General features: G+C 33.9%; 3 protein-coding genes across 3 annotated transcripts in view; 1 reads left to right on the top strand and 2 right to left on the bottom strand.

Moving 5' to 3' along the window:
• Window positions 1–6,880, bottom strand: part of LOC127875292 (uncharacterized) — an 83,618-nt gene extending 76,738 nt beyond the window's left edge. The window contains exons 1-6 of the mRNA XM_052420258.1: window positions 6,612–6,880; window positions 3,722–3,775; window positions 3,507–3,552; window positions 2,360–2,547; window positions 1,925–2,051; window positions 1,341–1,463 (exon numbers count right to left, since the gene is read on the bottom strand). Of these exons, the coding sequence (XP_052276218.1) occupies window positions 1,341–1,463; window positions 1,925–2,051; window positions 2,360–2,547; window positions 3,507–3,552; window positions 3,722–3,775; window positions 6,612–6,764 (691 nt within the window). The 5' untranslated portion in view covers window positions 6,765–6,880. The remainder of the gene's footprint in view (window positions 1–1,340; window positions 1,464–1,924; window positions 2,052–2,359; window positions 2,548–3,506; window positions 3,553–3,721; window positions 3,776–6,611) is intronic.
• Window positions 6,881–9,305: 2,425 nt separating this feature from the next.
• Window positions 9,306–25,570, top strand: LOC127875297 (uncharacterized protein C19orf47 homolog). Its single transcript, XM_052420269.1, has 9 exons — window positions 9,306–9,354; window positions 14,931–15,133; window positions 16,804–16,876; window positions 17,828–17,953; window positions 18,664–18,852; window positions 19,385–19,485; window positions 20,467–20,668; window positions 23,081–23,254; window positions 23,778–25,570. Exons 1-9 carry the CDS (start codon window positions 9,336–9,338, stop codon window positions 23,987–23,989), a joined length of 1,299 nt encoding a protein of 432 aa, XP_052276229.1. The 5' UTR covers window positions 9,306–9,335; the 3' UTR covers window positions 23,990–25,570.
• A 2,261-nt stretch (window positions 25,571–27,831) lies between these two features.
• Window positions 27,832–44,695, bottom strand: LOC127875298 (synaptojanin-2-binding protein-like). Its single transcript, XM_052420270.1, has 4 exons — window positions 44,377–44,695; window positions 41,144–41,280; window positions 38,935–39,048; window positions 27,832–30,309 (listed from the first exon to the last, which is right to left on the bottom strand). Exons 1-4 carry the CDS (start codon window positions 44,432–44,434, stop codon window positions 30,163–30,165), a joined length of 456 nt encoding a protein of 151 aa, XP_052276230.1. The 5' UTR covers window positions 44,435–44,695; the 3' UTR covers window positions 27,832–30,162.
• Window positions 44,696–72,089: the final 27,394 nt, after the last annotated feature.

Below are 72,089 nucleotides of genomic sequence, written 5' to 3' on the forward strand. Positions count from 1 at the left end.
GCACACGAATATATGAGTCATGTTCTGACAAAACTGGGCGTAATGCATGTGCGTAAAGTGTCGTCCCAGATTAGCCTGTGCAATCCGCACAGGCTTATCAGGGACGACACTTTCCGCTGTTATGGTATTTTTAGTTTCAAGGAAGTCCCTCCTTATCGAAAATCAAGTTTAGGCGGAAAGTGTCGTCCCTGATTAGCCTGTGCGGACTGCACAGACTAATCTGGGACGACACTTTACGCACATGCATTATGTCCAGTTTTCTCAGAACACGACTCATATGTCATTGAAACAACAGGACAATGAACAAAATAATAGATTTGTAAGGCAATTTGTTGTTATGAAATTTGCAAAACTCCGCCGTGTATCACACCATTAAATCGCTTGTAAAAACAACAAGAAGTTTTTAACGAGGCTACCAAGAGTATATGCATATATAATGTATTTGCACAGATACAGTGTCCATGTTTTGCGCGATACAAACGGGATATAGACATTGAATCCAGCGTTTCTGGGAGAGCATTAAAGTTCATGTATATTAAAGGGTCTTGTTCACATATTTAGGAATTTTAATAAGTTCGTCATTAGATGATTTAAATTGATAAATGTTAAATAGTGGTATTAAAGAACAAGAATATAATTGAAGAAAGAAAAATAAAAAATAACACCGCCTGGGCTCGAACCACAGACATTTGCATGAAAACGCCTTCGCCTCAACCACTAGGCCAACTGGTATGTTACTCGCAGTATGCTTAATAAAACGATCAACGGATGGTTACAAAACAACAGAAACATCAAATTATCTCTTTGTGTTTTAACGCTTCACATTTATTTATTGATTGATCGTTACTAAACGAAAATATATTTGTCAATTTTCTTCTTGGTCATAAATGTTATTTCACTGCGTGATGTAAAGTGTTCATATATTTGAATCCGTGGCAAAACGGTGGAAAATTGTCATATCTTCAATCTCTGAACAAGTCAAATTAAAGGTTACCCGTCATATGTCTATATATCACTCATATGGTTAGATGCCTTTTAATTTTATTTGTTGGTGATGTATATGGTTTGTAATCATTATATTATCGTCGTAACAATCTGTTTTTGACGGTAAAATATTTTTATTTATTTTCATGATTATTTAATTATTGCAAATGCATGTTATAAAACGTATGACAACACATATTACAAAACAAGCTTATTTTTGTTAAGTACATTGCATTTGATTGAAGAAGTCTAAATCTAGGATATTCATCATAAATATGTATATTTTAAGAAACTGAAACCGACCAGCTTTAACACAATGAAAACTTTTATGCTGCCTAGAAAAATGCACAACATACCCGCGGGCGGATCCCATTTAATGACAGTCATAAAGCTTGAGAAGTCCTGCTCGAGCTTGTCCTCGTAGTAATATATCCCGGCACCCGTAAGCTGCAGATTCTGCACTGGGCCAGGGGGTATGGCTACAACAGGGGCAAGGCTTTAATAAGAAGTTTATTTGTCTAAAACTGTGGGTTTGGTCAAATGTGAGTTGATGGTATATATCGGGGAAAGTATTATATGTGCCGGTTCAATTGATATCAATCTTTCATGATTAACCATTTATAAAAAAGACTTTCGATTTTTGTTACGTGTTTAATATCTGACAACGTTTTTTTCGTTTAACACTAGCCATTGAAATTCCAATATTCATTTTACAAATTGTTTGACTCATGATTCAATGTCACTGTGTGAGATGTATAATTGTATCAATGTCAATAACGCACTCGGTTAAAGCATAGATCTCAGTAAGATGTATTCATTTGTATAATCGTCTATTATATTACATCACCACTACATGAGTAAGTTTTGAATGCTTCATATGTTTGAATCACATTTGAAATGGCATATTACAAATCTTGTACTATGTATTGTACTGCATTACCTGGTGTTACCACGTGGTGTGTAAATCCCGCAGAGCCATAGCGATTGACCGCCATGACGCGGTACTGGGCGGGATAGCACAACCCATGCAGCGGCGTCTGGAAACTCGTCGCACTGGTGGAGTTCACCTGCAGAATATAACAGTACCCTCTACTGGCCGGATAGCAAAATTGTTAATACGCAATTCAATGAAATATAAAATGCAACTGAATTGAGGTAAGTGTTTGATCGTTAGATTCCATCAATTTCTCGGATGGTATGACCTATGCATTTGAAGCTTATGTTATCATAGTGCGTGCAAGATCGTGATTTCATATATTACTACTAAAATGTTAATAGCCAGACCAAACGTAATATGTGCATTAAAATTAGCTGTGACCTATCGTAAGAATTCAGGAAATTGTTAAAATATCCAACAGTCTATATGTCCCCTTACCAAGACTGTCGTTGACAGGCCACCGTAGACATAGTCCGGCAGGGTTTCCTCGATGACATAAATCACGTGAGAAGGCGAGAGGGTATGGCGTGAGGTGATAGCGGGTAACCAAACCAGCTCTACATCCCGGTTACCAACGAGACTAAGGTGTATATCTGGCACCCTGACGGCGTCTTCCGTATGATTTACTTAAAAAGCCAAGTCACAGATTAATGAATGATGTGGAAAACGAACATGTTCAATGTACAAACATTTATACACAATGCTGAAAGTGTCGAAATGGCATGGCATCAACAAACGTTTGGACAACATTATCCTATGATATTGTATGAGAAATGTGACTAATCACGATAAGTTAATGAATCCTCATTGACAAACCACAACGCGTTTAACATTACTTTATCGCCAAACATAACAAGTGTAAGATTTAACTAAAATGAGTTTTTCATGATCATCCGCCACCAAGCAGGTCAATTTTGCAAAACATTGCCATTCATTATTATACCAATTTTAAAGTTACATTACTACTCAAAAATCTACGACAATTTCGTACAATATTTCGTAAAATAAACTTAACCAATTAAAAATCAGTGTTTCTTATGGCAATTGCCGAAATTTCAACGCCAGATGTGGTCTGGTAAAATAGATGTTTGAAGATACAAAATGCTCGTTGTGTTTACATTTTAATTTCCCGCAGCTATATCTATTCATACGACACATGAACAATAACATGGTGTTCGTGTGTCGTATGAATAGATATATTCGCGCGAAATTAAAATGAAATTAATTGTGTCACAAATGAATAAAAACGAGCATTTTGTATCTACACAAATCTATGTAACCATACCACATCTAGCGTTGTAATTGTAGCTATTGCTATAAGGAGCACTGATTGTTTGTCTTAACTTTATTTTACGAAATACTTTACGAAATTATCGTTGATTTTGAGCATTATAGAGACTTAAAAAAATAAATACGCATTTCATGTTTATTTTAACAAAAAGCAGATTTATTGATAAGTCGGTGCTATTTGTATACTTCAAAAATTAATAGAAATCACGCAAAAATAATAAGAATGTCTGGCCAAGCATGTAGATCACGAACATTAATATGATATATATATATTCTATTGTGTCGTGATACTTACAATGATCTGCGAAAAATATTGAACAAGTTCCCACGCAATTTGGTGCCTGGAAAAAAACAACAAAGAGTTATTTTATATAATTATGAGTATTTCCAAATATATCGTTGCTATGTACAAATGAATTTACCATCGCAGACATACGATATAATATCTGAAACACGTGTCAGTTTACTTTGTACCAGAATATAATTATATTGATGTAAATGTATACATACATCGCAATGTGTGATCCAGGTTAAACTTTCGCTATTACAAGCGGCGTTGTCTGTCTGTATAACAATAGAAAACAGGCACGAGTTAAATACTTTTAATTTCAACGAAGAATCTAATGTAACATGTTTAGGTTAAAGGGGCCTTTTCACAGATTTTGGCATATTCTGAAGTTTGTCATTAAATGCTTTATATTGATAAATATAACCTTGAATCGTAAAAGCTCCAGTAAAAAATCAAGAATAAAATTTAAAAAAAGGAAAAAAAGTAGCCGGTACCAGTGACCCCCGGAGTCCTGGAGTTAGTCTGAAGTAAAAACGCATTAGCCCTCTCGGCTATTCCGCCGAGTATACACAGTTTAAGTATTTTATACCTTATATAAGCAATCTTCGTAGTTTCGTAATTTTAAACGACAACAACAGAACTCTCCAAATTATTCAATCGTTTCGCGTTGCAACGCTTTATAATTTTTAGGTTTTCGAATCGTCAAAAGATACATATAATGGCTATATTGGACTATGGTAAATGTTCAGTAATACTGTTTCCTCACAAATATCATAACTAAAACGAAAATTTGCGAATCTGAAACAACTTTTTTCAATTTTGTCAATTTACCAAACCGTTAAAAGATACCTTTAAATACTTGCATTACCTATTAAAACCTAAACAAGATATACATACATAATTTTATGGTTTCCATCAGATGCAAAACAGCCTAACCACAATACAATAAGTGCAGTAGTAAGGCACACGTGAGAATCCTAGTATAACTGGGAGTAATTCTCCGTTTGAAATGATAATAAAAGCTTAACAGATTCTATAGTCGACACCTTTACACCAAACCGTTGTCATCAGCTATAGAATGAATGCCACAATGTTCAACTTCCAGATGCCACCAAAACCTTGCATGTACTGGTCTTTGAGTATTCACATTATGTTTTTATTTCATTGATTGCTAAATACGTCAAGTATATAATAGGGATGTGAGACTGTGGCATATTTCTTAAATAAACGCTATTTTACGAAAGCGCAATTAACTTTTCTCCCGCTTTGATAGTATAGTGTGAATACTCTGCCATTCACCTCATATAATGACCACAAAGACATGTTTGATGTTGAATAAATCTAGAAATTATATCGCACATATAAATTTTAAGCTGAAACCTTATAAATTAAAACAAGAACCATGCCAGGAAACTAGATTTTGAACATATAACCGATTTATTTAGTTGAATTTAATTAATGTTGAATGCGAAATTTTTGTGTTTGCTACCTAAGAACAAACTTTCAGGACAATAGCCACATCCATTTCAATCTACAAAACTACTTTTTTTAAAATAAAAATGACAATGGTCCAACTGGCCAAAATGCAATCCCTAACTAGGTCTGCATGAATGGCACATACCAACAAAATTTAAGTCCAATAACTCAATGTCAAACTTAAGTTACTAAGCGGAAATTATAATGTCTATTTTAGAAAAAGTGACTATTACATCACTGGCCCTTATGCAACACCTGCTTGGTCAGACTGTATCCTACCTATACCAACAATTTCAGCAAAATATCTCCATCCTAACTGAATTTATTGAGCACAAACCTTTTTTTAATCTATTTCTAGCGATATAAATAAATATTATATCTTTCAATTGACATTAAAATGATAACTTTTGAAACAAAAAAACTTAAAAAAATAAATATACGACAGATGATATACTAATTATATTTAAGTGAAATTCATACACCATCAAGGAATGTTAAGGACTGCATGTTAAAAGATATCTTGACTTGTATTTGTTATTGAACAAAATATTGTGCTGTGTTTCGTATAAACAGTTGGCAAATTTTTATTTCGATAATTTTACATTTTCTAACTAATATGAACATTAAATTATCCATTCGGGCTTTCTGGTGGGATATTTTCTCAACATTTAATTACATTTTAACAAAGGTCAAACCACGGGGAAAGTAAAAAGGACAATAAAAATTGCTTTAATCAGTTAAGTTACGTGCTGTTAAGATATGTACACTGGCACTTATTTAAACGCGTCTTGTTGAAGGCACTGATCTTGATATGTGAATGGTAGGATAGATTTACACCATATAGAGATCACCGCCTATCAAACCATATGTGTATATGTTTAATTGTACGAGGTCCTTCTGCGCCTTGGGTTGCTTTATGTGTGGACCCGGGGTGTGTCCAATTACTCCTATCTAAATAACTTACAAAAACACGAAAGTGGAATTTATTTTAAAGTTTTAGGGTCTTGTACTGGATGAAACCCCACCCCATACATATGGCAATAAAGTAAAGTGGGAAAGTAACAGCAGTGAAACGATCCGCTCTTCTTATCTCAGATAATAACGTGTCTTGTTTTCTATTATGTCTAAATCCAGACCCATTTAAAATCTTATAGTACAATAGTTTTGAAAGGGAATCTTATTGTTTTAAATTTTCTGCAATTTTAAAAATCAATAGTTGTGTGAAAAAGTTATATTATTTAACATTTCAACATTTCATCTCAAAGTATCGGTAAACAAATTGTGTATTCTATGTTTGTTAACTGTGACCACTTACCTGGGATTTTACTTTCAAAAGTGTCAAAATATAAAAAAGTAAAGCAGCAACCTATTTAATTTTAATAACAACATGAAAGCATGAAAATAAGTGCACAATATTAAACAAAACGCTTTGTAAATATATATATACGATATGAATAGACAATAATAAATAAAAAAGACTTAAATCAACGATGTATGTTAATTATTGATTCTTTTCCATCATCTGCAGAAAAAAAGCAATGATAGTGCATCGTTAATGTGCATTAATGCAAACTTTTAAATTTTGTTTTCATTAAAACATTAGTATTGCATACGCCATATGGAAGCTTTGCTTACCAAACCGGCAAGTTGTCTCGCCCGGCATTGCGCCCGGCAGAGTGATCGTTGAGTTGCTATGTTGTAATCGAATCCATCCACAGTTATCAAAAAAACACAATATACTATGCACCTGATTGCTACATATTTCTTTTTATTCTTATAAATAGCCATATCGTTTATGGCATTTCATCTTCAGCGCTACCAGTGGTCATTGCCACGCATTGTTTATCTCGATCATCATGCCGAATGTAACAGGACTTCAGCGGGACGATAAGGTTTAAGGTCAAATTTGGGGTTATCTCTACGAGTTTCACCTGGTTTCTGATAAGATTGTGTTGCTTTTGAGGTTCAGTCCTCCTTTATTTCGGCGTGTTTTAAGCGCATACAACAAATAAACGAACACATACATCGTCCTTTAACGTCATGTAATTCCAGTTACTGTTCAGCTTGACAGATCAACTCTGTTGTATTCTTTCTTTAAATTTAAGAACTGAAGTGCGTTAGAAACATCACATATCTAATATCCACCAAGAGCTGTTGTTCCATACTCACACAAACACGTGAATGCAATTAAACTGTAGTGCAAGAGATTGATATATAAAGTTATAAAACGTCTAGCAGATTTATTATAACTTCATAAATGACCTTTACATTTCTTAAATATGCACGGAGCAAAGATATGTTTTTAAGTAAACATTATACTAATTATTATAATAATTATTATAATTGTTATTATTATTATTATTATTATTTATTTTATTATTATTATTGTTGTTTTCATTATTATTATTATTATTATTATTATTATTATTATCATTATTATTATTATTATCATTTTCATTATTTGTATTAATATTATATAATTATTATTAGATTTATATTATGATAAGAAGAAGGAGAACTTGTAGCAGAAGTAGTAGTAGTAGTAAAAATAGAAGTAATAGTAGAAGTAGTAGAAGTAGCAGTAGAAGTAGTAGTAGTATGTTGTAGTAGTAGAAGTAGTAGTAGTAGTAGTAGTAGTAGTAGTAGTAGTAGTAGTAGTAGTAGTAGTAGTAGTAGTAGTAGTAGTAGAAGTACTATAGTAGTAGAAGTAGTAGTTGTTGTTGTTGTAGTAGTAGTAGTAGTAGCAGTAGTAGTAGTAGTAGTAGTAGTAGTAGTAGTAGTAGTAGTAGTAGTAGTAGTAGAAGTAGTAGTAGTAGTAGTAGTAGTAGTAGTAGTAGTAGTAGTAGTAGTAGTAGTAGTAGTAGTAGTAGTAGTAGTAGTAGTAGTAGAAGTAGTAGTAGAAGTAGTAGTAGTAGTAGTAGTAGTAGTAGTAGTAGTAGTAGTAGTAGTAGCAGTAGCAGTAGCAGTAGTAGTAGTAGTAGTAGTAGTAGTAGTAGTAGTAGTAGTAGTAGAAGCAGTAGTAGTAGTAGTAGTAGTAGTAGTAGTAGTAGTAGTAGTAGTAGTAGTAGTAGTAGTAGTAGTATGAGCAGCAGTAGCAGCAGTAGCAGCAGTAGTTGTAGTAGTAATAGTAGAGTAGTAGTAGAAGTAGTAGTAGTAGTAGTAGTAGAAGTAGTAGTAGTAGTAGTAGTAGTAGTAGTAGTAGTAGTAGTAGTAGTAGTAGTAGTATTAGTAGTAGTAGGAGGAGGAGGAGGAGGAGTAGTAGTAATAGTAGTAGTATAGTAGTAGTAGTAGTAGTAGTAGTAGTACTACTACTAGTAGTAGAAGTAGTAGTCGTAGTAGAAGTAGTAGTAGTAGTAGTAGTAGTAGTAGTAGTAGTAGTAGTAGTAGTAGTAGTAGTAGTAGTAGTAGTAGTAGTAGTAGTAGTAGTAGTAGTAGTAGTAGTAGTAGTAGTAGTAGTAGTAGTAGTAGTAGTAGTAGTAGTAGTAGTAGTAGTAGTAGTAGTAGTAGTAGTAGTAGTAGTAGTAGTAGTAGTAGTAGTAGTAGTAGTAGTAGTAGTAGTAGTAGTAGTAGTAGTAGTAGTAGTAGAAGTAGTAGTAGTAGGCGGCGATGGCGACGGTGGCGGCGGTGTTTGCGGCGGCGGTGATGTTGGTTGCGGTTGTATTGGCGGCGGTAGAGGTGGTGGCAGCGGCGGTGGCGGTTGTGGTGGTAGTAGTTGCAGCATATTTAGGATGATAAAAATGATGAACATAAAATAAATAATACAATGTTAAGTATATTTTCTATAAGAATGAATAAAAACTTTTTATGATTGCATTGAATAGCCCCGGGCCGACACAATCTGATCAAAATTCCCTTCTTACACGTATGCTGTCTTTACGGCATAGAACTGAACTATATAAGCGTCCGGTAAATCAAAGGTTCAAATCGCTCAAGGGGTTCGTCCTGAAATACACGGTTGCCTATACCCAGAAACAAGTTCATTTGAGGTGGTCCTTTCGAGCGCCCTTCATAAAGGATAGGAATTGGGATTACATGTATTTGCTAGTAAATGTGTTTCGTTAATAATTAAAACCGGTTGAATGTTATTACAAGTTAAATAAAATGACCCGTATCACGTTTCGCTTGATTTTTGGTTGTTTGCTCCCTGATCACAGGCGGTCAGAAGCGTGAATTTCAAGTAAACACAATGTTTTCCCTGCCACATGCACACATAAATATTCTAAAATAAAGTCACGACGAGTTACCCTACAGGGAACCGTGTCTTCAAATAAATTATGTTCATGTTTTAGAGAGTATATCCTCCAAAATTATTTAGTTTATTGTAACCTATAAGTATAGTGGATGTGAACCTTTTCCATCATGGCGTCGTCCGGCTCAGGTAAACAAATGTTCAAATATTTTAAGAATTTTAACTTAATCCGTTTTTTCCTGTATGTTTAATCTCAATGTCAAATAATAAACACTTTAACGATTTATTATGTTTTATGAATTATGATTAGCTGCCTTTTAAATACGTATTTTTATAACTTCTAAAAGCTTTGCGTCTATTTTGATCATTTCACATTTGATTATTTTAGAAATGTCTAAACTTTTAACGTGAATGGTGTAGTCTGAAGAAAGTTTATTCATTTATTCTTTAAGACATCATAAAGTATTTTTTTGAGTTTATGTTTGCAAAGGAATAATTTCTTCATCTTTTTTCATGATATGATTATGCGTTGGTTTTAAACTGATTCAATTTTAGGGTTTTATAGCATTAGCACAAGTCTTCGAAATTAGCACATGCCCGATCGCCCGTGGCGAGTAAAATTACCTGCCGGGCACATACAAAAAATCACGTTTGTGGCCCGCCGGGCATGTAAATTATTGAAGCCAATTGACAGTTTATAAAAAAAAATCGTAAGCGGTTCTTGATATTTGCAGATCTATTTTTCAATTTTGCGAACAAACACCTTGCCGTTAGTTGTAAAACAATAAAATTCAATTGGTTTAGCACCTGCTTGCACACGTCATCGTTATTGTTTTTGACCAATGCAGTTCGGTCACATTCGGTTCTTATCGACGGTTTCTCTAGACATTAATAGAGAAGATGCTTTTTAAATCGATCATTTCAATCAAGTAATACGCTTCCGTTTTTGTCAATGTAAACAAATGTCATTGGAGACATAGAGGCAGTATCTTAGGTATGTTGATGGGGCTAAGCCCGATAAAGCACTTCCAAAATAGAAAATTGACAGTGATTTAGAGAAAAAGGAAGCCAAAAAAATGGTACGATGACACCAGAGAACGCTCTTTTCAAGAGCACTGGTGTAACGATCGACCGTCTTAATTCTAGTGATTGATTAGCTGTAATTGTATTCACTACTATTGAAACAAATGTTCTGCTTTACTATGTGTAGCATGTAAGTGTTAAAATGTTGTGATTTGTTATAATTTGGTTAAAAAAGTTTGGGCATGTAAAAAATATGTTGGGCATGTAAAAATTCTTAAGTAACTGGCCCGACTGGCATGTAACTTTTCAAAGCTTAATTTCGAAGACTGCTTAGCATGTCTACTCGTAGTATCGGCCCTCTTAATGAATATCACTACATATGAATTTTGGAAGTTAAAAAACAACAATAAAAAACATGCATGTGTTATTATGTCAATTTATTGTTGAATGTGTATTCTTGGATCGTGTAAGTACCTGTTATCGAACAGCACCTATTATCGGACGTTTTGTTTTGGTACTGTATGCACATGCGCAAAAGTGCGCATGACATCACACTGATAAACAAAAACAGAAAGAATATTTCCGTTTGCAATTTTGATTGCAGCAGACGTAGATTTTTTCGCCGAGTCTGGGTCACGTGATAGTCATGGGACTTTGTATATACTGGAGTAGTATTTATGAAGTGTCGGGTAATAGGTCATGTTTACATCAGCCGCCATTTTGTTTTGTCTGCTAGAGGTGACAATAACAAGGGAATCATTGTTATAAATTCTTGAAGGTAGTTTGCTGGAAAACTTTACAGAAACAAACTTGTGCCAAACTTGTATCACCTTTCGTACATTAAGAGGTTGAAGGAACTTGGTCTTGTCACCTTGGAATATAGACGTGACAGAGCTGATATGATTCAATTGTTTAAATCCATGCACAATATTGACAGTCTGAAATGGGATAAACTTTTCTCTCTTTCACAAAATGATCTGCATGGACATTCCTTGAAACTCCAAACACCTAAGTGCAAGAAGAACATCAAATTAAATTCATTCTCAATAAGAGCTATTTCTTTTTGGAACAGTCTGAGTGAAGAAACTATTTCTGCACATAATGTGAACCTTTTTAAAACCCGACTGAACAAGGAAAATTGGAACGTCAACAAATTTTTTGTACCATGATGTTATGCGCACAATGAAATTAATTAGTAAAATACTAATTTGTGAGAAAATTACAAGAAGACCTTTACAAGACGGGCCAAGATAGCTTCAAAGCTAAAATTATGGCCCTACCATCCAGGTATCCAGGTATAAATCATTCAATGATTGAACTGTTAGTCAATTGTTAAAACAAAATGTTTTTGTCATTTTAAGTGTTTCAATTTTAAGGAAATTTAATGTAATTTCTTAGGTGTTCGATAACTGGTTCGTCCACCAGACATTACAATGAAAACTGCATTTAAATCTGCAATGATTTGACAAAATACTGGCTAGACTTAGGTTAGTTATCTATATCATGTACCATGTTTCTCATAATATTGGCCCTTCTGAATAGTTGCTAAGGTTTGTTACTATAGACCAGTTGAATGTTATTGTTTACATTCGGGATTTTCCGTGCATGCGCACTGACTGGTTGGCAACAAACACTGGTTACAGTAACGTAAAACATGTATGAAGGGCCTTTGTTTAGTCAATAAATTGGTAATAAAACTGAAATAAACATTTATTTATTTAAAACTATTAAAAAATAGTGCCAATATATCATATTTAGTACGGAATATAATGTATATTAACAAATAAAATTTCCTCTTCATAAAAATACAAAGTAGATATAAGCATAGAGTAAACATGATCGGAAGACTAAATACCGACAATCCACAAAGCAAAACAATACATAAGCCGTATTCTTTCTGATAGTGAGACTTAAACAAATTTGATTTTAACAATAATAAAACATATATTAATTGTATTATAATTTTAAGTGGTGTGGATAGTGTTATTTTTTATCAGCGATCGACTAGTGTCAGAGGTGCATTTAATCAATTATAAAACAAAGCCCTAAAAAGCGGAATACATTACAATTTTATTTTACATTGAATGAATTTTCGTTTCGTTTACATTGAATGGCAATATTTATATAATTTAGCATACAAACGGAAAACCCCTGCATGTTATGCAAATTTAACTGTCTTTGCATGTACATTGTATATTGAAATCTCTTTGCTAGTAATAAGGAGTGATAAAAATCTAGCATTTTATAAAAAATGCATATATGTAATTTATTTAACGCAATTATTTACCCGTTTGTGATTGTTTTTGTTCATGATGGTGTTTCGTACACTGCAGTAATTTACAATCTTTACACGTAATAGCGGAGTGTACTTTTGCCGGTACCCGTTAAATACCTTAATTGCGTAGCAGTAAAATTGCACAATATTTTAAATGTGTAGTTATTAAACAATGTATTATTATGATTAAACTGGCTTATATATATATACACTAGTTCCTGTTAATCCATTTCCGACAAATGTCTTCTTTTTTAATGTGAAAATATTTTATTGAAGCAACTGTTCAGTATTTTAGCTTTTCAATTTGGCTAAAATGACTGCTCAAAATGCCAAGAGATGACATGGAGGTATCGTAACATGTGTTAAATGACCAGACACTGGGTTTATGACACAATGTTTTCTTTGTAATTGTTTGGACAGTATCCGATCATAATGAGATAATCAGGTTGAGATGAACAAAGGTGCAATTAAACATGGGGATATAAATGCTGCAACAAAGAGTGTTAAAATTAGCGTGAACAATTAAATCAAACAATTACATGAATCAAGAGAATTTAATTAATGTGTAACAAAGTAAGTTTTTTCCAAAGACCCATAAAATACATTTTACGGGTCTTTGTTTTTTTCAGACATATAAAGGTTCAAATCAGTTATCCTATGTTGCGTACATAAAATTGACATATTGGTTGTTTGTTATCATCCTTATTTGTTTTCGTTCATTAAACTTAATTTATTCTGAAAGAATTTCAATTTCTGAGAATGTTTCAACTGAAAATGGTCGCGAAGAAGTGCCCAGTAGAGAGATTTTTGTGGTTACCACATATCGAGCTCTTAGATTGTGTTCCACTCCAGTTGTTAGTAAAAACAAATAATATTAACCATATAATTGTTCCAAATATGCATTTTCTTGCATGCTAATGTTTTATTCAGACATAATTAGTAAAATTATATTGGATATTGTGCATGGTTATCCTTAAAAACGATGATTTTGTCAACATTCTCTATATGCGCTTATATGAATTCTATCTCTTTTTGCCAACCAGTGGGCGGAGTCTAAACTTTGCAGGCGCGTGTGACGTCACTCGTCAACTGGTCTATAATGTGAATTGGCTTGTTCTATACATTGAATCTTAATGGCCATACACAACTTTTGCTCATGTTGATCTTAAGTCTTCAGAACAAGTCATAGCTTCTTCAATTGATGTTGTTTGACTCTAAAAATGTATAAAAAATAAGTATGGAGGGGACAGTAGAGCTGTAACGATTCACTCATCATTCGATTCGATTTCGATACCAAATGGTCCGATTCGATTATTTTCGATTCCATTCAAATTAAACTATTTGCAGCTTATTTTGCAAACTATTTCATGCTTGGTAAAAAGTTGGTTTGTCCAGGGCATGAATTAATATGTTTGGTATTTGTTATTAACTTATTAAGTCATTATGTTGTACATTTAAAGTGTTTAATTTTTTTAATTAAATTTAAATTCAAAACGCACATTGTTTTATAAGAAACAAATTTATTGAACAAAACTTCTTGTTGAGTTATTCTTAAATAACATAAATGCACATTGCACACTCTATCACATGTGTTTAACAGAAAAACAAAACAAAAACAAACATGTAAGTATATAAATAACTTCCAGTTGACTTCTTAACAGAATGCACACAGTTAAGTAAACAAACCAACTGACTGATTTCAACTTACATCAACAAAACACGTTTTGCAAGTTGCCTTTGCATCAGAACCTTCGCGAAACTCAAAATGTTCGCATACTTTTGATTTTAATTTTGATGGTGCGTCTTTTAGCGTGGTTTAAGAAGCCATTTTACCGGCTGATGTTATGCTCAGCATGTTATTCATTCATTCATTGGATGCCATATTGGCTACTGACCAATCAAAAGACGTATTACAAATGACAAGAAAGTTTAGACGACGGATTTGGAAAGTAAGGTTTAAAATGCGGATCAATCAGGATTGCAGTGAATCGAATCAAAATTGGCCGTATTGGTGTCGAAATCGAATCAGCGGCGTTGAACCGGTTTTTCAATGCATCAAACCTGAATCGTTACAGCTCTAGGGGACAGCCCTCCCTAACCCATCCCTTCGACCTGGACACGTCTGAAAAAATTCTAAAAGACTGAATGGTACGCCATTATGAATTACTAAAAATAAAATGAAGCATGGCCTGTATTTTATTTTAGTAAGGGAGTTAAATTAAACTCATACAACTTCCAAATGTGACTTCGTGACGTTTGAACCAATGTTATTAAATGCATAAGCTTAGTCCAATCAGTGAATGTTTTTTTAATGTGAATAATTTTCAGAGCAGAATCCCAGAGCAAAATACAAAACATTTATAGATTGAGGGCAAAAATTATAGATACCTACAAACCAGTGAATTGATATAGATATGCCGTCAAGTGTTTAACTTTTAATTCAACATTTTTATCCACCATCTTTCAGATATGTCCTTCTGGATTGGATTCTTCAAAGAAGCAGGCATACCAGCTGGGGATGCAGCCAATTATGCTGTCACCTTCTCAGACAACAGGATCACAAGGTCCATGCTGTTGGACTTGAACAAAGAATACCTGAACGATATGGGCATTACTATACTCGGAGATGTGATTGCTATACTGAAACACTCAAAGACTGTTTTTAACCAGGTACCTGAGTGAGATTGCTGATATTGCCCAAATGTGTATTAAATATATGTTCAAAGCAGTTTGGTGGTCTAACAGAATGATCGTTTAAAATGTTTTTGAGTTGTGAGAAAAAGATCATATCTTTTGTACTATTACAGCAGTATACTTTTTATTTATTATGCCCCCCTTCGAAGAAGAGGGGGTATATTACTTTGCTCATGTCGGTCGGTAGGTCGGTCTGTCCGTCCACCAGGTGGTTGTCATACGATAACTCAAGAACGCTTGGGCCTAGGATCATGAAACTTCATAGGTACATTGATCATGACTCGCAGATGACCCCTATTGATTTTGAGGTCACTAGGTCAAAGGTCAAGGTCACGGTGACTCGAAATAGTAAAATGGTTTTTTGAATGATAATTCAAGAATGCATACGCGGCCAACAGGGAACACTCTGAACAATATTACTGAAGCAACTGGTCTGTAATCCTAAATCTATAATTATCAGTCCAATGAAACATCATCCTTTTAGTAAAATAAAGTGGATCAGTAAAAAATATTATCAGAATATGAGATTATTTGTATATTTTGTATATTAAATATTGTGTTGTGTTTAATTTTGTTGATTAATATAATTATAAGCAGGGCAGGGGAGGTAATACACTACAGGGGAAACAAATGCAATAAGTTTAAATTTATTGTTACAGATTTGCCTCCCTTGTAATATTTTTAAATTTTACCAAATGTAAGGCTAACTGCATTTTTGTAATGCATACTACTACTACTTCTACTACTACTACTACTACTGCTACTTCTACTGCTGCTGCTGCTGCTGCTACTACTACTACTACTTCTTCTACTTCTACTACTACTACTACTACTACTACTACTACTACTACTACTACTACTACTTCTACTACTACTACTACTACTACTACTACTACTACTACTACTACTACTACTACTACTACTACTACTACTACTACTACTACTACTACTACTACTACTACTACTACTACTACTACTACTACTACTACTACTACTACTACTACTACTACTACTACTACTACTACTACTACTACTACTACTACTACTACTACTACTACTACTACTATTTCTTCTGCTACCACCACCACCACCTACTACTACTACTACTCTATTACTACTACTACTACTACTACTACTACTACTACTACTACTACTACTACTACTACTACTACTACTACTACTACTACTACTACTTCTACTACTACTCTACTACTACTACTACTACTACTACTTCTACTACTATACTACTACAACAACAACTACTACTACTACTACTTCTACTACTACTACTACTTCTACTACTACTACTACTACTACTACTACTATTTCTTCTGCTACCACCACCCCCACACCACCACCACCACCACCACCACCACCACCACCACCACCACCACCACCACCACCACCACCACCACCACCACCACCACCACCATCTGTGAAAATTATCTGCACCTAATTCTCTGTATTTGTTATATGGTAATTATTTCCTAAGCATGTTTTATTAAATGGGTTTAATGTATTATTTACATAAAAGTTAAAGTAATTAACTTAATATTTGAATACTTGTATCTTTTTACCAAATTTGTATCCAGAAATTCATTGATTGCTGTATAGTTTTATAACAATTTAACCTGCTTTCATTTCAGGATGTTCGTGACCGTGCTTTAAGAGATACATCAGCCATGCAAGAAACACCTCAACTCATTAAGAGATCCACTCGTAAGTATTATAGTATATATAGTCAGTATAATCAGCCTAACACATCAATCAGAAGTGGAAATAAATAATTTCTGTAATTTTTAGTTTACAATTAAACCAATTCCATTTCAATTTTATTATTTAATATCGCACTGTCCATATGTTAAGGAGACCTGTTCACAATATGACGATTATATATTTTGTTTGATAATATACAAAAAAGAAGCACACAAAAATCTTATTTTTTTAAGGCAAAACATAATTTGAATGATAAATACAATTGTAGAGCTTTGTAAACTATATGTACAGGTCAGAACGACTTGGTAATAGTGTTTTAATTCTGACAGCGCTTAGCCAAATTTTTAATTTCATTTTTGTTTTTGAATATAATTTTCCAAATACTGTCTGTAGTTTGTTTTAAAAAAGATATATTAAAGGACAATTTGATATCCAGGGGGGTGGGTGAAGGAGGGGCAAAGTATGAGTGGGGTTATATTTTGAGTAACTTTTATGGTCAGCCTTCTTCTTCTTCTTCATTATTTTTTATCAAGTGCACCGGGATTGTCTCCCATATGGCCATCGCCCCCAGAAAGACGTGTTAGTTGGTTACGGGGGATAGTGCAAGATACAGGAGACACCACGTTCCAGAGGTGACCCTGGGTCTTTTAGTGCCCTGTGTATAGCACCTAGTACACAGCACCTCGGTTTAACGTCTCATGCGAAAGACGAGTTAGTAGGTTAGGTGCAGCGGGGGAATCGAACCAGCGATCTCTGGATTGTGAAGCCAGTGTGTTACCACTAGACCACGGATCCACTACCATTTTTTTATTTTTTTTTATTTTTTTTTTATGGTCAGTTGGTTTGCATAAACTATTATGTGAACTCCACATTTCTCAACTTCAAGTGATTAATATGTGATTATAATGAAGTGTAGATCTGCAAGTTTCATGCTGAATTATCATATGCTTTCAGCTGCCAGTCGCACCCTGGGTCATTACCTAGCCAAGGCAGAGAGAAGTGCCTCTCCACTCATGCCTGCTGCTACCTCCAAACTCTCCAAAGAAATGGCACTCAGACTCGGCAGTCCTATCAAGCCAGGTAGTAAATTTTAACCCTTTCCCACTCAGAAGCATAGTGAAAATGGCTATGTGCAAACAGCATAAAACCAGAACAGCCTGCGCGTAACTCGCAATTTGTTCAGGTTTTATGCTGTTTGCTACTCATCAGTATCTAAGGGTTGGAAATGAAACCTTTTAAATTTGAATCTAGTAAGAAAGGTCTTAAAATAAATTTAACTTTATTATTTTATGAGTCAAAATACGTATCTAAGTGATAAAGGGTAAAGGCCTGTTAATGGTGTAAAACAAGAACCAAAATGCACATAGAGTTGAGATTCTCTCCATTTACATAATGCTTGGGATTCTATATATTTATGTCAATTGGAAGGTTCATGCAACCAATAAAAAAACACAAGTATGAGAATATATGTTAAAATTTTATGTAAATTCTGTTTGTTATTTTTATATGTAAAATAGAAAATATAAAACTTTATGAAAATCAAAATGTTATTTTTAATTTACATGTATTACCAGACTCAAGGTCCTGCAATCTTTGAATCATCATCAGAATTTCCAAATTATAATCAGAAATGTAAAAGAAGCAAAGCCATTTTTGAAGTACGTGTTATTGAATCATTTATTGACATCATTCTGCTAATGGATATGCACGGGTATACACGTGTTTAAAATTTAGATACAACGTTTCAGCCAGACATTACTTTTAACTAAACCCTATTTCTCTTTCTGTAGATGCAGCTGGTACAGTCCTGTATAGCTCAAGTCCGATGATTTCTGTGACCCCCTCCAACCGTAAAGTGTTCACAGACTTTGAGACAGACTTCAAAGTGAATGTACCAGTGAAGTCCAGTGGCGAGACTAAGAAAAAGTTACTGAAACAAAGACAGCTGGCAGAGTTGCAGAGAATTCAGGTTGAAGAAGGTAAGAGATTGATAAAACCTATTTATTTTTAGCTTGATTGCATCAAAAGCTATTGATTTAAAGAGAACCCTGTCTGCGTCAAGAGAAGAAACTCATAGATAAACTCTATGGCAAGATTAGGAGTACCCTGCATTAGTGGGGATCAAGCTAAGAACTTTCTGTGCACTAGCCTGATGCCATATTCACTAAATTTTGTAATTTTATTTTAGTGGGTATATATGACTTTAATGATCAACATTCTGTTGCTCCTACTTTTATCAAACAATTCAGGTCCCAAAAATAAAAATAAAATAAACAGTTCAGTGTATAATTATTAAAATGTAAATTCGTCAGTAGAAATTCATGACAACACATGTATTCCAATCGCTCTGATTTATACCAACACTGATATGTATTTGTCAGATAAACAAAAATTGTGACCATGTGCGGTATGAAAATATCTGTGCAAAACAAATAGACCAACTCCATTCTTAAAAAAAATTAAATTAATATGACTTTGCACAAAATCTTGATATGTTTTGTTCTTTCTCAGAAAAAAAGAAAACGGCTTCTGGCAAAACCTCTGTTTTTGAAAGACTTGGAAGTGAAAAGAAGACAACATATGTTGACTTAGACAGCACATCCACAACGCAAGTAAGACAATCCATTATGGAGTTTCATTTTAAAATGTAAATTTCTTGATTTTGCTTTGTTTTTATTGTAAACGCCTTCCCCAAATCTAGGTAACTTCTCTTTCATACTCATTAGTGATGCCCCTGCTAAGGTATAGTGACTTTTTATTGATTATTAGACCTATTTATTTATATCCTAACATACTATATATCTACCATTAAATTTAAGAACAAAACTACCTTACATTATTTTGAGTTTTTGAATGACTTAATGGTGTAACAACACATTTCTATAAGCCATGTAATTTGATTGTTCTTACGTAATTGAGTAAAGTTACAAATGCCTAAATCATATTAATTTAAAATAAGATATATTGTGATTATATCATAGTTATTTTATAAAAGCTGTAAAGGATATTAAATTAATTTGAACATAACTTATACATATGTATAAGTCAAAGAGTGAAAAAGTAAGTTATAATCAATTGCTCAACTTTATTCTTTGATAGTATGAAAAGATGTCATTACAAGAATCATGAATAATAATATTAGAGTCATTGATATAACGCACTTATGCCCTGTAGTGAGTCCTCTGTGCTTAATCCTTCTATGTTGTACTGAAATATCAAAACATATTGCATGTGTACAAGCACCAGTATTTAATTTGTTACCTCCTTAGCTCAGTGGATAAGGCGCTGGCGTTGCAATCCAGAGGTTCCGGGTTCGATCCCGGGTCGGGGCACATACATGCCAGTCATGTTTTAGTGGAATGCTGACTGACAAATAAAGGCTTAGCCAGGCATTGAGACGTTATTATTTTTATAGTTTAATTGAATTTTATGTAACAACAACAACAATGCCATATTTCACATCTTGAACCTAATTCTCGCATCTTGAGCCTCATATTTGGCAAAAATATATTAATTATACACATATGTATTATCAGATCTTCCCATTTTGATAGTACATATTTAAAACACTCAAGAGTCTTTCAATGTTTCAGCCGTCAATATTTGCCCGCCTGGGCGGGAAGTCACCCATTAAGCGAGCGGCAACATCTACCGTAACGTTTGGAGATGACGATGATGCTGAGGAGACAGAGGTAGGCCTGCCTCTGGAGTATGCCGGGGTACTGAAGGAACCAGCCGCAAAGAAGAAGAAACTTGTGGCAATGAAGAAACCAAAAATACAGGAGAAATTGCAGGGTGAGATATTTTTTTTAATGCTTGTTTAAAAAGAATACATAGTGAATTAAGGGAACACCTTTGGCAGACGGGCTTCGTCCAGGAGAATGATGTCGGGTCAATTTTTAAAAGTATATATACGATAATCTTGAAACTTTAAGATATTTTGTATGGTAATATCTTGGCAAATTTTTTTTTACAAGCCAGATAGCTTAAACAAATTTGGAATAAAGGCCATTACAAAAATGATAAAACATTGCCAAATCAACAATGTCCGCTCTGTAACTCAAATTCTTTCAATCGTATTATCTTCAGACTTGGTGACTATTTTGATACATTTTTTTATCTTGTCAAAGCTCCATAAACTGTTACTGAAGCCCTCCTGAATTGTGGCCCTTGAATTATAAAAAAAATTGCTGTATTCATGTTGTCTGCTGTCTAATTCGTGGTGTCTGGAAAAAAGCTGTAGGTTTCATTATCCGATCTTACTGACATTCTAAATATAATAAGCTTGAATAGAGACTTACCGGTAAAGGCTTGGGATGGAATGCTTTTGCCTTGTCAGCTCAAGGTTATGGACACTGATACTAAAAAGGAAAAATGGTTTCTGCTCAATAAAATAAGTTAAGATGGTGAGAATGCATTCTGATTTTGTTTGTAGGTAACTTACATAGACACTTTCTTGGACTTGCATTTATTGGCTGGTTGGGGCAAAGTCATGGTCACTCTAACAAAAACAGAACAAAATACGCCTGTTAAATGGTCTTGGTAACATAAATCTGTGAAGGATGTATTAAAGGGGCCTTTTCACAGATTTTGGCATTTTTTTAACTTATTCATTAAATGCTTTATATCGATAAATGTACACATTGGATCGTAAAAGCTCCAGTAAAAAATCAAGAATAAAATTAAAAAAAGGAAAAGAACATTGCCCGGAACAGGTTTCGAACCAGTGACCCCTGGAGTCCTGCTAGAGTCCTGAAGTAAAAACGCTCTAGCCTACTGAGCTATTCCGCCGAGTACACGTATTTGACGTATTTTATACCTTATATAAGCAATCTTCGCAGTTTCACAAAATTTAACGACAAAAACAGAACTCTCCAAATTATTCAATCGTTTCGCGTTGCAACGCTTTATAATTTTTAGGTTTTAAAATCGTCAAAAGATGCATATAATGGCTATATTAGACCATGGTTAATGTTCAGTATTACTGTTTCCTCACAATTATCATAACTAAAACGAAAATTTGCGAATCTGAAACAACTTTTTTCAATTTTGTCAATTTACCAAAGCGTGAAAAGATCCCTTTAATTTGTTATCCCTCACTGAAAGGCATAGTGATATCAAATTGATAGGCGTCCCTTTGTTAGTAAGTGTGTGTTCCAGTCTGTCACAATAGTGTAGAAATCCCTGTACATTTTGCAAGTGAATTTCATCAAACTTTTATAGAATATTATTTTTTAGTGCGATAGTGTGTATTGTCAAGATTTTGCCATGGAATTGCCATATTTTTATGCCCTTGGTAGGGTGGCATATAGCATTTGAACCGTCTGTCCATGCATGTGTATCTCATGGAGCTGCACATTTTGAGTGGTGAAAGCTCAAGGTCATCCTTCAAGGTCAAAGTTAAAAAAAATAATCCAAGGGAAGTAACAAGCTTTAAAGGGAGATAATTTCTATTTATCATTTCAGGTACAGATCATTTTTACAAGGGAAGTAATATTTTTTTATATCCCTTTAAAAAATATTACTTCCCTTGTAAAAATAATCTGTACCTGCCAATTGATAATTTAAAAAAATAAATAAATCAAAGCGGGGCAGTATGGGGCATTGTGTATCTGACGAACTCATCTTTTATTTAAAAGGAGTAATTTTCCTTTGTTAAAAATTACATATTGCCAGGGCTTTGTGATTGCAGTGTTTTTGTCTTAAAAATTCTATAACAATTCTTATCAGGTTTTTAAATTTTCACTCCTATCAGCTGATTTATACCTGTAAAATGCCAAAATAGTTTGACAACATTTTGTTTTTAACTTTCCTGGATCTTATTAAAAGTGAAGAGTTGAGATGAACGCTGTTAGAGGGCAGGTTATATTCCTCATCTGAGGTGGGTCTAAAAGACAAAATCACACTTTGCAGTTTCAAAAATAGTACATGTATTCACATAATCAGAAGGCAGGAATGCAAAACAACTGTAGTAATTCATTTTTGCTACATGTACAATTTTAATTTACAGCTTTTTTTCTTTCTATATTCACCAATTAGTTAGTTGCTGATATTTCTCTGTAATACTAGTGTCATTTTAAAGTGACCTGGCCTCCTGTTCTGTTTTGGTACATAGTAAAGCAGATAATTAAATGACATTCCAGATTTGAAGAATATAAGGATACAAATTACAACTGATCTTAAGATTCATTGTTAATACCACTTCAGGTCCGAAGAAAGTTCTTGACATACAAACTGATGGCGTGCTTGCTCGTCCGACAGTACCTACGACCTCGGATATCCGGTCCCGACTTGGCGCACGCAGTACCACTGCAGAGGTCACCAGCACCACTGCGGCGCAGCCTGCTGTCAAAGTGAACACTTCCACAAAAAATAACAAAGGTTATCTGTCTTAGAAATGAGCATTGTCTTTTATAACGATCAAGCAATCAGCGAATTTAATTAAAACCTTCTGTCTTAGAAATGAGCATTTTCTTTTAAGTTCAATGGGGCATAACTTTTGTCTGAATAGACAACGACCATCTGCTCAAACATAACATTTAGAGCCGTGGCATGTTGGTTATAATGTCTGCCTCATTATCAGGTGGTCCAGGGTTCAATACACATGCTGGGGGCAACTTCTTAAGATCTTTTCTGAAGTCATGTACTGCCTACAGGTTTAATTAAAAAAGCGGACTTTAGGGATGTCTTTATAAGCATTAGGCTTTCCATGATATGAAGCTTGTATAAAAAGGCTGAAACTAAAAACTTCAGAGTACTACCAATATGTTTGAGACCAATATGTTTGACATGTGTTAGAAGTTACACTGGTACAGCACAAATGATCTTATATTTATATTTCAGGGTAAGAAAAAGTGCACATATAGAACACCCATGCTAATAGTTTATGCTTCTCTTTCACCAGGTACAATTATTGCAAGGACTGGCGGTGCTAAACAATTGGACAGCATTACAATCACAGTTAAAACTACTCCGAAATCCAATATGGCAAAAAAGCGTGTTGGATCTTCAGAAAATGAATCCTCAACGTTGGACACTACTTCTCCAGCAAGCTCTGCTGCTAACATGTCTCAGGCAGCAGGAGTTTTTGCACGTCTTGGGAAATTAAAGTCGTGATCAAATTATTTCCCCAATATTTTGTAAACTTAAAAAAAAGAGTCTCAGATTTTCTATTTTGTGTTAAAAATGTCCAATTTGAGTTTTTTTCGATGCTGTCAATACCATGGATTTTATTTAATTATTTCATTGTGATATTTTATTGTGTACATTCAAACTGCTGAAAATCAGCTTTTCTATGACCCACCTTTTATTGCTGTTTACTAAGTGAGATAGATAGCTTATAATAAAGTATTGTTTCACTTTTACACAGGATTGAAGTTTTTTTTGTTTAACGAATTTATTATTCATGTCCATTTATGTGGCGACATTTATAAAACAACATAATTTAAACCAGTTTGTTTCCTAACTCCTTAATTGTTTGTCTTTTTAGCTCCATATTTTTTCTACATCGTATTATTTTTAGCTTGACTATTCACACAAAAATTCTAGTAATAATACAGTATACTCACCAAAATGTCAGCATTGCTGTCTGAGTAAAAGAGTTTAATTGCATAGGCACATTTTTTTTGTTTTACTTAAAATATTCAACATCAAATATCTTTTTGGTCAGTATATTATTTTTATTAGCACAAAAAAGAAGAATATTCTTGCATGCTGTTTTTGGACAGCTCTTGTTCAGTTTGTTTTAATCTTAATTTATATTCTGGCGATGAATTATAATTATTATAAAAATTGCAATACAAAGCAGTATTAAGCATGTTTTACACTCTAGACAAGATAAGTTTTTTTACTTCTATTTATCAAAAATGGCTAAAAGATGTTCGGTCTTATGAATTCTAGAATATACTATTTTTTATGCAAGTATATGTGTTAACATTCAATAAGTAAACAAAGTTTCATAATTTGTTAATGTACTGTGTTTTATTGAAAACTTTAAACTACTGATGGTTACAGGAATATAAACATTTATTGGGTGAAGATTGAATTTGCCAAACTTGGTGTCTTGTATATTATGCATGTATTAATTTACCTCTTGGTTATTTATTGGCAGGGTAGCCTAGTTATTCATTATTCATATAGTAGTTCTTTATCCTTCATGATCTAAAACTTCATATATCCATACCCTCAGAGTTCATTGTTTCTTACAGTAAAATGAAGTTATTGCATTTGCATGTATCTTTCTTTGCCCACTTTGGAACAATCCATTGCATTTTATAGTATGAGCTATCAGGTTTTTTTGTGTGTGCAATATATTTTTTGTATTTTTAACAGATGATTACATTTAAATAAGGGGTGGGCAAATTTTCATTTGCAATATAGTTTAACTTACATTACAGTCTTACTTCAATTGATACTTTTCAATGATTGGTACATGATGTATTGATATGTGTATATTTCTCTTCCTAAGTTATATAGAATATGTTTTTGTTTAAAAGGATTTATTGATAAATGTGAAAGTTGAAAATTTACATAATGGTTGTAATTGATCCAAATGCAGTATGACCCATTTGATCAAACATAGGAGTTTTTTTATATGGGCAGCTACTTTTAAAACTTGCTGGATTCTGTTTACATTGTACAGGCATTATTGACCCTAGTTTTAAAATTTATCAAAAATGAATAAAAATAAGTTAGCTACATGTATGTTCTGTTTTTTTTCTTTTTTGTGAATTATAAATAGCTGATAATACAATCATCACTATTTTATAACTTTGTGTATGTTTTTCTTTATTTTGTTAGCTGAGTATAAGCTTAAATGAAAACACTTGCACAAATTGCAACCCTTCTTTTAAACAACACTGTCATGGTCTGTAATCTAAGAAGTAACAATCTCGAAGTTGCTTAAAGCGAGACCATACGATTTTTGTGTGTGTAAAAATTGTAATATTATGATAAAAATATGTTACAATAACTCAAAATAGGCAAGAAAAATTATACATTGAAGACAAATTTCATAAAATGCAGCAAAGACAAATAAGCGCCGCGAGCCGATTGTGACGAAGATATAACCGAAGCATTCGTCTTTTTATTAGGATCGGAGTTTGTGTTTGTGTGTCGTATGAATAAATATCATTGCAAGAAATTAAAATGATCCGTTAAACTAAATTTAGAATCACATCATACACGCATGATATACATGCTGGCGAATTCGACTGTACAGACATTTTCGATTTCAGAATATAATATCTTGCTTATTTCGCATTTTTAAGACATATGTTCTTCTTAACTTTTAATTTATTTTGAAATATATGTATAATAAGTTTTTTACACATTTTATAAAAATTCATAAACATTTGACAAAATCGTATAGTGTGCTTTAAACATGCATGCCCTCTGTCTTTTTGCAAAGTTTTCCCTGATCACAAGACCTCTACAAATGGTGCAGACACCAATTTCTTGATACAGCCCATTGACAAATTGTCCTGAAACTCGTCTTAAGTCATATTTCCTCCCAAGTTTCCAGCATACCAATTTAGATGATTAGAGGTCTTACCATTCACTACATATCAAGGACAAACCGATCTTTTGATACACGTTACCTTGACCTTTCAATTGGTTACCACAAAACGGATCTTTTTCCCATGTAATCACTATGCCAAAGCCCATGCAGGTGGATTTTTTTTATAAAAATAGTGCCAAAATGAACTAAAATACCTTATGTCCTTTACCTGAAAATAAATAGGTGGCTTCCATTTATCAAAATGTAACACCTTGAATACTTCTCTTAGGTTAAAGAAAACAAATATTTGAATTATGAAAAATAGATTTGAAATATATTTGAATATAATTGTATAACCATCATACAAATGTGAACGGTTGAAGGAGTTCCCTTGATTGAACACGAAAACTAACGGTTTCTGACCTTCAGACCAACTGACCAACATCTCCACTTTTTCAAACAAGTAAATTAAAGTAAATTTTTCCCAAAATATGTTGCTACCAGATTTAACATTTTAATAGCTCTATAAATATTGAGCAGAAATATGGGTATTTTTGATGTGGCACCATCATATGTTTTTTTGGAGAATGAATTGAGCATACATTTATGAATATATGGCTACTTATGAAACAAGCAAATTCGTTGAATTGATATCCCCCCCCCCCAATATGCTTCTGGACACAAGTGTTATATTTGACACTCAAAAAAGCATTTTTTTAAAATACAAAGGGCCATAACTCCATTATAAACAGATGGTGTACAATGCCATTTGGCATGCATCATCCTCTTATCCATATATATACTCATACCAAGTTTCAACGAAATCTGCCAAAGCACTTCCAAGATATGGCTCCCGACACACAAAAAATGCATTTTTTCAAGATACAAAGGGCCATAACTCTGTTATTAACAGATGGTGTACAGTGCCATTTGGCGTGCATCATCCTCTTATCCATATATATACTCATACCAAGTTTCAATGAAATCCGCCAAAGCACTTCCAAGATATGGCTCCGGACGGACGGAAAGACGGACGGACAACGCCAACACTTCAGGCTGATGAAATATTTTAAGTTCAATTTAATCTGCCTGACAAATGTGGAAGTAGTCCAATTTACAATGTTTTCATGTGCAAAGCTGAAGAACCATCCAACAAAGTGCTTCCACCTACAACTTTGAAACTTCATATGTATATGTACCTTGATGAGTTCTACACGCCACACCCATTTTTGGGTCATTATGTCAAAGGTAAAGGTCACTGTGACCTCTAAAAAAATTCTGACAAGCTTTCATTTATTCAAAACTGCACTTGCGTTATGCACCCGTTATGCGGTGCTCTTGGTTATATATAATCTCTGCAGATGAACCTTGAAAGTGCTTTTTGTCACATTTTTAAAATGATAATAACCTTAGTATTGTTATTAAAAGTTGGAAATTCAAATTCAGAAACAACTTCGAGTCAATAAAACACAATTTTATTCATGTTTTTATTTTGTAATTTTGTTCTGGTATAATTCATGTACAAAAAGGTATTCTCCACACGTAAAAGGAATGAAAGGCAAGGAAAAGCTGTTTTTACACACTATTGACATTCTTGACTTTATGAAGAGAAGACAATTGTTTTAAAATTAAACATTGACAGTCAAAAAACAAATGCCACACAACAACATCAGTAACTGTGAACTTGAGTTTTCAGAGAACATCATATTAGGGCAATCATTTGATCACCACTCAAAACTAGAGCTTTGTCATACCCCCGCTGCACTGACACAGAATATTTTGCATGTTGTCTTCACAAAAAACAGCCGACACCATGCTCAATGTTTAAAACGCACTAAGTGACCCCGTGACCTGGTTTTTAACCCTGCATGGCCCATGTTCGAACTTGACCTACACATCATCTAGATACAACTTATAACCAAGTGTGGTGAAGATCATATGAAAACTACTTGAATTAGAGAGCAGACACCATGCTGAATGTGTAAAACGTACTAAGTGACCCAGTGACCTAGTTTTTGACCCTACATGACCCATATTCGAACTTGACCTAGACATCATCTAGATATAACTTCTGACCAAGTTTGGTGAAGATCGGATGAAAACTACTTGAATTAGAGAGCGGACACGGACCGACCGACAGACAAGCTCACTCCTTTATACCCCCCTAAACTTCATTTAGTGGGGGTATAATTAGTATTAAAAGCACTTTAATGGGTATTGCAGGTCTAAGGAACACACACACACGCTGGTATGCACACACATGCACAAATAATAATCACTAATGATGTTGCTTTTGAAGTGTGGCACCTTATGCATACTTAAATAGGATATTTTTCACCTCAAACCCCAGGATTTGTAATAAAAGGAATTGGAGTTTAACTTTCCATGGTAGCTATTTTTGCATCAATTTGTATCATCATTTTATTGAAATTAAATAACGGTAGTACACATGACATTTAAACATGCATCATTAAATGGCCTTTGCATGCTATATATTCTAGTGTTTTTATTTTAAATGTTCAAACCAGAATTAAATCGCTAGATTCATGTTAATTTTAAATATCAAAGCAATTAGAAGGCACAATTTGAACATAAAGAAACCATTGGTTCTTATCATGTGACATATGCAAATCTCCTGCTATAGGAGTGTTACATTCCAGGAGTATTATCAGCCGAGTGAGCTACTGCTTCCAGCTACACTGGTCGTGATTATGCTATTCTGGTGTAGTTTACCCAGCCCACTGTAACCCATTTATGCCTAGCATCTAGAAAAAAAGGCCTTGGCAAACAGCATAGATCCAGATGAGACGCCGCATGCTGTGGCGTCTCATCAGGGTCTGCGCTATTTGCTTAATGGAATATTTGCTGTAAGAAGAAATAAATATACTAGATATCCCTTATTTTGGAAATAAATTGATCCAATTTAGAAGGATGGGAGAATCGACTAGGCATCAATGGTTTAATGTCTGTAGACACTAATGTAAACCTTTGTTCATTTTTGCACAAATGTTTGGTGTTTCAGTTTACGTATCTAAGCAAAACCCTTTGTTTATTTTTTTTTATGATGATTCAGATGTCTTATTTTTTGAAGCACAAACAAAGTTATGCTTGGTCAGTATCTCTAATAAAAATGAAAACTGGAAAGCTTATAAAAATATGAATCAGTGATATACGCTTAATGTTTTACATATTTTACAAAATTAGGAATTTGGTGGTTTTGTAGAACAAATAGGTGCAAAATCGCAAGAAGCTGTTTCTAGTGAACAACTTTAATACATTAAGTTAATTAGTTATTGCATCTTTGCATTCAAAGCAACAAACACAAAAAACAAGACTATTGCCAAGCAATATATGTCCCCTACCGGCTCCACCGTTGTCAGAAATATATATATATATATATTTTAATATTGGTTGCCATAGCAACCAGAATTTTTGACGTAGGAACAAAATGAAATGACGTGCATAATGTCCTTATTGCCATCTATCCATGTTTCAAGATTCATGAAAAAATATTAAGAACTTTTAAATTTATCGGAGGATCCAGAAAAGTGTGACAGACTCACAGACTGACGAACACACAGAGCGCAAACCATAAGTCCCCTCTGGTGAAACCGGTAGGGGACAACAAAACTGAATTGTAAACAGTTTTAACATAGTTCAATACAGGTCCGTTTAACGTAAAAATATATGCTGTAAATATATCATGAATAAATTTCACCTTCTTTCTGAGCAGCTATTTAGATGTGTATAAGTAAATTTGAGTAGATTGTAAAACTAAAACAACAAAGTTTTATTTTCGCAAATAACATTTGCGATATGCAATAAAGCCAACGACCACAACTCCCACAACTGCTGCAATCACAACATAGGTTCCTGCTGAAGATTTACTGTTTTTGCTTTTGTCTCCTTTTTCTTCTCTTTTTTGTTCTTTATGTTTCTGAAAACAGAAAAACTAAAAAAAGTTAGCAATTTAGGAGCAACTAGTGATGATTACATATCAGAACTATGAATGCTATTTCTATTTTGATATTGAACACAAGTTGTTTTATTGTAGGAACAATTATGCAGTCTTTGCAATAATTAAAGAACTGTGTTCAGGCATAAGAAAGACAATATCAACTTGCTCAAAATACTCATAATACTAGTGGGACAAATCTGATAATTTAAGTTGTTTCATCAGTAATCTTTTAATTTAAAAATTACTTGTCATTCTTTTTGCACTACTGGGTCAAACATTTTCAGTTTTTTTATGTCCCCCACCACTATAGTGGGGGACATATTGTTTTTGCCCTGTCTGTTGGTTGGTTGGTTGGTTTGTTGGTCTGTTGGTTGGTTTGCGCCAACTTTAACATTTGCAATAACTTTTGCAATATTGAAGATAGCAACTTGATATTTGGCATGCATATGTATCTCATGGAGCTGCACAATTTGAGTGGTGAAAGGTCAAGGTCATCCTTCAAGGTCAAAGGTCAAATATATAGCTTCAAAGCAGCGCAAAAGGGGACATAGTGTTTCTGACAAACACATATCTTGTTTTTAACTTAACTTGGTCATGGTCAAGTTATTGCAAAGACTAGGTATGCCATGTCAAGGTTTGAACCATAACCCATCTTGAAAATACCAAATTTGGTCAAGATTGGACATTATGTCCCCCACCACCATAGTGGGGGACATATTGTTTTTGCCCTGTCTGTTGGTTGGTTGGTTGGTCTGTTGGTATGTTGGTTGGTTTGCGCCAACTTTAACATTTGCAATAACTTTTGCAATATTGAAGATAGCAACTTGATATTTGGCATGCATATGTATCTCATGGAGCTGCACAATTTGAGTGGTGAAAGGTCAAGGTCATCCTTCAAGGTCAAATATATAGCTTCAAAGCAGCGCAAAAGGGGACATAGTGTTTCTGACAAACACATATCTTGTTTTTAACTTAACTTGGCCTGGTCAAGCTATTGCAATGACTAGGTATGCCATGTCAAGGTTTGAACCATAACCCATCTTGAAATTACCAAATTTGGTCAAGATTGGACAAAGATAGATAGACATTGTAACTTGATGCAGCCTAAATTACAAATATTTTATATTTATTGGTCCACAATTCCATGTTTGATGTGTGTGTCTTGTCTAGTGTATTTTTTTTATGTCTCACTATTTGGCAACTGTATAATAAGTGCAAGTACATCCAACCTATCTGGAATCAGTTATCATCCTTTCTTGGTAAAAAACAACTACATGTAAACGTTAAACTATCCTTAAATCTTAGTTTTGGAATTAATTCATTAAAATCAAAAGACAGTATTATTATTGTTCATTTTATTCGTATAATAATGAAATATTTTACCTTAAACATGAAGTACAGAAAACAAATACCAAATTTTAATTGTTTTATACATAGCCTGACACTTAAAATCCAGATTTATAAAGAAATAGCCCTCAGTAAAGATACATTGTTTTTTTTTACAGAAATGGAATCAAATTAATGCTTCTCAACTCATTTACTCTTCATTTTATGTTTGTTTTTCATTTCATATATTACATGTATATCATCATCGTTTATATATTTGTAGAACACATACTGTTGTCACTGATAGCAATATTACAAACCAAAGTCTAAAACATTATAACTATAAGGCATGTTTTCTTTATACTTTGTTTGAACCATTCTTTGCAAATGAAACACAAGTCATGTATGTTTATAATATATGCTTGAAAATGCATAAACATAAATAAATAATAAGGTTTCTCTTCTGCTGATGCAAATGAATTTTTATGTCCCCACTATAGTAGTGGGGGACATATTGTTTTTGCCCTGTCTGTTGGTTGGTTGGTCTGTTGGTTTGCGCCAGCTTTAACATTTGCAATAACTTTTGCAATATTGAAGATAGCAACTTGATATTTGGCATGCATATGTATCTCATGGAGCTACACATTTTGAGTGGTGAAAGGTCAAGGTCATCCTCCAAGGTCAAAGGTCAAATATATGGGTCAAAATCGCTAATTTAATGTACACTTTTGCAATATTTCAATATTTAAGATAGCAACTTGATATTTGGTATGCATGTGTATCTCATGGAGCTGCACATTTTGAGTGGTGAAAGGTCAAGGTCATCCTTCAAGGTCAGAGGTCAAATATATGTGGCCAAAATTGCTCATTTTATGAGTACTTTTGCAATATTGAAGATAGCAACTAGATATTTGGCATGCATGTGTATTTCATGGAGCTACACATTTTGAGTGGTGAAAGGTCAAGGTCATCCTTCAAGGTCAAATATATGGGTCAAAATTGCTCATGTAATGTCACTTCTGCAATATTAAAGCTTGCAATTTTATATTTGACATGCATGTGTATCTCATGGAGCTGCACATTTTGAGTGGTGAAGGGTCAAGGTCAAGGTCAACCTTCAAGGTCAAACGTCATATACGGGGACATAGTGTTTCACAAACACATCTTGTTATTTCATGTGTATTTTTTACACTATCAGAGGTAATGTTTCATTAAAATTGCTTTTTGGTCATTCAACTGTTAAACCTTCCAGAGAGATCAAACTACTAGTTCAAGAGGAGTTGAAAATACCAGTTTTTTTAACTTACCGGATATATCATATCAACACATATTCTATTCAATTTCATGATGATTTGGCAAAAAATATGACTTAAGTGTAAAGAGACTGCCCAACCCCCTGACAAGCATGATTTTTAACAAACAAAATATATTGATTAACTCAGATATGATGCCTTTAAAAAATGTTCTGAGCATGTTTCAAGATGATTTTCAGTGACTTTAAGCATGTTCACAAGATTTCAGCATAGTCCTTTAAGGAAAACTGCCCTGCAATTTGATGCCCAGTATTTTCAACAAAATTGAACCCTTAAAAAACATAATTTTTAGGCCTCAAATGTTCTGAGATACTTTAATGAAGAATGGGATAAATATGTTGCTTATAAATGTGTTCACAAGGTCTCAGTATAGACATATAAGGGAAACTGTTCCACCACTTCCAGCTGTTTTTCAATGACATGGAACCATTTTTAAACTCTCAAAAATATTTTAAATTTGTGTTTTATAATGGTTGGGCAATTAACGTAACCTCTAGAGTGTTTACATGGTGAATGTTGGATTGGTAGGATTGACAAAACACAAGCAGTGATAACAAAAGCTTATCATGAGCATATTGAGCTCAGGTGAGCTTAAACAGGGATGCCTGGGGTGGTATTCCAGAAACATCTTAAGTCATTTCATAAATAATTTCACTTAAGTTCAAAATTACAATGTTTTGTATTTCTTTACCAACTAATGAAACACATGTTTTTATGGGTATTCCTAAAAGAACATTGGCATAATGATGTTATTTAAATGTATATCTTGATGCCAATCTATTGCAATATGAAATGAAACACTTAAGAAAATTTCCCAACTTAAGGAAAAGAATAAGATTTAACTTAAGATGCTTTTGGAATACGGCCCCAGGGCTTTAAAAAAACATTTTTATACTTAACACTTAGGTAAACACATAACTTAACAAGCATAACAAAATTGTAGGATAAACGGAATATAATATGATTATTGGATAAAGATGGAGCTAATTGTGCTTGGTAAGACACATTGTCTTAACTGTTTCTAAACCTTCCATAATATACCAGAGGCGTATCCAGAATTTTTTCCGAGGGGGGGCTCAACTGGGGAGGATGCGGGAGGGGTGTCCCCTTCCGTCGTTGATTTTTTTTTTGAAATGGTACCTTCAAATGATGCAATTTCATGCTATCTAATCAGCATTTTGCATGATAAAAGTGCATGTAAAACAAAAACTTGAGTTTAGACATCAAGTATGACAGACACACAGACAGACAGACAGACACACAGGGGTAAATCAAATGTCTCTCAAACCAGTATTTTGTTCATATAACATTACTACGCTTAAAATAATTATAGACACGACTAAAAGAAGAAAAAAAAAACAGTTTAATTGCATTAAAAATCTTACTTCAACAGAAATAGTCCAAATTTATGCCTTTTCCATGCATTTTTTCGGTACTCTTCATTAAACTTGCGCATAAATTGCAGACCACTGCGCTAGTGTAAACACATAATTTCAAGTATTTGATTTATTTTAAAGAAAATTCGTTTACTTTTCACGATTCCCAGAAATTGTTGCATGGATTAATCTGTGCGCGCACATCGCGAAAATATGAGACATGCCGATAATCACATGTTCAGTGGGTATAGACCGTTCCATAGTCGATAAATTGACCGCCGCCATATTGTCAGTCACATGACTGTCCGCCATTACACTGCTGCTAACTTGTGCGAGTCTGCGATTCCAAAAGCCAAAGACGTAGAGAATACCCGCTTCACCGTTGTCGGATAAATAAATTACTTAATGAATTAATGTGAGGCGATTATCACATTTTGTTGTTTAAATGATTGTTTGAAGTTGAGATTGATTGTTACAAATAAAATGTTTAAAATGCTTTCGTGTATTAGTTTTTGTTTATCTGTAATCAAGTGGTAATCATCGGCGAAAATTTGCTGGTTCAGTCGCTCATACTATGTCTTTGATTAGACTTGTTACTTTTAACGTTTCACAAACAATTCACGCATGTATTGTTGTGTTGATTTTAATAGCCGCAACATCAATCAGATTATATTTTAATTAATACTTATAAAAGATTCTCGCGCAATTAATTACCGCTAATTGTTTGTAATTTGTCTCATTTGGTAAAAATCTACATTCCAAAATCATTACATATTATATTTAGTATGATATTATTGATACGCCTTCCATTATTTTTCTTGTTCTAACTGATATCAGAGATAAAAAATTGTGGTTTGGATTTATATATATTTTTTTAGATGGAATTTTGTCACGTTAAAAAAACGAGCTTTTTATCATGAGAGAGTGATATCGATCTTGACGACCTTTTATGTGATTATTCGGAAGATGAAGAGAATGCGATCTATGTGATATATCTATATTTTCATCTTTGAATCATTTAACAGCTATAAAGCTAAAAATACTTAAAATTGTATTTTATAGGTTTTTGAAGTAACGCAAAACATATGGATAACGACACCAAATGTTTAGTCAATTAATCCACACACAAAAACTCCGATAAAATAACACCTAAATAATATTTCAAAAATATATTATTAAGCGCCAAACGAATTTATTAATACATTTATTTGCAACTTTAAAAACGCGACATAAACATCAAATTAAAGATTATCTGAAGACTGAAAGGCCGACAATTTGACACAATAAAGAGCTCTATGCATAAGCCGTAATATTTTTTTTTGCAGAAAAGCTTCAATAAATTACAATAGTAATACATCTAATTATAAAAATATAATTATCAATGGCATAAGGACGCTAGTGTGATAAATAAATGAGTGTTAGAAAGTGTAAGGAGTGCTTTGAAAATAAACATACTACAAAGCCATATTTAAAGCAAAGGACATGACAGTATTTACATGTAATTTTAATTTGATGGGTTTTGTACAAAGAATGACGCTATTGAGGAATATTAACATACAACTGAAAAAACACAACTTCATATGATGCAAATTGAACTGTGTACTCATGTATATTGAAAACTCGTTACTAGTGAGTATGAGTGACACATATCTAACATTTTAACACACATATATTTATATACATATATATTTTTTTTAAATATTTTTTACCTCTGTTTGGTGTCAAATGTAATTTATTGTTTTATGATATCGTTCGTGCATTGCCGTAACATCAAATCTTCATACTGAATGACGTAGTTTTAATTAACAGATACCCGCTAAATACGTTAAATGTTTTATTTTTATATTTTTTTAAATACTTTATTTTTTCATAAATTAAACGGGCTAGTATCTTAACGGTGTACAATTTCTGATATTCTATATTGGACATAACTTTTAATTTGTAAAATATGTAACATATCTTATTTACGCAACTGTTAAGTATGTCGGAGGTAAATTATCTTACCAAATGACTGCTTAATACTACCAGGAAGATGAGACATGGTGGCATCATCAATTGTGTTTAATGACCAGATTGTCATCTGCCACCCAGTGTGGTTTATGACACCATGTGGTTAGTTAAGTCTGGACAATATCTGATCAAAACGAGATAATCGGATTATGCAGAACAAAGGGGCAATTAAACACTGGAATGCAAAGGCATACACGATTTAAAGATTGATGCAAATAATCAAATGAAAAATATTGCATTTAATTTAATTAAATGCATTTTTTAATGTGTCAATGTGTTAGTTTTCCAAGACAACCAAGAACATGAAATGACGGCCTTAGAATTTAGAAAGAAATTCATCCGTTGAATAATCGGTGCTCTCTTATATATGTTACCGATTGTAAAGCAGCAGTGTAATGGCGGACGCGGAGAGAATTCAGGGGAGATAATTATGTAATGACTAAATTATGGAACGGTCTATACCCTGTCCCGATTTGATGATAATTTTATCAAATCTTTTAATAGTAATATATATGCCGAAATTGTATTGGAACAAATTGCGACCGTTGTTTTTTTTTTTTTTCATTTCTTGAGCACTTTTTCATGTCAATGTTGCTCAAAAGAAGATCGACCGTTCAAACAGAAACTTGTTAAATGGTAAATAAAAGTTATAAAAAAAGTAAAATTAATCTTTCAGTTTCTCTAAATTTGTTCAGTGAATCGAATTTTCGGACAGACAGACAGCCACACAGGGGTAAATCAAATGTCTCTCAAACCAGTATTTTGTTTTAATAACATTTCTACGCTTGAACATAATTATAGACACGACTAATATAAGAAAAAAACAACAGTTTAATTGCATTAAAAATCTTACTTCAACTGAAATAGTCCAAATTTATGCCTTTTCCGTGCATTTTTTCGGTACTCTTCATTAAACTTGCGCATAAATTGCAGACCACTGCGCTAGTGTAAACACATAATTTCAAGTATTTGATTTATTTTAAAGAAAATTCGTTTACTTTTTCACGATTCCCAGAAATTGTTGCATGGAACAATCTGTGCGCGCACATCGCGAAAATATGAGACATTCCGATATCCAAATGATCAGTGGATATACCCTGTCCCGATTTGATGATAATTTTATCAAATCTTTTAATAGTAATATATATGCCGAAATTGTATTGTAACAAATTGCGAACGTTGTAGTTTTTTTTTATTTCTTCAGCACTTTTTCATGTCAATGTTGCTCAAAAGAAGATCGACCGTTAAAACAGAAACTTGTTAAATGGTAAATAAGTTATAAAAAAGTAAAATTAATCTTTCGGTTTCTCTAAATTTGTTCAGTGAATCAAATTTTCGAAGTTTTGTTGACCTCATGTCTATTGCAATCGAGTACTCTCGCTTTTCGGATGTCACCTCTCGACTCAAGGTAAACAACGCGCGAAGTGTATGTCATTTGCGGGTGTGTATGGAACTATCGGCTTTGTGTGGTTAAACACGCTCTAAATAAACAATTTTGACATGGATTTAACAGGAATGAAATAAATCTTTTTAGGTACATCGTTTATTGCGGCAATGTTTGAATTCATTCAGAAATTATTTTAGTTGTTTCCTTAACCGTTCGACTGAAGGTAATTGGAGGATATTGTTTTTCACAAGTCCCATGCGGCAGCCATTTGTAAACATTTACCTATAGCTAAATGTATCGATGAATTTCATAAGTTGAATGTTTCTCCTTCAGCCAATCAAATAGCGCAGTTTATCACTTACAGTCAATGAAGCGTGCAGTTTAGCTGGCGAAGGTTAGATCGTCTGTACACATGCTTGGGGCTAATCACACAAATTCACAGCTGTTAATGGCCTTATTAGAGGCATATGACAGGAAATACACAAGTGGATTGGAACTGTAAGGGGCTCATTTTTTTAAATCATATCTAGCCAGCCAGCTGGGGGGGCTTTAGCCCTCTAGCCCCCCACCTAAATACGCCTCTGTATACTTCATCCAACTATCACCATATGTTTCATATATGTGCCTCGCTCTAGCAAAATGGGGCTTAATGCATACGCATAGTTGTCCAGCCTGTACAGTCTTATCTGGGCCAACAATTTTCGCTTCAAGGCGATTTTTTGCTAAGAAGTTACTTCCTAGAACAAAAGATACAATAACAAGAGCTGTGTATGTGAAACACAATGCCCCCTACTGTGCTTTGAAGCCGCCGCACTGCAGCTATTTTAGAAAAAAGGTTATGTTTTGAATGTAAAGGTCACAGTGACCTTAACCTTTGACCTAGTGACCTCAAACCATGTTTGATAGTAGATCTCAATTAGATGCATGCACATGTGAAGTTTATAGAACATAGACCCAAGGGTTTTCATTTTATTAGCAAGGTTAAAGTTTTGGAACAGACACACACATACAATGACAGTCAGACAGGCAAAAAACAATATATCCCCTGATTATTCGATCGTGGGGCATACAAACTAAAAGTGAAGTTCCAGGTTTGCCTGTGAAGAAAGCATAGGTTAATCTGTGACAAAACTATGCACCAGCAAGAAACCAAGACAGCCCCTCAAATACATTGAAAAATATCATTTCTTACCAATATGTAATCTTGTGCCCCATGAAGAACTTCTAAAGTGACCGACGCCTTGGAATTTGTAAAGCACTGGACTGCTTCTGAGTGTGATACATTTACAAGACTTGTTCCATTTATCTGCAACACAAAGACAGGACTTCAGATACATTTACAATTTATACTCTTTGTTTTAGTAAAGCGAATTGCAATAGTTTCAACTTCTGATAATTATTATATTAAATACTAGTAACAGTTTTAGTGCAATTGGTACAGGAACGCATGCTAGAATATGGTCATTGGCTAATTCTGTTTCAGAACTTTTTGTTGGACAGATTTGTTAAACAAGCCATGACAATGTCATTTTCTTTGCACAAGAATATTAAAAAAAAACCCACACACTATATTTATATATAAATACACTTGTAAGGCTGGGTTTCAATGCGTCTGTGTCCGCGCTCTGAGTTCCGTGTTCCGTATACGGACACGAAGTATCTATTCCATACATCCGCTTATTATTTTAGCCTTTCTGTGTAAAAAGCTCATTCCAAACTTGGTTGAACTTGGATTAGGATGTCGTTATTAGAAGAGCACACATTTTTTATGATGACTGCTGCTGCAGTACAGCATGTTAGTAGATGGAAAAGCAGACATAGGTACTGGACATGTGCCATCATAACAAACCGTCAAACTTTCAGCACATACTACCATCTTGCTAGAGAATTAGAGCTGAACGCTGTATATATAGTCGCATATTACTATTCCTACTTACCTGAAACGCCATCAATTGACATTTCTTTGGCTATGCTTTGCCAGATGTTTGATGCAATGTCTTTGTATTCTTTCATACGATCGTTGTATTATTTTAGGGTGATCCCTTACTAAATTTATTATTTTTCACTAATATCTATGCTTGAAATTTGACCTTTCATGTTGACTGCCGTCCGTGTGCTGAGTCTGTGCGTCCGTGAAAAATCGCTCACCGAGCGATTTTTCATGGACGCAATACATGGATGAATAATGCGAATGCGGATACATGGAATAGCTCCAACAGATTTCAACCAGTTAGTTTTTTCGTGGACATGGACACACAGACACAGAACCAGAGACATGGAAACCCGGCCTAAGTTAAAAAGCAATGTTTTTAACAGTTATGTGCATCACTAAAATACAGTACCAGGTAATGTTAAGACTGAATTCACAGCAAAGAGCCTGAATTCTAAACATAAGCATGTCAGAATTTGCTCTTCCAGGACTTTAATGAACATTTTAATTCTGAATATAAATTTCAATGCATCTTTTTGAAGTTATAACAATTATTATTCCAGTTATTATGTTTAAGGACATTTTTTAAATTTAAAAATCTGTGAAAAAAGTTCCTTTTAAAGAGGGTATACACGATTTTGATATGTGTTAAATTGTAATATATTGATTAAATCTCTAATAATAACATAAAATCAATATATAGGCAAGAAAAATGACACATTGAAGACGAATTTCATAAAATGCAGGCAAGACAAATTAGGGCCCCGAGCCAATTGTAACGAAGATATTTCGTACAAATTTTCCTACAATAACCCAAGCATTCATCTTTGTATTAGGATCATAGTTGGTGTTTGTGTGTCTTATTAATAGATATCGTTGCAGGAAATAAAAATGATCAGTGAAACTAAATTTAGATACACATTGTACATGCATGATGTATATACACACAAATTCAACTGTACAGACATTTTCGATTTCAGAATTAAATATCTGGCTTATTTCGCATTTTTCGACACAATGTTCTTCTTAACATTTATTTTAATTTATATAGCAATATATGTTTAATAAGTTTTTTAACACATTTTATATAAATTCATAAATATTTGACAAAATCGTGCATACCCACTATAAGTGATGATCGATAAATCAGGCATACAAATAATCTTAACTAGTACAAGCAAGTTGAGTATTAACCCTTATAAGTTGTTACAAGCATGTTAATGTAAGTGTAAAGCAATAGGCAAGACAAGCACAATACTACAATTAAGATTTCAATTGAAACACAGCTTGCCCAGATGCTCAGTGTTATTATTATTTACAGGCATGTTTTACTTGCACTTATGTTATAATCAGGCCAGCTTGATGAAATAATTCAAGCACTGCATAAAGATAATATGAACAGTTTTACACTTTACAATAAATTTCACACTGGTATATGCCAGCTCTGTATAGTAAAAATGTATACAATAACCGTCAATATTTTATCGCCTTCCTTCAATCGGCCATCTCTATAGGCTGCCCCAGTCTCCCGTATTTTGGTTACAAAAATACCACTGTCACCCGTAATATGGGGATTATCTACTCCACCTCTTATATTGAAGCCCAGACCTGAAATACATAAATGTATTTTGTTATAATTCAGCATAATATACACAGCTGTAAATAGTCCCCATAGTATATATATTGTTTGTAAAAATTGGCAGACCACTTCACTTCTCTGACATTATTTTGATCTCTTATCCACAACTTCTCTGCAATATTTGGCTGCACACTTTAAACAAAGTAGTGTTTTATAGTAAACTTATATATTTGTGTCTTTTCCTTGACAACAACCACGTGAAAGTACTTAAATAGCCAGCACTCTCTCTCCAAATGTCCCCTATAAGTATTGACCATGTTTCAGACACAGTTGTAATAATCAAACACGCAGCAGCAATTGACCCTCCAGGTCACTGGATTTTGCAATTGGTAACAAGATTTTACATAGAAACGTGCTACCCGGAAAACAAGGCGGTACTTTAATCTGTAATATTAGTAACATAAACTAAACACAAACAGATCAAATATATATCACTAATGCACAAATTAAAACAACCTACGTGATAAAGTGTGTTCCCATAAAATTGATATTAAACCAAAGTTTTAAACACGTTAACGGTTCATGAAAATGTGTAAGATTTTGCAATGAAAAAAGCTGAGTATTCCGAATTCAAAAATATGTTATCGATTATCTCCATAATCCTGTGAGATAGATTTTGTGTCTAATCAACCAGTTGTAATACACAGACTTTCTCCGGAACCTCGGTAAGATAGAACTAGGGATGGCAAACCTAAGCAAATCCGTAACCGGTTCACCTGTTTCGATATTCAAGCAGTTAACCGTTTAACCGACTGTCATATTGACACATAAATGAAAAAAAAACTTCAGAAAAACGTATACATTTATAAACAATTACATGACCATGTATATGCAAATATACTCTGTCTTGTTGATTGTCTTGTGACCTAATTACTGAAACCATGTTATCAATTAAATACTGTTTCTTTACAAATTGTGTTGGTCCTTTAAATTGGGAATATACATTTGGAATCCAATACTTAGTCATTTCTGAAAGTCATTTCCGTCATTGTTTACATGCTTGTCGGCAAACTGTGATGTTTCTCTGTTGTAATACTACCTTCATGTCATTTACACATAATTATTGTTCTACACCTTGACCAATGAAAGCTAGTGCAGAATTCGAATTATGTTGTGTTTTATTAACACTCATTATCCTTTAAGAATTACGTGCATTAACAGTTTGCTGATTAATAACAATTGTCAATTAGCGTAAATATATTTTGCAATAGGCATTGTGGTTTCCTAACCTCTGTTGTTAAGGCCTGTTTATACTCAATGTCTTTATTAGGGTGTTTAAGTTTGCAATAGTTGTTAAAACAACAGTGATCAGTTGTAATCAATCAAGCAATGGTAGTCAACACAATGGCACAATAAAACCTATTCATTAATCCGCTGCATCCTGTTAGTTTACAACTCGCTTTTGATCCGCATGGGGCATCACGGGGTGGTAATTGCCGATAATTTTCGATAAGATCAGCGGATTAGCCAATACAGTGCAATGAAGTAAAACAAAACTAACGATTTGAGCATTTATTGCGTTCAACCAAAAATTGTGTTTCTGAAGAGTAACCGAATATTAATATTGTAACCGGTTAACCTCCTTAAGAAACGGATAACCAGTTAACCGTTGCCATCCCTAGATAGAACAAATCATAAATTAAAAACTTTGGCTGATGGTTTGAAAAAGGTTTTTGTGTAAAGTGTTTGTTTTGAGTATTTCTCCACAAATGACTCGCTAATTGATATCGATTATGACAGGTATTGTGTTTGTAAAGATGTATTAGGTTGATTTAACTCGATTTTACAGACATGCGCAAGACAAATCTTTTTACATGGAATTTCGTTTTATCAGAAGAACGCTGAGCTGTACGTTTGTACTCATAAAAGATCAGAGTATTCAAGAAGAACTAGTTTCAGACACACATAATTAAACATTTTAACCCCTCTCTGACACTGCAGGGTCTTCATTTTTATTCATAAATGATGACAATCAAACAATTCTCAGAAAAAGGCAAGAAAACAAATCAAGGTTATTTTTCTGCAGCTGGACAAAGGTTGATCTTTGAAACAGTATGTCTCCTTGAACTCCTGTAATCAATCTAACAAGTCTTCAAGCAGCAATTGCCATCTGGGAGAATCCTGGTGCACTGTAGTTGGTATAATATACAAACAGAAACTTGTGGGAAAAGTCTAAACAATTTGTCCCCTCATCTCTTATTATGACTGTTTGTATCAACTTAATTTATTTATAATATCTGGGACTTATGCAAACCAAGAATTTAAAATGTCGCCGGGAGGTGAAAGGTGTGCAGACAGTCAGGGACTTGAACCTGTGTCACCTAGCTTACAGGGCCATTGCTCTCCTGAATGAGCTAACCAGGCCGCCACACATCTTTTCCACCAATCCTGCTTAAGTTCGGTACCGTGACATTCTCTCCTGCCAAGTTGGAATTCGTCCCCAAGTTTGAGACAGAGAACAGCAGAAAGCTGAGCTCGACAAACACATGGGCAAGTTCTATGGAGAACTGTGACCGCCACGGCCCCACGTTGGGCGCTATTGTGGCCGGGTGGTGAAAGGCATGCAGCCAGTCCAGGATTCTAACCCAGGACCTCACTTACAGGGCGAGAGCTCTCCGGACTGAGCTAAACGGGCCGCCACACATCTTTTCCACCAATCCCGCCCAAGTTCAGTACCGTGACATTAACACACCCAACTAAACAACTAAATGTTTGAATATATTACAGTTCAGAAGAACGAAATTCCTACAAACATGGTAAGGAAAACCTTAACATTAAAATGACGATGAAAATTCAACAATAACAAAACTGGTGACAATAGAAAAATTAATAAGAAATGATGTTTTCGTTTTTTGTCTGAATCCATTTTCTGCATCTTTTATTTATTTTGACAGTAAGGGTGACTCTGTTTGACTTGAGACTATAAAAATTATACATTTCGTCAATAATATCAAGAACTTGTAAAAGTATATTGAACATACATTTCAAAACAGAAACAAGAAAATAACTAGCTAAGTTGCCGGCTGACAGTGAAAATAACAATACACTTTTCAGTCTTTTACTACCTATTGTCCCTCGCTCTAAGATTATTATTGACTTCTGCAGAGGTGGTTCATCAGACATGATGATTTCACACAGTTATCCAGTAAATCAAGTCTGAAATAGTAATCTAAACATAAATTTGTTCGCGTCTTGACCCTGGGCGAGAAACGTTCTGTGTTGTTGTTTTGCGCCCTGAACTATTCGTACCACGATGATCGTTTCGCTCCCAAGCAGTTCTCCCCGACCGATTTTTTTGCCACAAAAGTTGTTTCGAAAGATTTTTAAAGATAAGATTTTGATTGAGGATGATGCAAAATATTTTTTAATTTTATATTCCAGTTTTCATTATTTATAAATTAGGCAAGAATTGTAATTTACGTGAAGCATGAGTAGCATATTAGAATAAGTAAGATAGACCAGTTCATTGTTATTGTTTTGATTCCTGATTTTCGCGCATGCGCAATGCACTGGTAGTCAAAAGCATTGCTTACAGCTAACGCAAAGCATATGGATAACGAGACTTGTTTAGTCAATAAATCGAAAAGAAACTAAAAAAACAACACCTAAATAATATTTAAAAAATATCATATTAAGTGCCAAAAGAATGCATTAACACATTTATTTGCATTTTAAAAGAACGCGTCATTAGCATCAAAGTAATAAAGATTGTCTGAAGACTGAACGACAGACAATTCGACACAACAAAGAGCTCTATGCATTAGCCGTATAATTATTTGCAGAAAAGCTTCAATAAAAATAATGATACATTTAATTATAAAATTATAATTATCAATTGCATGCGTAAACTAGAGTAATAAAAAATTATTACAGTAGTGATAGCTAGAATGTGTCAGTGTTTCATTGAAAATAAACGTACTACAAAGCCCTATTAAAAGCGAAGTTCATGACGGTATTTACATGTAATTTTAATTTGGATTGGTGTTGTTCAGAGAATGACTTGAGGAATATTAACATTCAACTGAAAAACACAACCTCACATGATGCAAATTGAACTGTGTATTCATGTATGTTGTAAACTCGTTACTAGTGATCGAGTATGAGTGACAACTATCTAACATTTAAAACACACAAACACACACACACAACATAATATATATACATATATAATATAATATATACATATTGTTTTAATTATTATTTACCCCCATTGATGTCAAACGTAATTTCTTGTTTTTATGATGCATTTCGTGCATTGCCGTAACATTACATCTTCATACGGAATGACGTATTTATAATTAACCGATGCCCGCTAAATACGTTAAATATTTTTTATTTACATTTTATAATTCATAAATACTTTATTTCTTTATAAATAAAACGGGCTTGTATCTTTACCGTGTTCAATTTCCGATAATCTATAGACTTCAAATTTGTACAATATGTAACATATCTAATTTAAGCAACTGTTAAGTATGTCGGCGGTAAATTTATTCAACCAAATGCCTAGTTACTTAATACTACCAGAATGAAGACATGGTGGCATCATCAATTGCGTTTAATGACCAGACTGTCATCTGCCACCTAGTGTGATTTATGACACCATGTTGTTAGTTAGGTGTGGACAATATCTGATCAAAACGAGATAATCGGATTAGGCAGAACAAAGGGGCAATTAAACACCGGAATACAACGGCTTAAACGATTTTAAGATTGATGCAAACAATCAAATGAAAATTATTGCATTTAATTTAATTAAATGTTTATTAAATGTGTCAACATGTTAGTTTTCCCGGACCAGGGTAAAGGTCCCTGCCCAGACAAATACCATTATGGTTATTTTGTAAATGTTTTTTTATTTGGAATTGATCTATTTATTCATTGTGTTCAATCTTATTTGTTTCAGTAATGTAGAACAACTTGTTGGCATGTTGAAAAATAAAATCTAAATATAATCGTTTAAATTTAACCGATCACGCTCTATTTCTCCCCATTGATTGTATCTTTCTTTTGACAACCAATATAGCCCGGATGTAAACACGCAGGTGCGCGTGACGTCACGCGTGAACTGGTCTATAGCGTCAGCTTCAAACTAATTAGTTGAAACATATTTATTTCAAAAAAGCATTTTTTATACAAACAATTTCATACAACATTTCCAAGATTGACAATTGTAATTCAGAGCAGTAAACCATGAATCGAATCATACAGATAGGTGAAAATGGTTCGTTCAGAATTTGCCTAGACCAGAAAAACGTATCTCAGATATAAGTATCTAGATAAAAATGCTAATTGGGCTTGTGGTGAATGTGAACGCACTTTTTGCGATGAAACTGTTTACTCACCGATGAAACGAGCGCCCAACTAGGATGCATGGATTCACTTACACTATGATTCGATTGCATGGACAATTCTATAAACATTATAGGAGATGCAAAATCTTTTAAAGAAGATTGTAAAGATTTTTGTAGGCTTCTTAAGAAAAGGTTTGACTTAAGACTATGTGACACGTGAAAAAACATATAGGGCATGCGTTTAGACATGGGTTCCATAAATAATTACATATTGGGCGATATCAAAGAAGCTGGAGATGCAAGTATAAATCAAACACTAAATACACATAAGGTCAATGCTGAAAATAAACAGTCGAACGATAATAATTTAAATTCCGTACAAAATAAGATGAATGAAAAAACATATTGTTCTATTTAATTTGATTTAAGGTCAAGGTAATTTAAAAGAAGACACAATCAAACATGATAGAGCTTAGATTAGAAAACCTGCACCAGACATTGGAGTTAGCATTAGTGAGGATCGAGTATATATTTGAAGCACAAGGAGCAGGGAGGTGTAAAGAGAAAGTTACACGGAAAATATGTTGAGGTACATAGATTGTCTAAGGCTCAATTCATGAAAAGTGACTAAACACATCAGTTTGCAGAATCGGAGGCACTCAAAGAGTCGCGATGAATCAAGCTACGAGAAAAGAAGATCGATTAAAGGACTCGAAGCTCCGAAGAGAAGCGGAGCATAAGCAAGATGAAAAGAGAATCTAAAACGTTTTATATAGGGTCATGAGTGCCCTATATATATGGGACAGAAACATAATGCAGGCCAAAAAGTAAAGAAAGGCCAAATAATAGGAACCAAGTCTGCTAGCAGCCTAGATTGAGAAAATAGCGACCACTACAGAAATTTACATATTTACACTCTAAATAAGTTTACAGTTACTTGTGAAATGTTGATACTTTTAAAAACGACTAACTCTGAAATGCTGATACTTTTAACAACGTCTTACTCTTTGCAAGCATGGCAGTAACTTCATTACAAGTGATACAGCCAAAGTCACTAACATTTTAAATTAAAATTGAAATTGCGTATTGTATGAGATACACAGTTATTGTTCATTATCACAGACTTAAATATACCATACATTAGCTGGAAGATACGTCAACCGACAGTGGATTGAAAGGTATTCACGGTGAATTTGTATGATTTTATAATTTATATTTGTATAATAATTGCAGTTAAGCTCCAATCCCAGATCAATACTGATCCAATCTGGTATGATAAGGCATGTGATCCGTGTAGCGTCCGTGTAACTCCATGTCGATCCTCATAATTCCTGGAACGTCCGGGAGTGTCTTGGGGCTCCGGAAGGCCGACACGGCAGTTTTGTGAAGTTAAAAACTGCCGTGTTGATCCATGACGATCCGGGACGAGGACAGCACCAGGATCCATATTATTTGCAAATGCGATAAACTAGCGAAAATAGTTTGAAAATAGTTTGTTAATTTGCTAAGTTGCAGTGCTGTTGATGTTGGCGTTGGCATGCTTACGTTATAATGAATACCCAAGATAGCAGACCGACGTTAGCCCAACGTTGGCGTTGACATGTTTACGTTTGGTCAACGTTGGCAAAATATCGGTTGGTCAACTTATGTTGGCACCTTCTGTGGTAATATCTGCCAATGCTGGAATTCATAATTTGCAGTATAATATAAAATTTATGCTTAGTAGAAATGAGCAGATTGGATTTATAAAAATATAGATATGCCCCGAAAGGGCTTCCGTAGTTTTATGTATATTTTATGTAGAGGGACACCATGATCTAGCCCTTTTTTCTTTTTTTTTTTAAATTTGAAGAGACAGAGTCAAAGGATTTTGATAAAATAAGATCTGTCTCATACCTTCAATTGAACGTTAGGCAGAAATCAACATCTGCACAAGCATTGCGGTCTTAGTTACGGTACAATATTGCATTTCTTAGGTTCAGCTACAACTAGGGGTTTCTTGGACTATTCATTTCCTTTAATATATAAACGAAGGGCATATAGCATTTTTCGGGTATTTTTATGATTGCAACATTGCGATGGTTATCATTTTACTCAATTTGATGTCTTTCCTCGTTTCATGGAAAAAACCCGTCTGCATCTTCCGGTATAAACATCAGGGAAAAATGGAGGGTACGGTTGCTCGTTTGTACCATCGGAAAACAATCACGTAAGAAAACGGATAGAACTACCGGGATTTTATCACTTTTGCAAAAGCATCAGTTTTGTATTGAAAATAGGCGTTTAAAAAAATAATAATAAGGAAGCATGATAAAATATGTCTGATCCAGAGGAGATTAAGCAATTCATCTCCTAGCTCAGACTTCTTTTCTCTTTCTTTTTGTTAAAAAGTGGTCAGGCTATAGCCGACGGCCCACGACGGCCCACGACGGCCCTGAATTATTAGAGTTCGACGACAGCCGTATTTATACCGTGAATGTCCCTGCGCTTTCATGACAGTCCGTGCACACATTTCAGCGAAACACGTTGTAAAATTACATGGTATTAATTATATAGAGAATTGGTGTTGAATCGGGAAAGTTTATCGTATAAGACGTAGAAATTTTATCCGATGAGCCGCGCCCAATAAACTTTCCTAAACAATCTATTATGTTAATCCTGATGCTTCCATTTTGTAATTCTATTCTTTATTTCAAACTTTCTTGTCATGGATACAAGTTATAAAGTCTAAGCTATATAGCAACCGCCATTAGTTAGTTCCGACATGTCATATAGGCAATACACAAGTCACGTGTCAACTAACCATATATCACTTAGTTTACACCACATCCCTTCAAAAATCACATGATAAATATCAATACTCGACTTCATGCTGATCTGCCACACCCTCTCGCTTTGATAGACGCCAGGAACACGAAGTTCTGCATTAGGTACATTATTGTAGTTCAGCCATGTCTTTTGTTGCCAAGCATCTCTTCTTGTCTAACAAGGAATACTGACTCTATCGTTCCAGGACTTCAACATAGGTCCGGACTCCAGAATGAGCTCTGCTGCGTTAAAATTCAAAGGGTCAAAAACGTTGTGCATGCTAATAGTTTTATTTGCGAGTTCAAATGAAGACTCGTTGATAATTATAAACAAGAGTGGTATGAAAAAATGAATACCAGTTCTGTATTGGATATGTATACAGTTTTTAAAACCTCACTGGACTATGCACAATATTTAGACTTACTTCCTAGACGTTTACGCCAATTTTTTGTAAGATTAAGATTCTCTGCACACCCGCCGAGAATCCAAACTGGCAGATACGCTCAAAATAACATACCACGAAATGATCGTTATTGTTTATGTTGTAATAGTGTCGATTTAGAAGACGAATACAACTTTAAATGTTTATGCCGTTGTTACACTGATATAAGAAAACATATATATCAGCCGTATTTTATATAAACCCATCTATATATTAATTCCACATGTTATTAGCTTCATATGACAAATCAATAATTTCAAATGTATGTAAATAATATATGAAAGAAGCTTTTGTTATAAGAAATACGATGCTAAATAAAGTTGTTAAAACATTCCATTACCGCTTTGATAGATTTTACGTTTTCTTGCAATTGATTGCGTTTATTCATATTTGTATTCTTAAATGACCATTTTATATTATGTAATATTATGTTAATATACTTAATTACGTGACAGAAACTAATGTGTAAATTTGAGTATGAAGACGATGTACTTGTGTATTAGTCTGAATAAACTGTCTGTCTGTCTGTCTTTCTGTCTGTCTGTCTGTCTTCGTTGTCGCATTTGTTGTATGTCTTCTTGCTCAAGAATTCTCATTGAGCCATCGGCCTGTCGACCCGCTGTTCATCTGAAATGACGAGGGGCATCTTGCTTGTCTTTTTAGCGTCAGTTTCCTTGGGCGGCGCTGATGCGTGTGTATCTACCTGTGAAGATGATGGGGATCTTGATCGGGACCTCGAGTTTGTTTCTTCTTGTTTCTGCTTTTCTTCATCGGCAGCGGATGGTGATCGTAATTAACGATCTTTTGGGACATGGGAGGCACACTTTCATAGTCCGTTCTATTTTTGTTCCCGGCATTTCGACGTTTTAGCTATATACATGTTCACGAAATACGAGTTAACTAGTTCGATATCTGATTGCAGAAGGATGGAAACATCGTATGCTTGTGAGTGTGTCCCAGCACTCCTACATAATTAATTACGTCACTTACACAATTGTGGACGAATGTTATTTTGAATAATTATTGAAATTTCCGCTATATTATTCCATGAAACATATCAATATTAATGTGGTCTTGTGCTGCTTGCGGAAGCCGGATTATCTCGAGGAAAACATACCTGTCCGATATGGTGACGACCAACCAAACTCACATACTGCCCAGCACGGGTACCGAATCCGTGTCGTGTACCAACCACTGCGCCAACCGGACACCCTAATAGATTGAAACACCGAAAATCAACATTCTGTCATATAAATTATTTTCAGTCCGGGGCTAATCATGTTTGGTCCGTATCGCTGCCGTGCAGATGACATAGCAGAGTTGTCGTTCTTGCCTCAACATACATGAATGTAATGAACCGCAGTGTAAGAGAGTGGCAGATGACGTGTTCGTTCCTTTTAATCCGGGGCTATCTGTATCTCTGCCGTGTTGGTCCGGGACGGTCCGTGTTTGCGCCGTCTTAATTGCGTGTTGCTGCCGGGCCTATCCGTGTTGGTACGGGTAAGTCCGTGTGGATACCGTGTTGTCACCGGGGTGATGGCCTTTGGAAGACCGTCGACGCTAAAACCCCCCACAAAATTCACAGATTGTCACGGTTCGTCCAAGTTCTTGATCCGGGGTCATTTGTGTACGTTGATCAACATCCATGCGAAAAGATTTAATAGCCCCAATGTTTTTTTTTTTGCATGGACCGTTCCAAGGCGCTGGCCCGAGATTTAATAATTGCAGCGTCTGTGTCTTTGTTACGCTTTTGGTGTTGGCAAGGAGAACATGCACCATTTATAAAGTGAATACATCTGAACAAAGAATAATGTTTGAATGGCCATAAAATCTCCAGTACTTGAACTTTTACGATGGAATGACTCCAGTTTTGTTCATATTTGTGCGTTTAAATGTACGCGTGTTTCATGTATTTTCGTCAGTTTTGTATTTCAATGTCTTTCTAACATCAATAAAGGACTATGTATAAAAAGCCACCCCCCCTGCAGGGACTGCTAAAGATTCGCTTTATGTTTATTTTATTCACAACAATTTTAACCTCCTCATGCGTACGAAGCTGTTACGACCCCACGGAGCTCTTACAAAAGGAAAATATCACATTGATAGAAAATATTCAGAAAAGAGCAACTAAAATGTTAATAAATTGTCACACTTTACCTATAAAGAAAGACGTCACACACTGAAACTAACCACATCAAGCTATTAGTGAATTAGACGGGATATGTATATGTGAAGTATACAACCTGCTAAAGAATAAGTACTACGAAACGGAACTTTTAAACATGAACAAAGTCACGCATAAGGAAACGATACAGATTTGCACAAAAAGATTCTTTAAGCAATTTTTAACAAATTTCAACGATGCATCATGCAAACAAATTACAACACATTGAACGCACATTTAAAAGGTCGCTTGCTGCTGTAAACATTGCGTACCTAGGCTGTAATGCTGAGTTAAATGGTCACATCAATCTAGAAATGCTAAATGATTATAATAGGATAACACATTATGCGTAATTGATAAGCAGGTAGATTGATATATTGTTTCGTAGCCCCCTCCCCCGTATTTAATAAATCAAACTGAAATCGTGAACAAACGGAAAACAAAACGGAGCACGATATGCCGAATAATTAATTAAGTTGACACTTGAACGATTGTTAAAATTAAATAAAAAAGCAGAAGATTTTGTGTCAACAAATCCACCTTCATTTGCAACTAATTAATTGCAAATGATATATATGGGGAAAACGAATCCTTGTCGCTAAGATTCTGCTTATCTACTTGTTTCTCCTCATTCAAGTATATTTTGACAAAATTCTGACCTCTGCACTCAAACAATGAATATAATGACAATAATGAATATTTAGGATTAGTTTTTGGTTTTTAGAGTCCATGTTATGGTTTTGTATATCGTCTAAACGTTTTTAATAACTGAAATAAAGAAAACGCTCCATAATTTACATTTTTAATAGCGCATCTTTAGCGTATACAATTAACATTTCTTTTTACACCCCGAGAGTTTCTAAAATGACTATTTGCTATACTTTTTTTTTAAAACAAAATGTTCAATTCAATCATCGCTTACAACAGTTTGGATGTGCATCTTTTGATCTTATCACATTTTCATTTGCGAAGGCTATTTGCATGTCACTGCACATGAATCTTTTGTGTTTGAATCCAATCACTCGCCTGTGACTATCATTTAACGGAACCCTTTCTTGTTCACTTTATACAAGATATCCAGTGAGTATGTTTATTATCTAGATGTTTAATGTACAATTAAAGAACTTGTTTATAAATGCTTAGGTGACATAATATCAGTTTTATGCATATAATATATATTTTTAAACACACTATACTGCAAAACTTAAATATATATTTTTTCGAATTAAGACAATGCCCTTTTTACGCCCCCAGATCAAATGATCAGGGGGTATTTTGTTTTTTGCCTGTCGGTCTGTCTGTCTGTCTGTTTGTCTGTCTGTCTGTCATAATATGTGTGTGTCTGTCCCAAAATTTTAAGCTTGCTCATAAAATGAAAACTCTTGGGTCTATGTTATTTAAACTTCACATGTGCATGCATATCATTGAGGTCCACAATCAAACATGGTTTGAGGTCACTAGGTCAAGTTCACTGTGACCTTTACATTCAATATATAACTTTGTTTCTAAAATAGCTGCCGTGCGGCTTCAAAGCGCAGTAGGGGGCATTGTGTTTCACAGCTCTTGTTTCAAATAAAACATTTATCTTACTCACATCCACTCTGTTAGATTGGGTTGTTACATTGTTAATGCTCGCTGTCGGCTATACTGTTAATGGTTTGTTGGATACAATGATATATGATACATTGGATTTTATCCAAATTGTCATTATTTTGTCTGATTTAACAACGCGTATGAGAAAAAAATCAGACTGACTCATGTCAATCACGAAGATAAAAAATTATCAAAATAAATTATAAAAAATAATCAAATGACGACAAGTTGTACAAATAATATTATCTATTCATATGGAATTGACATTACGAACATTTTTAATCCTCATGTATATTTCTTCCGAATTGTATCGTCCTTATTAGCATAAAATGGTTCTCGCACACATGATTTTGTCTTCATTCGCACGGTAATGCCTTCATTATTAGTTACTTATCTACATCCGCATGGATTGTTATCATACCCATGGACTTGTCCCTATTCACTGGGTCTTATTTTCATCCATATGGACCTGTGTCCATCATCATGGTGTTGTCTTCAGCGTCATGGTTTGCCTTCATATGCATGGTTATGTATTCAACATCAGCATTTACCTGTCCTGCACTTTTCGCGGTAGTTCTCATTCGCACGGACCTGTCCGCATCCTCGTTGATTTGCCTTCATCCGTACGGTATCGTCTTCATCGACACGATCTTGTTTTTCATCTGCATGGTCTTTTTATCACCTGGATTATCTTGTTCTCACACGCACGGACTTCTTCTTATCCGCATGATATTGTCCTCATCCACATAATCTTGTCTTCATCAATAGTGTATTGCCTCTATTAAAATAGTGTCGATTCGTTTTGTCTTTACGTCTTTACCATTGTGCTGTGCCTGACCCTGTACCGATCGTTGCAATTAACTAGAAACGCTGAGGACTTTGTTCACTCACATATTCTTATTCTTTTCCGCAAGGTCTTGTCCTCATACACATTTTGTAACCATCATCCGCTTAGTCGTTTGCTCATGAAAAAGGTCTAATCCTGATCGTGTAATCATTCGTCATCAGCAACGTGTTGTGGTTGCGCGTTCATATTCTTTTCCTTAACCAAATGGTCTTCTTCTTTTTTTCTCACTCGCATAGTCATGTTCTCATCCACATTGTATTGTCCTAATCCACACTGTGTTATTTTCGTTAACATGGTCTTGTCCTCATTCGCGTAGTATTTTTTTCATTTGTTTGTTCTTGTTCTCGCCCACATGGAATTTTCTTCATCACCAAGGTCGTGTCCTCTAACGCATACTCTTTTGTCACCAGCATCGTATTGTCTTGATCCGTATGGTATTGTCTTTATTTGCATAGTATTGTACTGAACCGCATGGTCGGCCGTGCTCTCATCCGCATGGTTTTGTCCTTGTATCCTTATCCGAATAAACTTGTTTTCATCCATACGGTCTTGTCCCCTAATCCTGATGGTCTTATGGTCCTGTTGTGGATGAAACACCATCTAACTATGGTAATTGAGTCGTTTTTGTTTGTATTTCAAGCAAGCTATGGGTACGATATGTAAACATAAAAATGCGTTTTCACTACGTTTATCGGTCATTTTTATGTTATAAACGTTCATTGCACACGATCGAGGTAAAATAGAAAAATATAATTATATTTCAAACATTTTGTTGAAGTTTTAAATTGTAAATGAATAATATTATATATACTTGTACATATAAGTCAAACGTTTAAGCATCATTATAAGGTTTTCGTTGCGTCCCTCATGTACATGCTATACTAACTACTTCTAGAAAATCAATATGAATTTATTTGTCTAACGTGAGATGCATCGTATCTAATAAAATAAAAATGTGAATTGTGAAATAAAACCTTATCATATACTAAAAGTTAAAATTGTGTACCCATTCAAGATTTTTGAATCAGTAAAACTAAGAGAAAATGTTTGTATAAAAAGAACATGTGATCCAAGAATGAGTGACAAATAGTTGAATGAATATTGTTTCCGGTGTATTAAAAGCATACAACAATTTGATTGCGCTTTCACGTTATAGATATTATCTGTAATAAAACAGAGTACATTTTGACAACGACAAAATTAGGTAGCGGCAACTAACGCTTCTAGTCTCACATTCAAATGCAATAGATATATTTCGCCGTCAAACCAGATGCTCTTACATTTTATCTTCCGCCTATTGGCTACTGTTCGCCGTTGACAACTGCATGAAAAGGGTCAATCTGTCACACAAATGACTATTTCCCCGCAGCAGCGTGGGTTAAGTTAATCGAACGCTGTTAGGTTTACAAATACGCGTTGCGTTTGTTTAGTAAGCTACCATACTGACCGTATTGAACAAGCAGGTTAGGATCGAAATTTACAGAATGATATTATGACGTGCAATATAATTACCATATTTATATAATTAAACTGTGCTATTATGATATTTTTTGCCTTGCAAACTTGGTTACTAGTATGTGATACAAAATGGTACTCGCTAAGATAAATTCGTCTGGAACGATGTGAACAGAGTAGAAAATTTAGCTTGAAGTACGCTTTCGTAAAATATTAAGTTACTGACCCTGCAGCACACTGTGCTGGGTCAGTAAGTAACCATGTAGTAAATAATACTTGTCACAGTCGGTGCCATTTTCAGAATGGATATGTCAGACAGACATACCGTATTATTTATTATTGCTGCTGGGAAAATATAGTAAACAGATAGACCGATGAAATCTAACATTTCATCGCGACATGATTACATATTTTAAAATGTATGCTCGAGTATTACTACAGTATTTATTTACATATTTTATGCGCAAATTTACTGTTGAATAAAGTACGTACTTATATTTTATATTGTTAGCGCAAATGTACTGTACAATAAAATTCGTACTTATTATGTGAATTAGTAGCTATAATAATGCTATGCGTCTGATTGCCATTTAAAATACTTGAAAATATGCTCTATCTGCGATTATAAAATTTGTCAGAAATCATCAGTTACGAGAGTGTTGACCTAATAGTTAATAATTTAATAAAATGTGTGAGCGTAATTTAACAAAACGTGCATTTGCAAAATGACTTGTGACTCGTGGGTCAATATTTGTTCGGTGTAGATTTTTGCGAGGTAGGAATGTGATTGCTTTTCACATATCTTCAATTTCACTGACTAAATCATGCCATAAAAAGTACCGAATCTTAAATTTGGTAAACTTATATACACTTATGTATCCACTACGTGGATTTATACACAATTAGTTCAATGTTCGGCTAATGACAAACATAGAATTGTGTAATAGGTAACTCGTCTTATAAAAAAGGAACACCTTGTCACCTTCAGAAAAGTAAGCGAATATTTTTGAAATGCAGGTAATAAATAATGCTTTTTTTATATTATATGTTTTTCACATTGTCAGAAATCGTCAGACAGGGTAATTAGAAACGGACGATTTCCTTTTCCAAAACAGTATTTACCAGCATCGGAATAGTCCAGTTTTAATTTCAACGCACCTGCATAAGCAATATAATCTGATTTATAAAATAAATATTGATATGCAAACAAAACACACAAACATATTATATGTTAACGTTTGCTTTTAAAAAATGACAATAACTGGACTTTTACCAACAATTGATTTTCATTATGTCTTCCAGTTTATGGCATGTCGTAACGAGGTCTATTACATTGTGCGAAACGGCTAATAATGTACCTAGTAGTGTCCTGACTGAAGTGAAGGACCTGAGGATGTTTTAGCATTTGAAAACGTACTTGGTGATTGCACGTGCGTGTTTTAATGACCAGTTTTGGGGATACTGTGCCGTACTGTTTTCGTAAACGTGATTCTGACTTGACGCTGACCTGGTGGTTGCAGACCGCGCTTGCATATCCGCAAAAAAGTAAAAGAAGGCAGGGTCCTCACACGTATCCCTACCAAATATTGAATGACATACTGCGTTATTGCTAGGTATGTACAAGGTGCTCTGCGCGTGTTTACTTTGTCAGCTCTTCACCTGCGTAAATTCAAAGCATGTTTTTTTTGTCAATGATATGTGATTATTAAACGAAATAACTTTTTTTCTGCAACTTTAAATGGTAAGATATTTTTAATGGGCTGTTGTTATGTTGTTTTGAACGAGAATTTAGCGATGGTAGCGGTCGAAGCCGACAAAAGACTTAAGTGTCATTTTATATACGCAGTTTACATGTTTATTTGCGTATTAGGTACCGGTACGAACTGGGTAATAATGGTTACATATATGTTGAGGTCGAAGTGAACGCAACTTAAGCTTAGTATGAGCGTAAGGAGAATCTTGTTCAAACGTGCTTAAGAGAAATATATTGAGCAATTTCGACATTTATGGGTCAATGTTGTTATCAATATTATTATTAGGAATTATCTGGACGTGAGGTTGACTAATATAAGTAATTAACAGATTTATTTATATCTACCAAACACTTATCCTCAGTATTTATTGACAAAAATAGACATATTATAAAAAACAGTATGGAGAACTCCTAATGGTAAAAAAACACAACACAAAAATAGTTTCCTGCCTTGACGAAAAATGTAAGGACGGGACGGGACCTGACTACTGCCATATATATATACACACATATATATATATCGTTTATTTGACCGAATAATTTAATTCTACATTTATTGAATAAGGTTTATGTGCCGCCGGATAGGATATCAGTATTTAGATAATTATTCCGTTAATGTGGTCTCTCTTGGAGCCAAACACTCCCAGTACGTACATAATTATCATAATTATTCGTTTGATTTACATGCGGATCATTTAGACTGACCTGGGCAGATTGTAAAAAAAGAAGGTTCTCATATTGAACTGTGAAACAAGTGAGTTTTTGATATTTAAATCACATACACAGAGCCGTAACAATCCGTGATAATGATACGTGTTGAATGCATGTGCACATCATATTATGTTCATAACGTATAAGAAGATAAAATTGTATTAAAATGACTTTGGCATTCGATGAATTCAGAAGAACTTGTGATTCAGGAACGCTGATATATTGAAGAAGTGGTCATAGAAAATAATGTTTTGTTCAGACTGATACGGCAAAGGGCACTAGCCATGTGACCCGGACTTTTAATAAGCGATTCGTGAAGCTATTATACTAAATACAATCTTACGTAATATTAGATATTTGTACAAGAGACTTCCCATTTTGATTGACACAATCAAACCAATAAGTAATAATATCTTCCGATAAGTATTTGTTTACTGCACAACATCCTTTTAAATTTTGCTGCTATTAATATTAAGGTAAGTGAACCTGAAGGACAGCGTTGGAGCAGGAATTAAATCTTACCATTGAAGCAGTGACTTATGCATTTAAATTAAAGTGTTTTTTTTTAATTAAACAAGTTATGCAAAATGCCAGTTTATAATCATGACTAATATACTAATTATTAAAAGTATAAACCATGACGCGCCCACAAAACGTTTTGGAGCATTTTATAGTCAATGCATGCAAGTTCTTTATTATGAGTTTTGAAAACTTCCGGAATAAGGCTCGTTTAGTCGAGATTAAAATATGATCAAGCAAGTTTCTAAAAGTATATCTATACATTTACAGCATATGGAGCTTTTAATCTAAGATGTTTTTCATACGAAAAACAAATAAAGTTCTTAATAAGGGTGCCGATATCATGTTTAACAAGAAATATCTTTAAAAAAGATATATGGCGTTGATTGTGGTTGGAGTTTATGAAAGGTAAAGACTTCAATGAATGAGATCAAAGATAGCGAATGTCTTTCATTGCAGTTCTTAGCTGCATCACACGCAGTACGGGATGTTACGCGGAGTTTTTGCGGCTTATTTTACATTATTACATATTGCTGGTCATAAACCTATAGATACAAAACAGAAAACCAAAAGAATAATGGAAGTAAAATTAAAACATATGAGGCAACCGGCTACACCCGAAGTATCCGTACATATTTTAAATTTTTATACGCGCGTTCTTCGAACAAACCTGTTTTAGTGGTTTGTTGGGCATTGCTGTTTGATTCGAGTATTAACAGTATCGAGAATCATCACGCTCATGCTTAATACATTAGTCAATATGGTGGAATAATTCTTGTTAAATTAATTAAAAATAATATTTATCATGGTATGGTTGAAAACACATTAAGAATCTATTATTGACATACGATAATCATATCGCTGGATATCTTCATTTAACATCTTTCTGGTCTAAAGAAAATTGCAGTTCACATAGTTCACGCTATAGCGTCTTTATTATAAAACAATTATTTTACTGGCCGCGAACTCCGTTCAGAACAAAAGGTATTCGTGAAGACCCAGCGATGACCTGTATATAAACTCTAACATTCACACACACTAACCGCGAACTGACGAAGGTGTAGAATCTACGCACGAATTGTATTGATGTGAAGAGTTGAGTGTAAAACTGTTTTATCTATCATGCCATAAGAGATAAAATTGTTTTATGCTGAACACGCAGTAAAACAGTGATAGAAAGACGCGGCCATGTTTCCAATGTTCTGGTGGTATTCTCAAATCAGCCAATGGACTAAATGAAGTGTATTCATTCGTGGGTAGCCGCGGGCATTTTTATGAATGTAACCTTAAGGTCACCTAAGGTCAAAAGTGACGTTAATCAGCTACGCCGAAAGAATAGTCAACTTGTGACCGATGCAAATATCTTTTCACTAGGCCACAGCAGTTATCATCTGAATGGCTTGATAAGAATTAATCACATGCTAGTCTAACGTGACACACTCATCGTTAGCTTCTGACATCCAGATATATAATATGTGTGGCTGTATCAGACACAGCGTGGGTTGAATCACATCTAAGCAACATGTAGTTAATGAAGGCCACTCCGTTTTTGCTAAGGATGTCTGGCGCACAACAATAGCTCATTTATTCTGTTTGAATCGGAACGGTAACGACTATTGCGAATGTGTGTTGTTATAAGTGTAAACATATGATTGATTTTATGATATAATTAATTCGTTTTATAATAATATTATACGTTCTGACGAATACAAGTTGTGCTTAGGAATATAATCCCTGTCAGACCTGTTACAGGTCAACATAGATGCTGTTAATGCTTCAAACTCATAAATGACAGGCTGCAGTATAAACATATCAATATAATGGCTTTCCTTTATTGTGCCCTTACAAACTGAAATATATTTTGTAAAACAAATGGGGTATTTGATAGTTGAAATCTTGAACGATAATTATTAAGTTGCTTTATATGGATTGCAATAATTGAATGTGAATTTCAATTAATTTATACGTTATCCTTATCAGAAAAAAATAAATGTTAAATTGTTTAATCCTGTAATATGCTTTACATCGACTATGTGTTTTTGAACAATATTCCATTTTAAATTTTCCTCTGTAACGCATAATTATATTTCTTAAATGTTAATTTCAACAATAAATGTCTTAAAAATAAATTCGGTGTGTAAAACATTAATCAGATGGTAGGAAGAAAAAAACAAGTAAAAACAGTGGTTTATTGGACCCAATAATATACTATATATAAATAGAAATTATTACAAATGAGGTAAAGAATAATCTTGACGCCGCATGTCGAAATATGCAGGGCTTTAAAGCACTTTCTATATAGCGTTTTTTAAAAAGTGTTATACACATAACGAATATAGTACTTCAGCGACATATGTCTAAAACAAGCATTTAACCTCAGATGGGAAAAAAATTATGTAGAGGACAACACTACAATTATACACACACATCATTGAATTATGCAATGTACTATTGCACATCTGGGTTTCGGAGAAAACTATTTTGTATGCGATTGTTCTACAAATGTATAATTAGAAGATTTAAAATAGTTCTTGTGACCCCAGATAATGACAAGTTTTTACCAAGGCGCACACCCATGAGAACATATTAAAGAAAACCACGTAACAATGCTAACTACTAATAACAAAACATGTGAACTTTGTGGTTTCAGAATAGTTTTTTTTGCTACAAGAACATTACAATAATCATGATATGGAACAACGTATAAGGTGGAACAAGGAGAAATTTCGAAATGTAGAGATGGACAGATTGACAGACAGACTTACAGACGCTTTTCAATAGTTTAGTAACGCTTAGCAAATTACGGAATGTTACATGAATAACATTTCGATATATTATGAGCCTTCTATTACAGGTAGTGTGTTTGGCTTCCCTAAATACAGAAAATATGTCCAATTTGATTGTAATTCAATCTTGCCCCTGCGTAAGTTATCGCCAGAAACAAAGGTCTAGAGTGTATCGAACATACATTTATGAAGGCTTTCTGATCAATTTAAACTTACGACTTTGTAGAATTTGAGTCATTACATTAGCAGCACGATACGGGTAAATGTCCATTGACTGTACGGGCGTTGTTACTACAATTTATGTATATTGTAAGCAATCTGCCATCAGTATTTTTGTGAAGTCAACAATTATGTATATATTTTGTAAATTATGCAAAGAAAAACCAACAAATACTTATTGCTTTCGAGTCATCTAATTAGCGTGTGATTTGAAACATAGTGAACACCAGTTGTGCAAACAACATCATACCTTCTTTACATAATTGGCCACATTACACATCGACATAATCTTACACACTTCTTTAAAATCTTTGAAGTACATTTTAATAGTTCACCTCTGTATAAAATCGATAGTTATGTATACAACTGCTATTTCGAACGATTGTACAAACTTTAAGCAGTCCAAATTCGTAGCATATAAAAACAATTTTTGGAGATTTGTGATTGTATATAAATGTTCTGGTAAATAAAGTGTTATGTAAGTTATAAGTTGTAATAATAATGTGTTATCGTTACTTTAAATACGAAAGTAAACTTTATGTACGTTGGAATTTGAAGCTGACTTACCGCGTTAATATTATTATAATAATTACCTTGTGCCAGAGGGGGTAATAACGTGAAAGTCAAGATGGCGACATCCATGCCGAGACAGGTATTTTTCGCCGTTTTATACCCTTGATTACTTAGATTATTATTTTTAAATGTCGGTCACTCTCCCGCCATATCAAATGACTAGCCGTATATTTCGTATAAATATTTGCTCTTAATTTACTTTATCTTTACTCGCTGCATAGTTTCTTAGCGGGGTGGCCTAATTTCAGCTTCACTAAAAAATTCGCAGCGAGTTAAGTCGAGATATAAAGCAAATTTTTAAACGAAAGATACGCTTATCACTTACCTACTGATATTGCTGCAAAGTGAGCGGCATTTAAAAATTAAACAAAAAGTAATAAAGAGTATAAAACGGCGAAGAATAGCTGTTTCGGCATGGAGGACGCCATCTTAACTGTCTTGTGATTACTCCCCTACCTATGTGTGCTGCATTTAAGAATAACATATTGAATTACTATGGTATCTTACATCTGAAACGTTACACACGTCAGATGAAATAAACATGCTGGAGTTAAATATAACGCAATTATGACAATATGACAATAAGTATTTGCCACGGTGCGCTCTCTATTTGACGAGATTGCTAACGTAACGCATTGTTTTCACACGTGATTCATTAGGAACCATTCATTTATATTTGCTTCAATTGACCGTCGGATCCGAAATCCAACGCCATATATTTTTACAAGCAATTTTAAAGTTCCACATACTCAAATGCTCTCAAATGCGACGAAAAAATAATATCGGACATTGTTTTAATTTGCTTTCAAAATAATAAAATTACAACTTTGAGGTCGCTATTCGAAAGTCATATGTCCGCAAAAACTGGTTCCTGCTCAATCCTGCGATAACTCAAAACTTTTGGAGGTAATACGATTAACTTGATACACTTAATACACGGTAAGTTTGTGCGTAATCAATGTAGTGTCTACACTTGTGATATATTTACAGAGATTGCATTGTAAGATTATTGCAGTTACAAACATACATGGGGTTTAATTAGGAAGCGTTTCACGTGTAATTATACGTACAATATGAAGGCTATAGAATCTCTTCCTCGTCACTGGATCATTACTGCGACAATGCAATGCGTGTTAAAAACGTACATGAAGTATGTCATGTTTTATCATTTCTTCTGTTGGCATAAAGGAGATATAAGCAGTGAAGAAGGCCGCGGCTACATCAGATTTTCAATTCGAGTCCACTAACACAAAATTAAATATGCAGAAATCGATTCTAAAGGACATCCAAAAATAAAATAAAAAAAACCCTCATACAAGTGGGGTTAATAATAAAGATTTCGAAGCATGCATTCCATTACGTATACATTCCATTCGCTCCAAGAGCTTTGAAACTTAAACACTATTATATTGCATTTGTTGGTACAAGTGTTTAGTCAAATTAATCTCATTTTTCGTAAGAAGAACAGATACCATATAAGCATGAATTGATGTATTTTCTATAGGCACGAACTTTCAGTGTATGCTTATATAACGCGAGTGTACGCTGGCATAGTAGTTACATTCACTCCTCTTTCTTAAATCACTTCTCTGTTTTCTCACGGCATATTAAATCGAGGGAACGACTTACTAAGTCAAGGAAACGAAAAAAAGAGGAGAGTAATTTAATGATTGAATGTCACCTCTATGCGACGTAGTATTTGCTTATAAGAAAGCTTTGTTATGTGAATAATCAGTACGTTGTAAGCATAGCACGACACACTTTGACAATGTAAGGGTGTAAAATGAACATTTTCAAACGGGTTTTGAGTAGATACATTTTGCAATATCGACACTTTCTCAACACGTACTAACACAAATCAGGTCGTGGCGATAAATTGGTGAACCGAGTACGGACGTACTTGGCCTTGGTTGAACATATTTAGTTTCCTCATATATATACTGTAAACATTGCGTACATCATAAAAAGTGTCGAACAAATATTTGTATGAACACCCTGCAACTACATTTAAAACACAATATATATATATATATATATATATATATATATATATATATATATATATATATATTGTAACGAGCCGAGCGGTTCTTCTTTTTCTTTTCCTTATTTCAATGTGATAGCGGGCCTACTCTTGGTGTCAAACCAACTTTTCTTTCATTAAGTTGTATTTAAACATTTTAAATAAAATGGACTCTGTTAAAATAAACTGAAGATAATAGCCTGGGTCATTTAATGACTCTCAAATAATAATTATAATTAACAACCAAATAAAGTTCAACAAATTTTTATTCTAACTAAACTTGCATCAATAGTACATCAATGCATTCAACAATTTATCATAAATAATACAATCCTCAAACTCACATTTACAATGCTCAATCAGTCTTAAAACTGTACGATAAAATATCCCTATACCTTAGTCTTAAATCTTATTTTAAAAAAACTCTATTATATGCAAAAATATGAAAAATGTTTCTCACTTACTTTTAATGAAAATGCCTAAAAAATAATATTTATTAGAGAAAAATTTAGTAATGAGAATGTGCCTTTAATTCCATAAAAAAATCAGAGTCCTTGACTGTGAAATTAACAGGGTTTATATACTAAGGCTCCGAGCAGGTCCGAGCCTTGCGCAGTCATAACATTAATCCGAGCAATAACTCAACCGCGCACGATCCGCGCGTCTTCCGAGCGTAACCGATCACCTCAAAATAAACATAGTTACCGCCTTAAGTTTAAACAATAAAAACTTCATTAAAATCACTGGAAATGTTTCTTTAAGTATAATAATAAGGTTTAGAACATATAAATACACATGACTGTAATTATTTGATAAAAATCAAACCTCCGCATGATGAAGAAATGTACTGCGAAAATGCAAGATAAAACCGTCTGCTGACAAGTTTGACAGAGGTCGTCAATGTACACTACCCATAATGCAACAAAAAGGTCAAAAGTCACTTCCTTAAAATATGGCGTCTATCCAAACATGTGATGGTAGTGACCAACAAAAATGGATTTTACACGGATATGAACCATACAAACGGTAAATTAAGCATAGTAGATATTGATAATAAGATGTTTAGTTTTGAATGCAATAAGAAATTACACTTGACATAGAGTTAAAATGTAAAACATGGTCATAAAAACAAACATGTGCTCGTGACCTATTTAATAAAAATGTCAACATGGGGTCATGACAATATATATATATGTTAACATGTTAAGTGAATCCGGTCTAAGATAAATTTAACAGGGGCTTAAATAAATCAATAAAAAATTGTTCTTTTACTAACCTAGCTGAAACAGAGTCCGAATATAACTTATAAAATGGAAATAATTTAAATTTTGGTTCCATTTTAGAACATTCATCAAGATGTTTACTTAATGGCATTTGTCTTGTTGAGGGATCGCGCATTTGTTGTTCATGAACAGTTCGTCGATTAAGTACTTTATCTCCAGTTTGTCCGATGTAATATTTATTGCAACTACTACATACTAAGCCATAAATAACATTTTTGACATTGCATGACATTTTAGCAAAAGAACAATTTTGTATTGATTTATATAAGCCCCTGTTAAATTCATTTTTATAATTTGACGTTTGACGTCAAAATATAAGTAACGTCATTTGACGTTGTTACTTTGACAATTTAACGTTATTGTTGTATATTTTATATGCCCTTATGAGCTGTGCGAAACCGGTCGGCATATATAAATACAATTGTTTATACCCATGCGACGTTTGTTTATTTTTTCAATATATATATATTGTATAATTCATTTACATATATACAAAGTAAAAACATATTCTAGTAGTGATGTTAGTTTACATGCATTAACTTGTAAAACATTGTCATCATATATCAATAAAGCAAACTAAGAAAAAAGATTTGTTTATAAAAGAAATCCATTTGTGTTTCCTACATCTTAATTTCTGTATATATCATATATAAAATACAGTGGTAGATAAAATAAACGTCATTGTTTCTTACACAGCTCGTTTCATTTAAAGATGAAAAAAGTTTGAATTGTTTCAGTTGAACCATATCCACGCCGTTTAGCCTGTTCATATATTCTTTGCAGGTTTAGGAGTATTGGCTCGTGTTTCGCTCCGTTTTTACGTGTACCTCAATTTTCATTATGTATGTTTATATTTTTCTACATGTTACAGTTACGATGTCAGTATATCCGAATAATTATGGCAAGTGTCCCGTATGTTTCGTATAGTTCCCACTTGTTTTCATAAGCGTTAGGGTTGGTTATGCGCACTTATTACCTCAACGCGTTTCCCCTGCACAAAGGACACATATTGGCACGTCGTCTCCACTGCGTAATGCAGTTTTGACACATGTTGTTGTGCCTGCATGGTACTACAGTAACAAAAAGCTTTTCTTCAAAACAAACCTTACACCCATATGGCGTATTCTTATTTACCTGATGTATGTTTATTTTCAGATTTTGACGTCGACTATTGCTCTCCGCCACAAAGGGCACCTATTGTCAAGTCGTCGCAACTGTTGAATGCAGTTATGGCACATGTTGTTGTGCATACATGGAAATAAAGTAACAAAAGGCTTATCCTCAAAACATAACACACATACATTTGGCAAATTCTCATATGCCGGACGTATGCTTACACTACAGTTTTTGAATGCTTTTATAAAAAAACTAAAATACCGTCAAATATTATATAAAGTATAAAACACATTATGATCAAGTACACAATAGTATTAACAAACCCATGTAATAACGGAAACGCTACCTTCCATATACATGCACAAATCAAAAATACTATTGGAATAAAACATAACGGCAAATTAGTACATTTGCCTAATGTAATATTTTCCATAGCAATTTCGATACCAACAATAACAACAAAACAAAATAAAGCAAATAATAGAATATAACAGACCCCAAAAAGGCAGTCAATAACTGGGAAGACAAAATTTAGGACGATGTAATCAAAGTTTCGGACGAATATAAGAAAACTAGTTAATAAATATGTGACGATCCAATTTAGAAATGTCAATACAGAAGTCATTATTTTGTTGATAATAATTAATGGAAAGGTAACCAAGGCGTTTAAAATCTCTGATTAGCCGCGTAAAACGATATCGAAGATAACATATTGCGTGGTGTTCAAAACTGTCTGAATCGAATCCAATATCCAGAGAGCTACTTGGATAGGAAATCGGAATACAATGTCCAAAATTTCTGTCACTGTGTAAATCAGGTTTGTTAAACCGTATACAAATGCCTTTAACAATGCATCAATTGTTGAATTTGTTTTGCTTATAACATATTGCATACAATACACAATTACATTTATACCTTTTGCCAAAAGAGAGGCGTCTGTTTCCAATATTACCTCCATTTTTCTTACGTCTCCACAACGTCTTTTAATGTACACATAAGTTTATAAATATATTATTTGTTTTTCAATTCATATATTTTTTCTATTAATGATGTCGTCGCTTTTTAAAACATTGAAAAAACAACAACACACACCGTGATATGGCACTGTTTATCTATCATGTGGCCGGTTTATTTGCACACGAAAGGCCTCCCACTTACACAGTTTTTACTTATTTGTTTAAAAGTGTTGATATGATCATTTCTTTTACAATTATGCATTTGCATCGATACGAGTAATTATATGAGTATGTTACTTTTTGCTACACGACTGCAAAATCAGCAAATAAACCAGAATCGCGTTTTAAGATTTCCTTGGTGCTTTATTAATGTTTAACTGCAGGATCACATGAACTTTTTAACTGTTATGTTGTAAACGAACTTATTTATTTTATCTTCGAGATTGGAGATAACGATTATTCATTTTAGCGTGTAGATATAAAAAGTAAAGCTTACATGATACTGTTGTCAGTACATAGTTCTAATTGCGACGACGACAACGCAATAGCCAACCAAAGACTTCTTTAAATAGGATATACTTCCAAAACCAATGGATTTTCTTTGTTTCATTATATTCCACAACATATTTGTATCTGACTCTCGAGTGAAAATAAGTTCACTATCAAGTTTTAATTTTTACTGTAAAAAGCAGAAAAAAACAGTTTGATTCATCATTTATCAAAGGTTAGTTCGTATTTTACTTTACTTGTATTTCCATATCAATCCCCGAAATGCTTTTTAGACATGCTTAAACTACCGACTTCCGTATTGATATCACATATATTGTGTTTTATTGTTATAAAAGCCGTAATAATAACGCTGTCCTTTAACATAAGAGTGAAAATATAATCCGCTTTTATGAAACTGTAGCTCGAGAAAGTAATTATGACGTTTATACTTTTATCAAAACAACGAAAAAATGAATACATACGTAAACGTTTATCATACGTGTATAGTCCCCTATAGACTAATCATGTTTAATATTTATCTTGTTTTATTTGTAAGGTTGATAAACATATCTGACATTTTAAACTGTGTACATATCACGTGTTTCTCTTTTCCAGAAATCTCTTTATCAAATATTGAACTTTGTTTCCAATATAAGGCAAACCGTTGCAAATTAAAATAATAAAAAATCAGACAACTTTACCTTCCTTATTAAGGTGCCATACATCCTTTTCGTTTATTGGTTTAAGGAAAGATAGCTTAAATGTCTCGATGACGAAGAATACTCAATTTAAAGTCCTATATAACGTCAGCCTAGATAAGAACACGCATATACGTGATATGCAATCGGGAACACTCGGACAATTCCGCCATAACGGCGACGGTGTGGTGTAGCCCACTGTCCGAAGCGTTCAGATTGCCTTCGTACATCAGAGAGACGGTGTGGTGTAGCCCACTGTCCGAAGCGTTCAGATTGCGTGATATGCAGACACATTTATTAGGTCAGTGACGTCATTTAGTCATAAAATATATAGGAATTGTAACTTGTCATAATATCTTTATTCAAATAGAAAAGTATTCAGTGAGAATTTAAATTCGATTTACTTGGTATATATTCACTAAATTGTTAATTATGCAACAAATCAACTGAATAATACTTGTATGATGCAAGATAAAAAATGAACTTAACACTAGAACTGTAACGAATCACCCATCATTCGATTTGATTCGATTTCGATACCAAATGGTCCGATTCGATTATTTTCGATTCGATTCAAATTAAACTATTGACTGCTTATTTTGCAAACTATTTCTTGTTTAGTTTGTCCAGGGCATGAATTAATATGTTTGGTATTTGTTATTAACTTATTACGTTGTATATTTAAAGTGTTTAATTTTAAAAATAAAATTAAAAACGCAACATTGTTGTATAAGTAACACATATTGGACAAAACGTCCTGTTGAGTTATTCTTAAATAACATACATGTAAAATGCACAATGTATCACATGTGTTTACCAGAAAAAAACATGTAAGTATATAAACAACTTCCAGTTGACTTCTTAACAGAATGCACACAATTTAGTAAACAAACCGTATGTATTGAGGAAAAAAATGAGATCAAAACATCACATTGGTATAATTTAGTAACAGTAACTTTCTGTTATCAAAATGAAGGTGATACATATCACATCTGAAATATCAACTGAGTTTTTTTCTATTTAAATGTTGCGTCAAATTTGTAGTGCTTCCAGATTTAGGGTAACTTACGTCAACAAAACACGTTTTGCAAGTTGCCTTTGCATCAGATCTTTGCGAAACCCGAAATGTCCCCATACTTTTGATTTTAATTTTGACGGTGCGTCTTTCAGCGTGGTTGAAGAAGCCATTTTCTGATGTATAATGCTCAGCATGTTATTCATTCATTCATTGGATAAGCTATTGACCAAACACAAGACGTATTACAAATGGCAAGAGTGTTAAGACGACGGATTTGGACAGTAAGGTTTAAAATGCAGTTCAATCGGGATTGCAGTGATTTGAATCGAAATTGGCCGTATTGGTATCGAAATCGAATCGGCGGCGTTAAACCAGTTTTTCGATGCATCGAACCGAATCACTACAGCTCTACTTAACACAAAACGCAACCCGATTTTGTCTTGTTAAATATATATGAGAAAAACGCATCATATAGTACAGACCCTAGAGTAGCATTATGCGTCTATGGAAGAACCGTACTTTAGAGTGTAAAACCCGATTAATTGCTTTGTGTAAATATTCGTCTCTAAAATAGCGCTTCATGTAAATGACTGACGCTTGGGGAAAACACGTGAGTTTTCACATGTTCTCAATTAAGGGATTTACACATTTTAATTTTAAAGTGCTGATTGACTGGAAAGAATAAGCAAAACATTAGCAAACTTCTTAAAAAACATGAATACCGCGAGTCGTTAGAAATGTTTCCGAGATGAAAAGTTCCATTATAATCACTATCATTTAGATTAATGAAATAGTTAGATGCAGTTATGAGTGTTTAAGGTTAACAAAATCCTATTATAAACATAATGCTTGTTGATACTACGTGTGCGGATTTTATTAGCTATCACTTATCGCTATATATGCTAACACGATTTATCGTAATTGCATCCATCCACTACCGATAAAATATATTACACAAATGTGACATAATAAATTACAATTTACATCACACTCTTTTTTAATAAATAAGCGGGTAATTTAAAGGGGCCTTTTCACAGATTTTGGCATTTTTTTAACTTATTCATTAAATGCTTTATATTTATAAATGTAAACATTGGATCATAAAAGCTCCAGTAAAAAACCAAGAAAAAAATTAAAAAAAGGAAAAGAACATTGCCCGGAGCAGGTTTCGAACCAGTGACCCCTGGAGTCCTGCCAGAGTCCTGAAGTAAAAACGCTTTAGCCTACTGAGCTATTCCGCCGAGTACACTTTCTTTATGTATTTTATACCTTATATAAGCAATCTTTGTAGTTTCACAAAATGTAACGACAAAAACAGAACTCTCCAAATTATTCAATCGTTTCGCGTTGCAACGCTTTATAATTTTTAGGTTTTAAAATCGTCAAAAGATGCATATAATGGCTATATTAGAGCATGGTTAATGTTCAGTATTACTGTTTCCTCACAAATATCATAACTAAAACGAAAACTTACGAATCTGAAACAACTTTTTTTCAATTTTGTCAATTTACCAAAGCGTGAAAAGATCCCTTTAAACTGGTGTGCATAAAGTGTTAACACGCCGTCAAGTACTACAGGAAGCTTCTCGTATTTTTCCTAGGTATATCGCATAAATAGCACGTATACGATTCTCGTACGTGTTGAATACATGGTTCCTTCTTAAAAGATTTACCATTTTTTAGGTTCGTAGTTAAATGCTTTAAAATGATAAATGAAACAATAAGGAACTAATAAGCTTTGGTATAAAACAAGAATATCATTTAATAAAGAACAAGAGCTGTCTCCATAGGATGACGTATGCCCCCGATAAACGCTTTGATAGAAGGTATAAGCATTTTTCGAAACTTAAAGGTATTTTTCGAAACCTAAACGCGGACCTTAAGTTCAAGGTCAAGGTCAAAGGGGTCAAAATTTTTGTGCGCATGGAAAGGCCTTGTCCATATACAAATGAATACCAATTATGAATGTTACATCTGAAGCGCCATAGAAGTTATGAGCATTTTTCAAAACCTAAACGCAAAGTGTGACGA

The sequence above is a fragment of the Dreissena polymorpha genome, chromosome 3, assembly GCF_020536995.1.
Source record: "Dreissena polymorpha isolate Duluth1 chromosome 3, UMN_Dpol_1.0, whole genome shotgun sequence".
Classification (NCBI taxonomy): Eukaryota; Metazoa; Mollusca; class Bivalvia; order Myida; family Dreissenidae; genus Dreissena; species Dreissena polymorpha.

Coding starts and splice junctions, on each gene's coding strand:
- LOC127875297 (XM_052420269.1), top strand. Junction 15,134..16,803: donor CAAAGACTGTTTTTAACCAG/GTACCTGAGTGA, acceptor CTTTCATTTCAG/GATGTTCGTGACCGTGCTTT. Junction 17,954..18,663: donor CGGCAGTCCTATCAAGCCAG/GTAGTAAATTTT, acceptor CTCTTTCTGTAG/ATGCAGCTGGTACAGTCCTG.
- LOC127875298 (XM_052420270.1), bottom strand. CDS start 44,434: ATGTCTGATGAACCACCTCTGCAGAAGTCAATAATAATCTTAGAGCGA. Junction 39,049..41,143: donor AAGGCGATAAAATATTGACG/GTTATTGTATAC, acceptor TTTGTGTTGCAG/ATAAATGGAACAAGTCTTGT. Junction 30,310..38,934: donor GGGCACAAGATTACATATTG/GTAAGAAATGAT, acceptor TTCTGTTTTCAG/AAACATAAAGAACAAAAAAG.